Here is a 72,089-nt window from a genome sequence, read left to right as displayed (position 1 = left end):
TTCTATGCTTTCTAAGCATTCTTCTAGAATGAATGAGAAGAATGCAGGGAGGAGCAGAGTGAGAGAGGGATGTAAGACTGCTGCTTCTTTCTACATTCACATCCATGTTCATTTCTCAGCAAAGTGTTGGTTTGTCTTAATGGAGACTGTATGTTGTGCCTTTCAAAAGGGACAGAAAGTAAGCAAGGTCCAGGCCATAGATGATCCTTCCAGCAAGTCACTTGTGGGAAAGTTGGGACTTTACACTAATGGTATTTGAGATTCAGATTGTCACAATGGCTACATTTTTCTAACAGTCTGGTTCCGTCTCAGCTGTTTGCCTTGGAGTAGTGAGGAATGATAATCTTCACATTATTTTTCATAAACTTTTTGATTAGTGACACGACATAGGACCCAAGGGAATAGGAAGAGGCTGCTTTGCCTTGCCATCAGTTGCTGTTATAGAGATAAGTGGTTAAAAAAAAAAAAAGTGTTGAATAGAAGCTCTGCTCTGCTCTTGGGAATAGCCTAGTAAATAGCATTCAAAGACAGATGATGCTTTTTGTGGCCTAAGGTAGGCCCTCTGTAAGCCCCAGGCTCCTTTGCTTTCCCAACTAAAAGGAAGCATTCAAGGCCACAAGCTACCTGAGCAGGGTGCCTTATGTACATCACAGTGTATCTGGAGACATTTACTTGGCAGTGTTTGAACACCGGCTTCCTTTCAACAATGTTATCTGCCCATTGGGAACACAAGCAAATCCAGATGGATCAAGAGCAGATGGTTTATGGTTTATGAAGCCTGGGTTAGATTTAGCAATACAATATAGCAAGCCTCCAGCAGGGGCCTTCTTTCTTTTTGCTATTTTGAGCTAAAGGCTGATGCTTTTGTTTATATTTGGGTGGTGATGAGGAGTTGTTCTGGAAATTGCTGTGCTTGGGAAAGTAAAACCAGAAGGGAGTGGAGGAGGAGAAGCTGAACTTGTTTGCATGTTTTACTCCAGGGAATGAAAGAGTTTCCCTTATGACAAATGTAGAACAATGAAGTGACCAGGAGGTCACTGATCAGACAGAGATTTACTTTAGTGTGGGGCTTTGAAGTGTGGTATGCTCCAGAATGTCTAATGAGATACCTTTGCATAAACCTTGACTACAGTTGAAAAGATTAATGGGTTTAGAGAGTCCTTGACTCCAAGGGTATCATTTCCTCATTTACTAGGAAGTTAGAATGGGCAGGGCTTTCTATTCACAAAGCTGCAATGGGCATCAACCCTAGATTTACAGATAGAAATCTGTAGGTACTGAGCTAGGAATTTTTCAGAGAATCTGGTTTCAATTTCTGGTTCTGCCATTTGCTAACACTTAATTTTCCTTCCTTACCAGTAAAATGAAGGATATGAACTAGATGATTTCTGTTTTTTTTTTCAAGCTTTAATGATATTTTTTTTTCTATCAATGCAAATTTAGGAAGATTTGGGATACCAGATGCAGGGCAAGAGAATGCAGGACAGTAAGGCAAGAGAGCTTTATTTGAAAGGTGATGGGTTAGAATTCTTACAAGGTACTTATGCACTTAATTTATACCTTTAAAGGAGTTCAAACCTTTAAAGGAGTTTATACCTTTAAAGGAATTTGCTCATTGGTCCACATATGAGATTAACACCTTTAAGATCATACTTCTAAGGAGCTCCCATAAGCCCAGGGAGTATCCACAAGCCCATTCTATGGGAGGATATAAGGAGCCAGGATTCAGTGGGGAAAAGAAGAGTCATTTGAGATTCAACCTTTGTGCTGGTGGACCAAAGACAGAGAGAGAGGCCTCTAAGAAAGCTAGCTGAGCCCCAAGTGAAGGAGATAAGATTTTGGGAGAGACAATATTTGAAGGATACAATAAAGGATCTGGATTTTTAACTCTTGGTTGCATTTGAGGTGATTATTGGAATTGAACTGAAGCCAAGACTGCCTCTAGAAGCTCCCCATAAAATCCTGCCCCCAAGAGAAGGATCACAGTCTAGAGAAACAGAACACCATATTTTAGTTTAATAATAAGAAGAGAAGAAAAAGAGGCTAGGGGAAACAGGTCAAGTGCACTGACATGAAGTGGAATTGGGCACATCCTACTGGGGCTTGAGAGGGAAGGGGAACCCTGCTCAAATAGATAAGGTCTACTGTTATCATTGTTGTGTTTAAATGGAGTTCTTAATCAGGTTGAGTAGGACCAAGCATTTGTAGGAAGGGAATTAGAAGCTTTATTTTAGAATCTATTACTGATTCTTCTGCATAAGGGCAGGGGAGATTCCCAGGCATTATCAGCAAATGGATCTTATTTTGATAGAGCAACTTGTTAAGTCCAGGCTAGCTCCCTGAAGGGCTCAAAATCAGCTAGAGTCAGGATAAGTAAAAATCCTTGCCCCACATTGGGCGCCAAAATCTAATGTTCTCTTGTCTCTAAATTGCAATCATTTTCTGGGAGGAGATCTTTTGGGGAGCTTCTGGGGAGGCAGCCTTAGTTTTATCCAGTACCAGTAATCCCCAAAATGCAGCCAGGAGTTAAAGTCTAGATCCTATATTGTGTCCTTCAAAGTCTTGAATCTTTTCCTGTCATAATGTCTCCAGCCAGCTTCAGTCTCTAACTCCCTCTGAATCCAAAGCCTCCAGTCAGCACGAAGGTAGACATGGGAATGAATCAGACTCTGCCTCCAAGAGTGTGGGATTGTGGGTTTTCCAGAATTCAATCCTAGATGTGAATCTCCCAGAAGTCCATGAGCAGGTTTTTCCTTTAGACTTGTGAATTTGCTGGACTTGCAAATCCATTGACTCCTAGCTCTAAATCTCCTCGAGCTTTCCTGAAGTTCTCCCCTTGACTCTCTCCAGACTCCTTCCAGACTAACCGACCCCACTCAATGTTGGCTCCTTATATCCTCCCAGAGAATGGGCTTGTGGGAACTCCTTAAGGAAGTAATGAGTGAGCTCCTTTAAAGGTGTCAAGTCCTTTAAAGGTTTGAGCTCTTTTAAAGGTGTAAACTCTGAACTAGAGAATTGTTAAGTACCGACTTAGCACCTTGTAAGGATCTTAACAGCAACTCAGGGATTTTGAGTTTCCCCAGAGCTTCTTTGTTTCATTGGATGGGCAAGCTAGTATTGAATGACAATACAATCTTTAGTGACTTCAATTTTTGTTGTTGTTGTTCAGTCCTTTCTGATTCTTTGTGACCTCATTTGGGGATTTCTTGGCAAAGACACTTTCCTTCCCTGGCTCATTTTATATATGAGGAAAGAGGCAAATTGGATTAAGTGACTTGTCCAGGGTTATACACCTAGTAAGTTTCTTGGGCCAGATTTGAATTTAGGAAGGTGACTCTTTCTGACTGCAGGTTCATCACTCTAAGCACTATACCACCTGGCTGCCTTTAGGTTGCCTTCAGTTTGTTCAGAAATCTTTTTAAATGCTATCTACAATTGCCTCTATTGAGCTATTCTTTTTTAATATTTCCAGAAAAATTAGAAGACACTGCTATTTCATTAGCATGGATTTTACTTCTTTAATGCAGATCACAACCCTTTCACACATTAGAAACATTTTGTTTTGTCATTCTCTAAGTGCTCTTGTCATCAAAGTAGAATTCATGAATCTTCAATGCTAACAGTGGGAGAGCTTAAAGAATGACTATCAATCTAATCTAGGTAAAAATTGACATATAGTCCCAGGCTCAATATGATGGTAAAATTTGCATGTGGAGATGGGGATGGGCAGGGCTGGAGAGAAAAAAAAAAAAGCACAGAGAAGAGTCTAACCATCAAAATGGTTTGCCAGGAAAAAAAGTCTCCCAGAAAATCCTGAATCTAACGGGGAGTGGGGTCAAAGGGAGACCTCAAGATAGGAAGGAGACAGAATCCAAAGTAGTCCAGCCAAGGAATTGTCTTATATGGTTGGTGGTAGGGGCTACCCAAAACCAGGAGGTGCAATACATAGCCAATAGTCATGATGGAGAGGAAGATTACTGCCCCTGACAATGCCTTCCTACTCCATAGGTTGGGGCTATGGATAAAAATCCTGGTCACCTGTTCCCAAGTTTTGTCTCTGTTTAACATGTAATGTTATATTTTAGCAGTATCTCTTTCAGTGTTACATGAACAAATAAACTTCTCAAGGACAATTACCCGGACTTTTATGTACTTTACATCTGCTTCAAATTATCTTTAGAGAGTTGTTCAGGGGCACTGAGAGGGCTTTACATTGTGCATGACAAGAAATTTCCAGAGAGTTCCTGACTGCTCTCCACTCTGTTTCCTATCTTTACTCATAAGTGTTTAATAAGGGTATGCTGTTAAATGGCCTCCTACATTTGTAATAGGTAAAAGCAAGCATTTTCCTATTAGCCAGCTTTGGGGCAATGCATCCCTTTAATCTTAGTATGGTCCTTGTTAAAAGCCTGTGGATTTTGTTTGTTTGGCTGGTTGGTTTTTGTTGTTGTTTGTTTTATCTTATTTTATTTTTTGCACATTTTCTTTTGGTTGGGGTCTGGTACAAATTTTTCTTCTCTGACATGGCTTTTAAACCCCAGTGTTATCAACATGTCATGCTAAAGTACTGGAGTGGCATTTCATTAGCCATAGTGATCAGTCTAATGAAAATGATAACTAATGTAAAGTCTAATAGAGGTGGGTATTATCTGGGGATCTTGGAAACTACAAATCCATATTAAATGAAATTAAACTCTAATCTCTTCAATTTTTGAAGTCCAAAGTGCAATCTGCTAACTAATAAATAAGACTTAGTCACTGCTTTAGTCACTCAAAGTCATCTTTTAGAGGGCAGCTAGGTGGCACAGTGGATAGAGCACCACCCTCGAATTCAGGAGGACCCAAGTTCAAATTTGGTCTCAGACACTTAACACTTCCTAGCTGTGTGACCCTGGACAAGTAACTTAACCCCAGCCTCAGGGGAGGGGGAAAAAAAGTCAGCTTTTAAACAGTACATATCTTGATTCTCTGTGATACCTAGATTCCTTATACTGGCCTTAGTTATTAAAAATAACGTTTTGCTCATTGAAATCTTCTTGTTAGCACTTTAATTAAGCAATTAGGTTGTGAATTGAATAGAATGCTGATCTGGAAGTCAAGAAGAACTAATGTATATCTAGCCTCAGATACTTATTGACATAGTGATCCTGAGAAAGTCACTTTATGACTGTCTATTATAATCAAAATTATAATTTCACCTATCTCCCAGTATTGTCATCAAGTGAGATAATATCTGTCAAGCATTTAGTATTGTGCCTGGTACATAGTAGACACAATAAATGTCTGCAACCTTCCCTCCTTTCTTCACTCTCTCCAGAAGTGTGTTTAAAAGATATTTCCTAGAGTTCATATTGTAGTAGATAGGTATAAAAGCAAAGTTTGAAGAAATATTGGTTAGGAGGATTTAAAAATATCAGCATTAATGGGTACATAGAAGTATCATTTTGTGATCTTGTAGTTGGTTACTTCTGTCTCAATATAAAGAAATAAAACAAAATAATATTTGATCTCCAAATAGTTTTATGCCATAAATCAACATTGTCATGTTCAGACAGACCTGGCATATATACATCAAAAATATTGAAATGAATTTCTACAACTTTTATAGTAGCATGTAAAATTAGTTACAGCAAGTTTCATTAACTCAATATTCATGCAAACATATATGATTGATATTGATATATACATATACATATTTATATACATACATATGATCAACAACTCTAAGTCTTTAATTAATATTTGATATGAATATATCCTTTTGCTATAATGATTTTTATATTATTTGTCACTAAATTCACAAGATTTTGATACATATTCCTTAATTCTTCATGATGAAACCATATTTTTATCACATTGGATATTTATATCAATAGCTATCACTTACATAGTGCTTCCTATGTGCTAGGCACTATAATGAGCATTTTACAATTATTATTTCATTTGAACCTTGTAATATCTTTGAGATCTAGGTCTATTATCACCACCATTTTACAGATGAGGCAAAAAAGAAATTACCTAAGATTGCACATTTAGTAAATCTCAGAGTTCTTGATTCCATGACTAATATTCTATCCACTGAGCTATCTAGTTACCCTTTGTTCAAATTCCTCTGAAAAATTGCCCATTTTCCTCATGTATAATCTTATTTATAGCTCATAAAGTTTCAATGGGATTTAAATCAGTTTAGTTTCCAGCCAGTGAAGTGTGATATCTTATGTATGTCCATGTCTTAGGTAAATTTCTTAATTTTCAATGTTGAGTGACATGATACAAGTTCATATTATTTTGTTACATCTTCATATAGGAAATTCTACAAATTTGGAATAATTCTGTCTCTTTTTTAAAAAATCAACATATTTATTAGTTAATCCTTTCATGAATGGGAATAAGACTTCCATGCTCAATGGAAGTAAAGGAAAATTCTCTAAATTTTTGAGAGCATGTGTGCTATATAGCTTGATAAAAATTTCCAGATATCTTTGGCAATTTTGTCATTCAATTTAATGTATATCCTTAAATGAAAAAAAAAAAAAAAACAAGTCCTATCAGTGAAATGATCTTTCCAACTTTAATACTCTGTTCTTGCTTATGAGAAGGATATTATTCTTCATAGCAACATAAGAAGCTGCTTTTAAAAAACTTCTCTTTTTTTTTCCTTTTTGATTTGATTTGTCTTGTGTAGCATAAATGTGGAAATACATTTAGAAGAACTGCACATGTTTAAGCTAGACTGGATTGGTTGCTGTCTAGGTGAGGGCGATGGGATTAAGGTAAGGAGAAACATTTGGGATATAAGATTTTGCAAGGGTGAATGTTGAAAACTATATGTGCATGTATTGTTATTATTTAAAAACTTTTCCTTATTTAAACTTTAAGAAGCCTAAAGCATTTTGTAGAGGAATCAGTAATAATCTTTTTTACTACCAAGTCTCTCTGAAAGTCTTTGCTTAATTTTCTGAAGTTAAATTGGTTTGTTTTGGAACAATAGTTTGTGAGTTGTTTTTTTTATTTTCATCTAGACTTTTATTTGGACTTTAAGAGTGACAGATTCTGTTTCCTTATTAACTTAAATGATTCTTGATATATTATATTTTCCTAACCCAACAGTCACTGCAATACCTCGAAATGTGTTCTTTAAGAGTATGCTTCTAAAATTTATTCTTGGAGTAATATCCTTTCTTAAAAACAAAAATAAAGAATTTAAAATACACATGACCATTGCTATCACAACATGAGACTCTGTTAAAAGCATTGTTGTCTCAACTAATTTGTCTACTATTATAGAATGGCAAAGCTCATTTCACTGCTAAGATCAAATACCAATTTCTATGATTTGGGCATTAAGTTACCAAAAAATAAATACTGTATAAAAATAGTCTAAGTATCTAGACAATCCTAATATAAGGATTAGTGAATGAATAGCTATTTGCCAAGGCCTTGTATCCAGCTTTACTTGTGATAGCTAGTTTCAGTTCTGAATTCAAGGGACTAAAGTGAAGTTGGCCCTTTTTGGCTGAGAGTAAACCTATGCTATTAGAAATGTATGTGATCTTCAGTCTAACAGCCCTTTTTTTGGTCACCAAAACCACCACCTCTTTGAACCTCTTAAAATAATTTATATAATAAATAAATATTCATTTGAGTCCTTATCATGTAAAAACCATTGTGTTAGGCACTTTACTAAATCTTATTAAAACACCTATCCTGGGATAGACCTAAAATCCTGATTCAATCTCAGAACTTTTCTGATCATCCCAACTACATCTTTAATCTAGAGGTAACTTCAGATTAGGTAAAGTAACCTGGGAATTTTTTGATCTAAATCAGAAATGTGATTTAATGCAAAAACTAAAACTGCTGAATTTAAAGTTAGGAGTCTTAAAAGTGTGGCTGCAAGAATTACTATGTGGCCACAGGCAAATTAACCTTATTTCCTTAACTCCAGATTTTCAGATGAAAATAAAGGTAGTCATGCTGTTACTGTTGGTAATAATGGTGAAGAAAGTACATTGTATAGTTTAAAGCACTAGACTACGTATTCTTAATTCTGAGACTATGATCCTTTTGAAAAAATGATAGCTGAATCTTTACATAATGGATTTCCTTTGTAATCTTTGGCATTTTATTTTTACAATGAAAAACTTTTTCCCTGAGGAGTCTATAAGTTTAATTAGATTTCCAAAGGAATCTGACCCCCCAAACATTAAGAACTTTCATATTAGACAAATGTAAATTATTATCATCATCATTAGTAGCAACAGCAGCATCTCTTGGATTGTTATAGCCAAAGAATCAATCAAATAGTGGCTAACCTATTGGTGACAAACCTTTTTGTGCTCAGTTATATTGTTAAAATAATAATAACAAAACAGTAACAACAATAAACAATAAACAAACAATAAAACCAGGATTATACTTGAAGCTTTCACAATTTGGTTGAAGAAGAAAAAAGAAAGAAGGATGGAGAAAGAGGAGGAAGAGGAAGAGGTGGAGGAAGAAAAGAAGGAGGAAAAAGAGGAGGAGAAGGAGGAGGAGAAGGAGGAGGAAAATGAGGAGGAGGAAAAGGAGGAGAGGAAAGAGGAGAAGGAGGAGGAGGAGGAGAAAAGATGTTTAGCAGTTTGGTTAGCTCTCTGGATGATTTATGAAAGCACATGGTCAAGAATCACAAAAAGAATTTGTACTAATAAAATCATAAAATTATTAAAAAGTAAATATAATTATTATAATTAAATCTCTCAGACCTATTTTATTTGCTCTTATTCTCTAGCAGTAGTGGGTTTTAAACTGGATATTCATCCAACCCTATTTTCTTTATAGAACAAGCCAGAACAAATGCATAAACTTTCTTTCAAACTAGTTTGGATAATATGTAATAATCTACAATGTAGTGTTGGATTATAATTATTGTTGTTGCTACTACAACTATGACTACTAGTACAAATACTACTACTACTTCTGTCTAGCATTTCTAAGACACCTATTATATGCCAGGTATAAATGCTTTATTAATATCATCTCATTTGAACTTTATAGCATTTATTCATTCCGATTTTATAATTGAAAAATTGAAGCAAGCAGAGGTAAAATGAGTTGCCCAGAATCACAGTATTTGTAAGTGTCAGAGGTTGGTGAACTCACGTCTTCTTGACTTCTATTAACTGACTACTTCTATTAACTGACACCCAGATATTTTTTATTGTCATCTGTTGTTGTTGTTTGCTATTGTTAATAATTACAATAAATAAACATTTATTAAAAACATACTATGTACCAAGAAATGTGCTAGGCATTGAAGATACAAAAAAAAAAAAGAGGCAAAAGACAATCTCTGTCATCAAGAAATTTGTAGTTTATAATAGGAGAGACAACAGGTAAACAAATATATGCATAATAGATAGGAAATAATTAATAAAGGAAAGTCCACTGGAATGAAGAGGGGTTGGAGAAGCCTTCCTGTAGAAGGTGGGATTTTAGTTGGAATTTAAAGAAAGCCAAGGAAGTCAGTAATCACAGTATTCCACATAATTACAGTAAATAATTGCAGGCATAATTACAATAAGAGAAAATGCCTTCAGTTGAGAGATGAAGTGTTCTGGTCAGGGGACATTCAGGAAGTTAGTATCACTGGTTCAAAGTATCCATGTCAATGTCTAAGATTTAAGAAAACAGTAAAGGTAGAAGAGGGTTATGTTATGAAGGGCTTTCAAGGCCAAACAGGGCATTTTGTATTTGACAGGTATTATTATTAAACCTCTTATTTCTGTTCTAATGTGATTCTCACTTCCAGTGGTAATTGGTTAGAAAGAGGATAATTCATCCTATGCTATTCTCTGCCTACTTTGTTGTGCAAGTTGAGAGCAATAAAGAGAGCAATAAACCTCTTAAATAAAAAAAAATTAAAAAGTAATAAAAAAATAACCTAAAGGATTTCTTTCAAACTGTCTGTAATGAGCAGTAATATCATCAATAGTAAGGGCTGTATTTTTTTTCTGCAAGATTATAGTCATGGTCTTTTAATGCTACAAGGGGAGGGGTTAATAATAATTTAACTATATCTATAATAAATTAATTTAGACAATAATAATTTTATCCAGGAGCTTAAGTAATGTAAATTAATTGACTCCATAAGAAGACCAAACAGCCCAGAAACTTCTTTAGTCAGCAAATAACTGACTCACTTGACAAATGAAGAGATGAGGTTGCCAAAGATGATGCTAGAATATAATATAAACTTATTTATAAAATATGAAGATCAATGAATGATAGTGAAGAGTACCATCTCATAAAATACAATCCCATAAAATGGAGAAAAGCAGTGGAGAGTAAAAGCAGTTTAAAGAAAGCAATGAAAGACATCTAAGTGAAATCATATAAAGGACATAAGATCAAAACATCAGAAAGCCTAGAAGCAAAATAAAAATGAAAAAGATTTATAAAAATAATTTTTATAAATCATTTTCTTCATCATGGAGCATAGAACAATTAGACTTGGGTATAACATTATGGTTCCAGTTATTATGTTTATATATATATATATATATATATATACACACATATATACGTATATATATGTATATATATATATACGTATATATGTGTGTATATATATATATATATATATATATATAAATATATATATATATATGGCACTAAAGAGTACAAAAGTAGGAAATTTGTATATTTGACCAAAGATATATAGAGAAGAGGTGATACAATTAAAAGGGAATTGAGAAAATAATACATGAAATCTCTGAAGAAGACCAAGATGCTTAATTTACATAAAAATTTTGGACCATCTTGATTCTGAAAAAGGCAACTCAGAGAATATTAATATTATAAACCTATATGCCTAATCTCCCAATCCCCATAAATGAGAATCAATTATATATGAATCTAGGACATCATCAATGAGATATTGATTGAGAATAAATAACATTTTAAAAGTGACATTTTAGCAAAGAACATCTCTATCATTTTACTACTACCTAAAAATGTAGAATATTTGATCAATTATTTTGCTCAATTGTACAAAAAACAAATTAATAAACTGATAATGTGACAGAATATAATTCTACTTTCATAGTCTTTTTTTTTTTTTTTTTTTTTTTTTTTTTTAGTTACAAGGTATTTTCCCATGCAAACATTAAGATGATTTAAGATTCCTTGGAGAATGTAATAGAAATAATCCTATCTAGTCCACTAGACTTGAAATCTAGGTATCATTCATGACTTTTCCCTTTCTCTCTCTTTTCACATTCTGTATCCAATATTTTGCCAAATCTTAGTGATTCTTCCTTCTTTACTATCTCTTGTATAAATTTCCCCTTCTCTCCTCTTATATATCTACCAAAGACAGACCTTCAAATATTTGGACTATTGTGTGCTTCCATTCTTAGTACCTTTCCTCAGAAATTACTTTCCATTTATACTGTGTGTATCTCATTAGTGTAGAGTACTTTTTGTGTTATCTCCTCCAGTTGAATTTAAGTGCCTTGAGAGCAAGAAGTATCAATAATTCTAGCAAAAGTTAAAATGAAGGCATAAGATAAAGCTTTAATACATGATACTTTTGTAACTATATCTATAGTTCCTTCATGAATTGATTAGTTATAATCTGGGTAGTTTTTCTTTGCAACAGATATATTACTCAACATATACGTAGGTATTATCATTGATTACTTTTAATTTTGGAAATCTCAAACTATCATTTGTAACAACTATAAAAGGACGATACATCTATTTATATTCTCATACTTCTATTATACAATACATGAAAAACAAAGAACTTTTTAAAACAAGTATTTATTTTATAGATTGTTAGGAGAATCAACAATCAACTGATGCGGGTTGTGGTCCCTTTAAGACTAGTCCTTTCAGATTGATTTATTCCTTTCTGATTCCAACTCCTCATAGCTGAAGAAACTAGGACTTTTGATTCACAAATCCTGGTCAAAAGCACCCTTTTGAATTCCAGTAGGAGATATCTGGGCTCTCCCAGTCCCCATTGGATCTAAGCTAACTTGGGCTGTCCAGCCCCCATTCTAATGATCTGCTCAGGTTCCCAACCTCCACCTAGCAAATTCTAGTCCTGTGAAACCCAGCTAGGAACCAAATTGGGACTCTACTCATAGGCCCCTTTAGCTAAATCTCTCCTTTTAAAAGAGCCAAGCTGGAGTCCTCTCTTTGCAGAGGGTCAAAACATGTCAACTCTCTGCCCACTGGAACTACTAGTTCTTGTGTCCTCCTCTCTTTACCTAAGACCTTTTACTAACTAGATTTTAATTTTACTTCCAAACCCCATAATAAATCTCTTTTATCAATCTAGGTTTTTGGGTCTGTAAATTCCTTTACAAGGGACTCTGCGCTGCCACTAGACCTCATTTAACTCTGTACCCTTGTGCCAAATCCAAATGGTGTTGCAGGGGAGCTCTATTTGACTCCCTGTACCCCAAAGATGCCACTACACTCAATTAACCCTAATTTCATTTAGTTACCCCCAATTCTAGATCAACAATCTAGAAAAGAAAATCACTGTTTATAAGGATTTACAAGTTTCACTTAGATTCAAACCACATGACATCGGATAGTCTTAGCAACCCAACAATTTTTTTTTTTTAAAAGCTTTTAGGAATTGAGTATTTCTTGGGAAGTACTTACTTTCCAGAAAAAAAAAAAGAAAAGAAAAGAAAAAAGAAAAAAAAAACTAGGTTATTCATGAATCCTAACAGGTCCTAACTCCACATTTTTATTCCTTTTATTTCTTATACATGGAATGACTTTGACCATTTTTGCCTTCTCACATTTTTCAAGGACAAGTTCACATGTCTTCCCCTTGCCCATCCAGCTGGCAGGGATTTGTCTCTTATTTATTCTCATGAAAATTTATATTACTCTTGTGTACTTATTGTATTCTTATTTGTTTTATATTTTATTTGATGTCCTTAATATTATGCATAATTGGGAAAGGATTTGAAGGCTATTGACAAAGCTTAGCTTATATCTGTCTCATCTTTCTCTACTCTTTGGTAAGCTTCTTAAAGTCAGGGATGGCATCTTATTCAGCTTTGCATAAAACTGCATAAGAGTAGCTAATGAAAAGTGACACTTAACAATCCAGTTGGGAGTTATATTACAGGGGAACAGAGGGAATTTCCAAGATAGAGGAAGAACAGGAGTAAATACATGTCTGTGGGAGGAAAAGCAAAGAGAGGAACTATGAGGAGATGTCAATGAGTTGACTCAGATTATAGGAAGATGGAGCCAAAGGGGCGGTTACAGACAGGGTTCAGGAAGCTCATTTTTCAGGAACTTGAGGGAACTTGGCTTTCATCTAGTTGTGGAATGAATGAACATAGAACAAACATAACCTCATTTAACCTCAAAACAGTTTTCTTAAGGAAACAGCTTATGGTTTCTCTGTAAGAACAGGTGAGGTTGGGATTTACAAAATAAACTTCAAATTTTTCTTGGGGGTTGGTGGTTGTGAGACCATCAAGGTAAAAGATTAATGTGCAAAATTCTTAGTCCTGTACAAAGTTAAATTAGTAGGTCTATGTTTCTCAAAAGGATTGTGTTTATTATTAATCCAGTTTTTTAAAAAAAATTTTCTGACAAAAATATTAACAAAAATAAATAGTAAAAGTGCACTTAGATTCAAATTTGAAACTAGGTTTAAAAATATTCAAGAATCTATGGCATTACAACAAAAAAAAATCAGTTTGCTCTTTTTCACTCTCTGGGAGTCATAGGTTGTTTCTTTTCTCTTTTTTCTGTATTACAGAAAAGATTTCAGTTAAATTTTCACAAAATTAAAAAAAATAATTTATATAAATTTGTTCATTTCTATCTAATTTTTAAGCATATTATACCTTGTAACTGGAATTTACTACCCACCTGATGAATTTTTATTATGTAAACCCAATCTAGTTATCAAGAATCCTTTTCTTACTAATCAAATGATATTCTCCTTTATATCCATGGACTTCATTTCATTTTAGTTGAACCTTGAACACATTTCTGCATTTTTTTATGTTATAGTTATTAGCATATGTGTCATAATCCCCTAGTACTCATTTAACCATGAAGTTAAATATATTATATCTAAGCTATCTTTCTTTTTGAAAATAATTTTTCTCATTAAAAACCATTTAATTTTTTTCCCCTCTCATCGTTTTCCCCTTTGAAAAGAAAAAAAAAAAAGTCCAAACTCTTGGGACTAATATACAAAGTCAAGCAAAGTAAAATTCTGAATTGTCCATGTCTAGAAATATGTATTTGAGTCTGCAGTTTAAATTAATCATCCCTCTGACAGGAGGTAATGTAGTATGTTTTATTCTCATTTTCAGTCATGGTTGGTCATTGCATTGATCAGAGGTCTTAAGTTTTTTCAAATAACTACCTTTCCCACTACCTAGTACAGTGACCTGCAAATAGTTGGTTCTTAATAAATCTTTGTTAAATTAATGTAGACAGGATTATACATCCTCCAATTGCAGTTAGATGTAAGAAATACTAGCGGCATTTTAAGAAAAGTTTCTTGTCAAAAAGGCAAGGTGATTTATGAATTTAGCTGAGAAAATGTAATCTCTCACATATAAAAATCCTTCTTAGACAATATTGGTGATGAATGAAATATGTATTTTTGAGTTTTTCTTAACTTTTCCCTCAAGAAGAGAAATAAAGTATCTTTCAGTACAGAATATTCTAAACACTTTGAAGCTCACATTCGTTCTTATTGTCTCATCACTGTTGCAATCTCATTAAAAAGATTACAAGTTATTGCTATAGTTATATTCAATTGCAAATCATACACCTGTTATTTTAAGAATAGTTAATAATTAAATGAGTGGTATGAATCCTACATAATTGAGAAAGGATTTGAGGGATATTGACAAAGCTTAGCCCATTCTTCAACACCAAAAGCATCTGTTCTAAGTAGAAAAATATGTTAGCACTTGCACAAAGATGTGGCTAGAAAAGGATATAACTAGAATTACTATGCAAAATAAAATCAAGTCAGGTGATAAAAATGCAGATGCTCTCTGAAGCAATTTACTAAGAGGGCAGGGAGGACTAAGAATAATGCTTACCTAATATCCTTATACCATAATCAATGGAGTTGAAACTTTTACTTGCTTATCTTGCTTTTTAGCTTTGCCCTGTATTAGTTTCCCTCTCAAAGTATACTGTTTTATTTTGTTCTTCTTTTAGAAAATGCTTTGATGATCTCCTAGTTGTTTTTCTTTTGCTTCAAGGCAATTAGGGTTAAGTGACTTGCCTAGGGTCACACAACTAGTAATTGTCAAGTATTTGAGGCTGGGTTTAAATTTAGGTCCTCCTGACTGGCCTTTGTGCCACCTGGCTCCTTCTTCCCCCTCTCCCCCACCCTTTTCCAAGGCAGGTTGTTTTTCTTAATTATCTTGTAAGAGAAGATTGGAATTCTCTCTTTGGAGATGATGATTATTAAATATCCTTAAAATAACAGGTATATGATTTGAAATTCTGAAAATGGTATTTATCAGATTTGTAGATGGCAAAGGGATATCTAAATATGGGTAGAAGAGTCAGCATTCCAGAAGTCAGAATTTCGGTAGTCAGAACTCTACTGCCTGGGGCTGCACTGAGAGAGACCCCGCTTTAAGAAATAAAGAAGAGACGGTACCTTTGTTCTCTGCCATTGTCAAACTAAATATGAAGGATTGTCATTAGGGACAAAGACTGAGAGAGAAAGAAAGGAGAAAAATACAGAAAACATAGAGAGGCATAAAGAGGCAAAAAAAAAAGACAGGTATAAAGAGATAGAGAATTTTAGTCAAGCTCTGTTCTAATATGTGGCTTAGAAATAACTGATTTTTTGAAGGTTATCTCAGAGTTCTGGCAGATACTTTTAATTTAATTCATACATGATTAGTACTTTTTGCTCCTGTGATTGGACCTCGATCAGACCTCTTGAATAAAGGACAGGGCCATGGACCCTAAATTCTCTATTTAAAGAAGGGACTAAACAGAATTTTTTTCCTCATTCTCACCAGTTACACTGTTTTTGGATTTGGATTTTGGAATTCTCCATCATGTTCTTTGGTTAAGTGCTTTTTCTTTTATTTATATTTCTATTCCCAGTGCTTAACACAGTGTCTGTCACAAAGTAGGAATGTAATAAATGTTTATTGATTAATCATACAATGAATATTAAATAATTATTAAATAATTAAGATGGGTAAGACTGAAAGGTTTGATTAAGAATCTAGAGATAGACTGCCTGGCTGCCTTCTGAGCATCATCCCCAGTCTAAGAATTATGACCAGCTTGACTGTAGGTTGATGAGTTTGCAGTCTTCTGTCATAACAAAAAGAATTATTACAATTTTTAAAACATATTTTTCTTTTCTAACTTTCTTTAAAGCTTTTGGAGGAACATGTTTACAGGTACTATAATTGGGTCAAAAGGTATATAAACTTTAGTGATATTTTGGATTTAGTTCCAAATTGCTTTCCAAAATGGCTAGGCTAATTCACAGATTAACCAATTGTTCATGAATGTACCTCTCATTCTCCAGACACTCCAACAACTGTCATTTTATATTATTTTTCTTAATCTTTGTTAATTAGATAGGTGTTAGATTAAACTGAAACCTTAGAGTTGCTAGAATTAGTTTCTCATATAATTAGTGATCTAGAGAATTTTTTCTGATTATCAATAGCTTTATTTTTTCTTTTGAGAATAATTGTTTATATAATTTAATGATTTATAAGGGAATGCTTTTTCTTTTTATACTATTAATTTGATTCCATATATTGCTCAGAAGAAACATGTTTAATGTAGAAACAATGTAAAATACAAAAAAAAAAAAGTAAGAAACTGTGTGGTACAGAAATGGTGAGGGAAAAAAAAAAAAAAAAGCTGGAGAGAGCTCTAGAGAAAAGCAAAGTTTATTTTACATTCTCGGGAGAAGGGTGTACCACTCTTCCAGCAGACAATCAAAGAGAGGAAGCGCCTCCTGTGGGCAGAACAACACCTTTAATCCCTAATGCAAAACACCCCCTCCCACCACTGACCCTCATCCTCATTGGCTGGGAGTCTTACATTCTAAACACGAGATCTACTCATGAAATTGAACTTGACCAATAAGTACATAGTTACCCATATTTGGCTGAAATAGGGAGGAGATGATATCATGGGAGGGGAATGCAATTATGCCTTTGACTAGATCTTCAGAGTCCTTCAGGCCTACTCAAAATCTGAAGTAGATGAAGCCTTACTCGATTTTCACAACTGTCTTGAAAGATCTCACCTCATCTCATTCACCTGTGATCATGATCAGACTGTGTGAAGAAAGGAAAAGTATAAGCAGACACATTGAATCTTTGAACCAAGTGTTATTCCTATTCCTTTTTTTTTTAATCAAATGAAAGAGTGAAGAAAAACATTTTTTCAAATATTGAAATAATGTAAACGGTAGCTATTATTTAGTAATGGTGGTTTCTTTTTTAAAAAATGGTACTATCATTGATTTTGATTTTTCCCTTTAATTGCTGTATTCTAGAATCATAGATTTTTGAGTTGAAAAGAACCTTAGAGGTCCTCTTTTTCAGAGATTTTGAAAATTCATTCTGCCTTTTCAAAGTTGTGTTGCTCCCAAGGACATATTTTCTTTTATGTCCTTGCTATGGTCTGTTGCTCTTCAAACTTCATTTTCTTAAGTGTTATTTTCACTTGCACTTACGGCACATTGGGGACCTACGCTATCATTGAAGAGTAAAACAAACCTCTATAGAAACAGTTCTGTTCCTCTTTTTTAGTTCAATCATTGTCTCCATTTCTGTTTCATCTATAAAAATTGTGTATAAATGATATGACTTATTTGAGTCTCATTGAAATCTTTCTGTTAACTCCTCTTCCTTCCATCATTCTTCCCTATTTTTGTGCAGTAATACTACTCATCTTCCCATACATCTTAACATTTTGTAAACAATTTTATGTTATAAGCAGATGTTAGCTTTTAGTTCAACATCTCTTCTCTTGGCAAAGAAATGAAATGTTTTTTTGATTGAGATGATGATGATGATGATGATGATGATGATGATGATGATGATGATAATGATGATTACTCGTTTTTGTAAAAACTCTTTTTCATTGCAACTATCAATTTACAGTAGTTAAAGTTATGGAGAATGATGGTGATGACCACTGTCAACCTCTTTTTTTCAACCAACTTCCCGTTTTTTTTTCACTGTCACATCAAGTCAACAAATATTAAACACCATTAAAATAGCATGTAGGGTAAGAGATGTAACACAGACTAGATAACTGACTTTCCCCTTAATAGTTGGGCTGACTAATTGCCTATGTTATATTTATTTTGTATTTATTAATGTGTTTATATTTTTATATTTATTTTATATTTATGAATATTGCCTATATTATAATTCTAGCTACCATGTCCTCACCAAACTAGTTTGACTTTCAGTTCTGATACATGGATTTTGACTAGGTAGAAATAGTTTGGTGGGATGAAGAAAGCAACATTTCTAGTCATTTTTGAGAATTGTATTTTTGTCAATAAAACCCCTAAATGATGTTATTAAGAATCAGATATGACTGAAATGACAGAATATCAACAAAATATTTTAATCCCTTATATAATCTTGATCATGACTTTTAATTTTCTAGTATTAGCTTCCTTTCCTATAAACTCATAAAGATAAACTGAATGATTTCTAAGGTCCTTTTTAGCAAGAGCAATTATTTTAAAGAAATATCTTTTTAATTTTTACATGTATATATTTATTTAAAACTTAAATTCAACATTCTAAAAGAAAAAACAAAAAGAAAACATTTTCATGTGTGTGGCAGAACATGAAAGGATTCAAAATATATAACAATGAATTTGTTTTTCAAGAAAGATTATGTTATTTTAACATGTTTAATATATACTAGATTGCTTGCTATCTAGGGCAGGGGATAGAGGGAAAGAGGAGAAAATCTGAATCACAAAGCTATGCAAGGGTCAGTTGTCAAATTATTCATGCATATGTTTTGAAAATAAAAAGCTTTAAAAAATAAAATACAAAAACAAGAAATAAAAAGAAAGTATATGTAATAAAATAACACATTGTGCAGACCTTTCCATCTTTTCTTTGCTTCTTTGCATGTTTTTTGTTTTTTGTTTGCAATCTTTACTATATATATTTTTCTTCCTTACTTTCCCATTTCCTTGAAATAAGCTGCAGTTAAACATGGAGATATTTATGTATAGACACATCTACACATACACATACACACCCCCCCACACACATATATATATGCTATATACATACATATATACATATACATACTTGTAGATAGATACCTATGATGATCATACACATATATAAATTTTAATTGAATATTTTTTAACTTTCACTTTGAGATCAAGGATTACTACCCTTATATATTTTTCCTAATAAATTCTGCTCACTAATATTATGTTTGCATATATCTCATTTCCTATCCTTACTAATTTTTCTACTTCTTACTGCTAGCTTGCCTTAACTCCCCACCCCAAAACCTGCCAGCATCCGTCCTTAATCCTCTTCTTTTTTCTTTCCTCTTTATCCAATTTCCATCAATTTTCATACTTGACTACACTCCCATTTCTCTACATATCCCCATAGTAACTTTCTATAATTGGTTACTTTTTCCTTTGCTTGCTCATAAGCTTTTTTAGCACGATCACCTTTAGTCCTGAAATGGGTTCAGGAAATGTTGCCTCTAGCCTGATCCTCCTTCAGTTCTCTCTGTTAGCCTTTGATTTGAAATTAAGTCTTTCCCCCAATAAGTGCCCTCAGTTCTTACCCCCCTGTTTCTGTACTCACTTAGTCTGTTCTGCTTCTTTAAACCAACAGTATAACACAGCTAGGCATTCCTTATTAGCAGAGGCTGGTTCAAACTTCCCATACTCAGAGTTTCACAAGTCTTCACACTCTCTGAGAAGTGAGAGTTCCTATGGCTAGAGCTTAAACTACCTCCTAACACTGCTAATTCAAGAGCAAGAACTTATTTCTTGGGTTTTTTTTTTTTTTTGAAAGTTTTTATAACTTTTTATTGACAGAATAATGGGTAACTTTTTACAACATTATCCCTTGCACTCACTTCTGTTCCAACTTTTCCCTTCCCTTCCTCTACTCCCTCCCCTAGATGTCAGGCAGTCTTATATGTTAAATATGTTATAGTATATCCTGGATACAATATATGTGTGCAGAATCAGACAGTTCTCTTGTGGCACAAGAAGAATTGGATTCAGAAAGTAAAAATAACCTAGGAAGAAAAACAAAAATGCAAGTAGTCCACATTCATTTCCCAGTGTTCCTTCTCTGGGTATAGCTGATTCTGTCCATCATTGATCAATTGGAACTGAATTAGATGTTCTCTTTGTCAAAGATATCCACCTCCGTCAGAGTACATCCTCATACAGTATTGTTGTTGAAGTGTATAATGATCTCCTGGTTCTGCTCATTTCACTCAGCATTAGTTCATGCAAGTCTTCCTAAGCCTCTCTGTATTCATCCTGCTGATCATTTCTTATAGTACAATAATATTCCAGAACATTCATATACCACAGTTGATCCAACAATTCTCCAATTGATAGGATCCATTCATTTTCCAATTTCTAGCCACCACAAAAAGGGCTTCTTGCATAAACATTTTGGCACATACAAGTCCCTTTCTCTTCTTTAGTATCTCTTTGGGATGTAAGCTCAGTAGTAACACTGCTGGGTCAAAGAGTATGCACAGTTTGATAACTTTTTGTGCATAATTCCAGATTGCTCTCCAGAATGGTTGGATTTGTTCACAACTCTACCAACAGTGTGTCAGTGTCCCAGTTTTCCCATATTTCTTCCAACATTCATAATTATTTTTTCCTGTTATCTTAGCCAATCTGACACGTGTGTAGTGGTATCTAGAGTTGTCTTAATTTGCATTTCTCTGATCAATAGATCAAAGGAACACCCTTTCATATGAGTAGAAATAGTTTCAATTTCATCATCTGAAAATTATTTGTTCATATCTTTTGACTATTTATCAATTGGAGAATGGCTTAATTTCTTTTAAATTAGAGTCAATTCTCTATATATTTTGGAAATGATGCCTTTATCAGAACCTTTAACTGTAAAAATGTTTTCCTAGTTTCTTACTTCCCTTCTAATCTTGTTTGCATTAGTTATGTTTGTACAAAGGTTTTTTTTAAATTTCATATAATCAAAATCTGCTATTTTGTGATCAATAATGATCTCTAGTTCTTTTTTGCTCACAAATTCCTTCCTCTTCCACAAGTCTGAGAGGTAAACTATCCTTTGTTGCCCTAATTTATTTATGATCTCACTCTTTATGCCTAAATTGTGGACCGATTTTGATCTTATCTTGGTGTATGGTGTTAAGTGTGGGTACACACCTAATTTCTGCTATACTGCTATACTCCAGTTTTCCCAGCAGTTTTTGTCAAATAGTAAATTCATATACAAAAAGTTGGGATCTTTGGGTTTGTCAAACACTAGATTGTTATAGTTATTGACTATTTTGTTATGTGAAGCTAATCTATTCCACTGATCAACTAATCTATTTCTTAGCCAATACCAAATGGTTTTGGTGACCACTGCTTTATAATATCGTTTTATATCAGGTACAGCTAGGCCACCTTCATTTGATTCTTTTTTTCATTAATTCTCTTGAAATTCTTGACCTTTTGTTCTTCCATATGAATTTTGTTGTTACTTTTTCTAGGTCATTAAAATAGTTTCTTGGGAGTCTGATTCGTATAGCACTAAATAAATAGATTAGTTTAGGGAGTATTGTCATCTTAATTATATTCACTCGACTATCCAAGAGCACTTAATATTTTTCCAGTTATTTAAATCAGACTTTATTTGTGTGGAAAGTATTTTGTAATTTTGCTCATATAATTCCTGACTTTCCTTTGGTAGAGAGATTCTCAAATATTTTATGCTAATTACAGTTATTTTGAATGGAATTTCTTTTTGTATCTCTTGCTGTTGGATTTTCTTGGTGATATATAAAAATGCTGAGGATTTATGTGTGTTTATTTTGTATCCTGCAACTTTGCTAAAATCGTGAATTATTTCTAATAGCTTTTTAGTAGAATCTCTGGGGTTCTCTAAGTATACCATCATATCATCTGCAAAGAGTTATAATTTGGTTTCTTCATTACCTGCTCTAATTCCTTTAATCTCTTTCTCAACTCTTATTGCCAAGGCTAGAGTTTCTAATACAATATTAAATAATATTGGTAATAGTGTGCAACCTTGTTTCACTCCTGATCTTACTGGGAATGGTTCCAGTTTATCCCTATTACATATGATGCTTACTGATGGTTTTAAATATATGCTCCTGACTGTTTTAAGGAAAAATCCATTTATTCCTACACTTTCAAGTGTTTTTATTAGGAATGGATGTTGGATTTTATCAAATGCTTTTTTCTGCATCTATTGAGATGATCATATGGTTTTTGTTAATTTGGTTATTGATATAGTCAATTATGCTAATAGTTTTCCTAATATTGAACCAGCGTTCCTGGTATAAATCCTACTTGATCATAGTATATTATCCTGTAATCTTTTTTGCTAATATTTTATTTTAGATTTTAGCATCAATATTCATTAGGGAGATTGGTCTATAGTTTTCTTTCTCTGTTTTCAACCTATCTGGTTTAGGTATCAGTACCATGTCTGTGTCATAAAAGGAATTTGGCAGGACTCCTTCAATCCCTATTTTTTCAAATAGTTTATAAAGCATTGGAGTTAATTGTTCTTTAAATGTTTGATATAATTCACGTGTAAATCCATCTGGTCCTGGGAATTTTTTCTTAGGGAGTTTATTAATAGCTTTTTCTATTTCTTTTTCTAAAATGTGACTGTTTAACCAATTTACTTCTTCCTCTGTTAATCTGGGCAGGCTATATTTTTGAAGGTATTCTTCCATTTCATTTAAGTTATTGAATTTATTGGCATAGAGTTGGGCAAAATAACTACTAATTATTGATCTAATTTCCTCTTCATTAGTGGCGAGTTCTCTCTTTACATTTTTAAGACTAACAATTTGATTTTCCTCTTTCCTTTTTTTAATCAGATTTACTAAGGGCTTATCTATTTTGTTGGTTTTTTTCATTGAACCAACTCTTAGTTTTTTAAATTAATTCAATAGTTGTTGTTTTTTTTTAGTTTCAATTTTATTAATATCTCCTTTTATTTTTAGAATTTCAAGTTTAGTGTTTTACTGGGGGGTTTTAATTTGTTCCTTTTCTAGCATTTTTCATTATAAGCCCAATTCATTGATTTTCTCTTTCTCTATTTTATGCAAGCAGGCCTCTAGAAATATAAAATTTCCCCTTATCACTGCTTTGTTTGCATCCCACACATTTTGGTATGATGTCTCCTTATTGTCATTTTCTTGGGTGAATTTTTAAATTATATCTATGATTTGCTATTTTACCCAATCCTTCTTTAGTATGAGATTATTTAGTTTCCAATTATTTTTTGGCCTATTTTCCCCTGGCTTTTTATTGAATGTAATTTTCATTGCATCATGATCTGAAAAAGGATGCATTTACTATTTCTGCCTTACTGCATTTGAATTTGAGGTTTTTATGTCCTAATATATGGTCAATTTTTGTATAGGTTCCATGAACTGCTGAAAAGAAAGTATACTTATTTCTGTCTCCATTTAGTTTTCTCCAAAGATCTATCATATCTAACTTTTCTAGTATTCTATTTACCTCTTTGACTTCTTATTTATTTTGTGGTTTGATTTATCTAATTCTGAGAGTGCAAGGTTGAGATGTCCCACTATTATAGTTTTGTTATCGATTTCTTCTTTCAGCTCTCTTAATTTCTCTTTTAAAAATTTAGATGCTACACCACTTGGAGCATATATGTTTATATTAATATTTCTTCATTATCTATGCTACCCTTTAGCAAGATATAGTGCCCTTCCTTATCTCTCTTAATTAGATCAGTTTTTGCTTTTGCTTGATCTGAGATCAGGATGGCTACCTCTGCTTTTTTGACTTCACATGAAGCATAGTAGATTCTGCTCCAACCTTTTACCTTTACTCTGTATGTATCACCCTGCTTCAAGTATGTTTTCTGTAAACAGCATATTGTAGGATTCTGGCTTTTAATCCAGTCTGCTAACCATTTCCTCTTTATGGGAGAGTTTACCCCATTCACATTTAAGGTTAAAATACCTAATTCTGTATTAACTGACATCTTGTTAACCCCTTCTTATGCTTTTCTCCTTTTTTTCCCTCTTACCCCCTTCCACAGTATTAAATTGTGAGCGCACCACTTGCTTCTCACAGCCCTCTCTTTTTAGTATCCCTCCCCCCATCTTAGAGTTCCTCACCCTTTCTTACCCCTTTTCCTCACAATTTCTGTATTTCCTTCTGCTTAGCTCACTCTTTCTCTTTTCATTTTTCCCCTCCCTTTTCAATGAGGTGGGAGAAGTTTCACCAAAAATTGAATTTGTCTAATATTTTTCTCTTTAAGCCAGTTCTGATGAGAGTAATGTATACACTATGTTCATATATATTCTTTATATATCTTTATAACAGAAATATAGTTCCCAAGATTTCCTTTTACCTTTTAGATTTCTCTTGAGTCCTATAGTTGGAGATCAAATTTTTTGTTTAGTTCCGGTTTTTTTTCATCAGAAATAGATGAAATTCACCTATTTCATTGAATGTCCATCTTCTTCTCTGGAAAAAAAATGCTCATTTTGCCTGGCTAAGTTATTCTTGTCTGCATACCAAGTTCCTTAGCCTTCTGGAATATCAGTTTCCAGGCCCTTAGATCCTTTAATGTGCACTCTGCTAGATCCTGAGTAATCCTTATTGTGGCTCCTCTATATATGAATTGATTTTTTCTAGCATCTTGTAGTATTTTTTCCTTGGTCTTATAGTTCTGGAATTTAGCCTTAATATTTCTTGGAGTTTTGATTTTTAGGGTCCCTTTCAGTAGGTGATTGATGAATTCTTTCAATATCTATTTTACCCTTTGTTTCTATAACATCTGGGCAGTTCTCTAATAATTTCCTGGAAAATAGTGTCCAAGCTCTTTTTTTCATCATATTTTTCAGGAAGTCCAATAATTCTCAGATTATTTTTCCTAGATCTCTTTTCCAGGTCTCTTATTTTCCCAAGTAGTTTTTAACATTTTTCCCATTGTTTCATTTTTTGGTTTTGTTTGACTGATTCTTGGTGTCTCCTTGAGTCATTCCATTCCATTTGTTCAATTCTGATTTTTAATGAATTATTTTCTTCACTCACTTTTTTATATCTTTTTCTAATTGTCCAATTGAGTTTTTAAGTGAGTTGTTTTGTTCTATGGATTTTTTTTTCCATTTCACCACTTTTATTTTTTAGAGAGTTATTTTCTTTTTCCAATTCACTAATTGTGTTTTCCTTGGAATTGTTTATTTTTCCAATTCACTAATTCTGTTTTTGAAGGATTTGATTTCTTTATCCACTCTATCTTTAAATGAATGGGATGACATATCCAGACTTTCTTGCCAAGCTTCCCTTTCCTTTTCCCATTTTTCTTCTAGTTTTCTTGTAAGAGTCTTTTTCATTTCTTCTATGAGAGTCTTGTATGGTGGGGACTAGATTATATCCCTCTTTGGGGATTTATCTGGAGACAGTGTGTTTTTAGTCTCCTCAAGGTTTAAAGTCTGTTCTCTATCCATATAGAAGCTATCAATAGAGTCATTGCTCGTTTTGTCAAAGAATAATAATAATAAAAAAAACACACACATTAACAACAACAACAACAAAAAAGCAAATGCAGTTTGCTTTTTTGGGGGAGGGGAAGGGCTAGATAGTATTACCAAGCTTCCTCTATAGACTGCAGGGGGCAGCAGTGAGGCACTAACAGGACAGCAATGGCTGCGCTGCATCTGTATTCTGAGACTCTGAGACTCTGAGAGCATGCTGAGACACCTTGGGTGGGTGTGGCCAGGTCCCGAGAGACCCTAGCTTTTCAGGGTTATAGTCTTTATCCCTTGTGTTCGTAGCTTCTCTGCTGTTCTACTGGCTTGTTGCCAGGAACAAAGTAGCCACACTGTGGTAAAGTTCTCTCTGCAGAAATGACTGAGATCACATCTCACACCCCTTTAGTATGTGCCTGATCTAACCATCCCCAGCTGCAAGCAAAAACCGACCTTTTCTGGCAAATTTCAAGGATGTCTTCTGTTGGTAATTATTTGTGGGTTTTTTCAGTCAAGCACTGAAGGCTTGTCATGAAAAAAATATTCTGAAAGGAAGATGGAGTTTAAATAGATGTGTGTGTGTGTGTCCTCTCCACCATCTTCACTGGAAGAATATATTTCTTGTTATTTTTTTCAAACTAGCTTGGTGGTGTTCATACTGCACAGGGGACAAACCACCATCTTGGTATCTTTCTTCAGATTTTCTCCAGTTGTCCCAAGAATTCTTCTACCCTAGCATCTATTTCTTCTTAGCTCTATGTTTGCCCCAATGTACACTTTTGTCTTGTTTTAGGAGAAATATGGAAAGCTTGCAATTTTCTGAGCTACTCCACCATCTTCCCTGAATGCTCTCTAGCAGGAGTAAATTTTAACCACAATATGTACAACTTAGAAAATTTATGTTCTTACATTTGCCAGATGCTTTATTTAAAATAATCTTGAGAAGTAGATAGTATAAATATTTATTTTGCATTTAGAAAACTAAATCTCAAAAATGCAAAGTGGCAACCCTGGTCACACAGTATCTCATAATAGTGATTTTATAAAATTCAATGAAAAATTAGTGGATGGAAATTAGGAATAAGGAGACCTGAGCTCAAATCTAACCTTTGACACTTGATAGATGTATGATCCTGAGAAAGTCACAACCTCTCTGCCTCAGTTTCCTAATCTGAAAAAATGGAGATAATAGCACCTGTTTCTGCAGAGTCATTGTGAGGAGCAAATGAGATTATTAATGGAAAGCAATTTGCAAAAGTACTATATAAATACAACTTATTTTAATTATATTATTGGAATTTTTGTTATTGCTGTTTTATTTACATATATAATAGTTATTTCTGTTTTACACAGAAACCTTGCAGGACTTCCACTCCCAGATTGTTGTTGTTGTTGTTTTAATTAGGTAAAAGAGGAATTTACTTTCTCATTTATTACCTATCCTTTATCACTGACTCAATAAAAATGAGGCCTGGGAAAGGTCTTACCTTAAAAAAGATTGAGATCCCTCACTGCATCCAAAGCTATCTTCACTAATACTGGTCTATATCTGGCCACTGGACCCAGATGACTCCAGAGAAAAGAGTGACATTGGCAACTTTGAACAGCCCTCTCTCATTTAAATCCAACTTTCAAGTCATGTCATCATCTTCCTGATGCCATGGTCCTCTTCAAGAATTGCAGACCAACAACAACCAACAACAACAAACAACAATATATTTCCACATGAAAGATTCCTTAAAATATAAATCTATCCTCATATCTTATAGGAGATAGATTTGGATGTGACCACAGAAGTTCTCAATGACTCCCACATTTCAAAAATGTGGGAAGTCAGTACTAGGGCAAAATCACTTGTTCAAAGTTATATAGCAAGTAAATTATCAAGTCAGGTCTTTCAATTTCAAAATCATTACTCCTCTTACTGCATTTTGCTTCTTTATTTTTATCTTTGTGTTCATCACATCACCCTTTTCTAAATCTTCTCCAACACATTAGATCTTTCTTGAAGAGAAACCAAAATTCTACATAGTGCAGGCATGCTGCTGGTTTTGGTGTATATGATAATAACTTCTGTTCTAATTTTAATCCCCTCCTTGCTTATATCCAATATTTTGTTGGTCTTTCAGGCCACATTTTCAGCACTGGTCATAGACAATAATGAAAACTCTGTCTTCCCAATACAGTTTCGAGAGTTTATGCACTGACATTTTCAGCAGCATTAGTTTTTAATATATTTTTTAGTTAAATGGGAAATTCTGAATATATCTATTCTATATATATATATATATATATATATATATATATATATATACATATATATATATATATATATATGTATATATATATATATATATATATATATATATATATATATATATATATATATATATATATATAGCTTACATTCTAGCTGAGGAAGCACTATGTGAACATCTAAATAAATATCTAGGTAAAGTAAAGAGTGTGGTGGACACTAGCAGCTGAAAGAAAAGAAAGCAAACCTTATATTGGAGTTGGCAACTGAGTTGGCCTTTAATAGAAGCTTATACTTCTAAGAGGTGAAGGGGAGAGAAGCCATTACAGACATTTCCATAAAGCTAATGATGCCTTGGGTTGCATTAAGACAAGGCTTCTAGAAAGAAGAAGCTGCTAGTGTCACTGAACTCTACTCTGGTTACGTTACATCTAAAATACTGTATTGGAGTCTGGGTACCACTATTTAGGAAGGACATTTATGAATTGAACAGTGTCCAGAAGAAGGCAATCGGAATGATATAGTACCTTGGACTCATGTCATAGGAAGATAAATTGAAAGAATAAAGATCCTTTAGCCTCCAAGGAAGAAAAGATCCAAGAGGAATATGATATTTGAAGGGTTTTCAAATAAGAGAGGGATTAGATTTATTCTGTTGGTTTTAGAGGGTAGAAATTTTGTCATTTTTGTTAATTCTTTCAATCATAAATGATTTTTATGATGCATTTTTTGTCAAAGATACTGGAATGATCTGCCATTTCCTTCTCTAGAAATATTTTACATGAGGAAACTAAGGTACACAGGTTAAATGACTTGCTCAGAGTCACACAAATAAGTATCTGAGGCAAGATTTGTTCTCATGAAGAGATGTCCTTCTTATTCTAAGCCCAGCACTATATCCACTGCACTACCTTAGTGCTAAGCCCATAGATGGAAGTTGCTAAATGTCAATTTAGGGGTTGGTGTCAAGAAAAATATTCTAAAAATTGCAGCTATCCTATCAATGCAGCTACACCTATCAAGAGGTGATAGGGTTACCTCAGTGGGGATCTTACGGCAGAGGAAAGTTGAAAACTTTCCAGGTAAATAATATTCACTATTCCTTTCTCAGATGTGGGTTAGACTATAGATGACCATTGAGATTCATTCCATAATGTTTCTATAATGCTTCTATATTTTAATGTTTCTATAATTTAATGTTTCTTGATTATCCAGGATCATTATTAAGAATATCAAGTATTTTAAAGTGATATATTCAATTTATTGTCATTACTATTGACTTAGTCCCTACAGCTAATTAGGCCCTACAGAATTCTTTTAATCCAGTTTCTGTATTTTTCTGAACATTAGTCCAATCAAGCCTCAACTTCACTTTTCTAATTTATTACTTGTTCTTTATTGGGTATTAAAGAGCCAAATACCTTATTCATAACTATGGTTAAAGTAAGGATAGGTTTTGAGTGGTGGGTATTTTACAATGAACAAAGTAAAAAAAAAAGTTTTGAGGGCATTTTTACTGTTTATTGGCATTTTTGATTCTGAGCTTCCTTTTTGGATATTTGAGGAAGCCAGATAAATGGTACCCAGATAAGTCAATAATCTCTATTGAACTCAAATTTTGAACTCAAGATGTAATATTAAACACACATTTAAAACACACATAAAATCACAGCCTATATTTAAAGTCAGTACCTACCTATTAAGTGCTTATATTTTAGTAGAAGCAGAATAGCTAGTGAGAGATAGTTTAACAAAAATTTCATAAATAACAGGCCTGGCATGGAAGAATAAGAGGTAGTTTGCCATTATAGGATTTAAATTCTAGTCCAAATTTTGTCATTAATTAACTGGTGTCAAAAACTCTCTGAGCATATGTTTCTTCAGCTATAGATTGAGAGGAAGGGCTTGATGTTTACCTTTAAAATTATTTCAGTGAAAGACAGTTTTTTTCTTTGGACTGCCTTTCCCTTTGGAATATAGATTCTCAATTTGGAGAATGAGTTTAGCACTGTGAGGGGAGAACAGTAGAAAAAGTGAGAAATAAGGTATGAAAAGGAAAGGCAAATGGAAAGGACAATGGAGAAGGAAGTTTGTTATTCATCACCTTCAATCTCAATGAGTTCATTTAATTTGGGACTTGGTGGGGCAGGAAAGGGAGAAATGTTTAATGAATCACAGATTTAGACTTGGAAAGGAGATTTTATATATATATATATATCCATATAGATATAGATATACATACATATATATGTATATATAGATATAGATATATACAAATATATCTATATGTTTATATATTATTTGATAAGATGAGGAAGCTGGAAAACAGAGGAGTTAAGTGACTTCTTCAGTATCACACTGATAGCGAGTCAAATCAACAAACTTATAGTATTTGCATTTTAGAGAAGGTCAGCACCTTCCTAAACCTCCCCATCCAGAACTCAGCACTCAGTCTCCTAGTTCAAGTCAGAGTTTTACATTTCACACTTCTGATTTTTGTTGGAAGGGAGGGGAGAGGCTGATTTTTAGATGGATAAGTTTCAAGGCTGAATAAAGCTAAGGCCATATCTTTTTTTATCCCTCACTTTTGATCTGAACATTTAATATTTGCATAATGTTAAAAACCATGAATGCAATCAAAACAGACTTGTACTGAACATCTTGTGCTTAGAAAATATGCTTTCTGGATTCCAGAGGCCAGAAGAATTTCTACCAGAAGAGACTTAAGGACACTTGGTATGTGTTTGCTTTCTTATTTTTTCTAATCCTTCCCTTCTTCCTTGTTCCTTCCCCACCCCACCTGCTGCAGGGGAAAAAAAAAGAATGAATGTTTTCTGAATCTCTGTGATTATATGCTGACAGACATAAAGATGAAGAGAGATGTAATTGAGGAAGCAAATGGTAAGTTGATTTCTCATATAAGAAATAAGAATTGCTCTCAAAAGGGACAGTATGATCTGGGAGAGAGCAAACTTGTCAGTAGAGGAATCTAATAGGATTCTCTCCATTAATAGTATGGAGAATTTAGGAGCTGACATATACAATATAGATGGTGAATTTGACTGAACTAGCAATTGCTGAAAGATTTACAAGTTGTTCTAGTCTTAGCTTTTAGCGAGTTAGAACTTTTTAGTTGCCCCAACATATGTACTGAAGAGATCTGCTGCATTAAGTTTCTCCTTTAATTCAAAGATATTCCATTTTTCAAAAGTTTGCAACATAGAGGATTATATATAGCCACTTATTAGTTTAATCATTCAATAAAGATTGATTAAACATATCTTCTGTGTGTCAGGTACTCTTCTATGCATTGGAGATACCAAAAAAAGGCTATTGATGGATCCTGTTTCAATGAACTCATAGTCTAATTCAGGAGACAACATGGAAAAACCAGCTATTTGCAGTAAAAATGAGTTATATGTAGTACAAATTAGAAAAATCAACAGATGGAAGTAACTAAAATTGAGAGGGATTAGGAGTTTCTGATTACAGAGTCAAATATTGCACTAAATCTTGGATTCTTAATCTTTCTGTCTCTGTCTCTTCCTCTTTCTATTTTTGTCTCTATGTCTCCCTGTATGTGTGCATGCATGTGTATGTGTGTGACTCTATGTTTCTCCCATCCCTTCCTCTTGTAAATCAAGAAATATTTTTTCAGTTTAGTATAGTCTGTGAACTCTCAGCATAATATTTGTAATAATAATATAACAATAATTTTATAAATAAATATATAGATTTATAAAGGAAACCAATTATATTGAAATAGAGTTATTATAATGTTAAAAATACAAGTTCATGGGCTCCACGGTAAGAACCCTTGGGTAATTTAATCTCAAAACTAGCCTTCCATTTCTTCTCCATTGGATGGACTTGTTTGAGTGAATTACTGAACCAGTCTCACATCTATCAAAAGAGATTATGAGCACTTAAACTATGTTTTATTTTTTTCAAATTATATGTAAAACAATTTTTAAATATTTGTTTTTAAAACTTTGAGTTCCAGGTTCTCTCCCTTCCTCTTTATGTTTCTCACTGAGAAGGCATATGTGAAGTAATATTCAAAACATTCCAAAAACATTATGTTTCAAAAGAAAACATTCCCCTCCCTCAAAAAAATTCTCAAGAAAAAATAAAGTTTTTCAAAGTATGCTTTAATCTGTATTCATACACAATCAGTTCTATCTTTGTGTGTATGAATAGCATTTTTTCATCAGAAATCCTTCAGAGTAATTTTATATCAATGAGAATAGCAAGGTCATTCCTAGTTGCTCATCCCACAACATTGCTATTAATTTGTGCACAGTGCATTTTGCTTTTAATGAGCTCATGGAGGACTTTCTAGGTTTTTCTGAGGGCATCTTGCTCATCATTTCTTATAGAACAATAGCATTCTGTCATAATCACAAACCACAATTTATTCAGCCACTCCTCAATTCATGAGTAATCCCCCAATTTTTAATTTGTTGCCCTGGGAAAAAAGATGCTATAAATACTTTAGTAGATATAGGTCCTTTTACTTTCTGTTTTTTTTTTTTTTTTTTTTTAATTCTCTTTTGGAATACATGCCTAGTAGTGATATTGTTAGGGCAAACGATATGCATGACTTTGTAGCCCTTTGGCCATAGATCTTATCTTTTGATCATTTATCACCTGGGGATTTTTAAAATTCGACTCTCTACATATTTGAGAAATGAGACCTTCATCAAAAAGACTTGCTTCAAAATGCTTTTTCACTTGAGTGGATGCTCATCAGGAAATGGCTAAATAAGTTAGGTTATATGAATGTAATGAGATATTGTTATTCTATAATAAATGATGGTTAGGCTGATTTTTAACTTGAATTGGTGCTGAATTAAAATTAGAAGAACCAAGAGAACATTGTACATTGTAACACCAAGATTACATAATGATCAACTGCAATGAGCTTGGCTCTTCCCAACAATAAGGTGATTCAAAGCAATTCCAACACAGTTGGGATGGAAAATGCCATCCACATCCAAAGAGAGAACTATGAAGAATTAATGTGGATTGGAGCATAGTATTTTCACCTTTTTTTTTTGTTTTCTTTATCATGTTTTTTCTCTTTTCTGATTTTCTTATGGAACATGATAAATAGAAGAATATATTTTAAAGAACTGCACATATTTAACCTGTTTCAGATTGCTTGTGGTCTTGGTCAGGGGGAAAGTAAAAGAGGAAAGGAGAAAATTTTGTAATACAAAATCTTACAAAAAAGAATGTTGAAAACTATCTTTGCACATATTTGGAAAAATAAAGTACTATTGAAAAAAATTTAAAAAAATTTACTCTGTCCCTTCTCAAAAGTGTTTTGCTTCTGACTATCTCCATCCCCAATATGCCCTCTCATCTATCAATCACCCTTTTCCCTTTTCACATATTCTTCCACTCCTATTTTCATGGTAATCTAGATTTCTATACCCATATTGCACTTAGACTATAAATAGCATAGATTTATCATCAGAATCCAATGAGATAAGAATCACAAGGTGCTGATTCATGAAACACACACATGTGCCTTCCTGTCTCTCTTCCTCTCTCCCTTCCAGATGAAAACAAGAGTGATAAACAGGACTAGAAGCAGACACATTACATTTATCAGTGAAAGGCCAGTTTAGAATTTCACCATGTTTTCCCCAGGAGAAAATCTTAAACGTTTTTGTTTTTAAAAAGGAAGACAGCCTGGTAAAATAATGATGGATTTGAAATTAGGAAGATGAGTTCAAATCCTACCTCAGATACTTTACTTACTCATATGATTCTGTGACCCTGGCCTCTCTAGACTTCAGTTGCTTATCTATGAAATAAGATAAGATTCAGTTACCAAGATGCCATACCAGAAAGCTCTAAATCTATGAACCCATTATTTATTTTTTTTCAAATGGGTAGGATAAATACTGATCTTCTGGCCCATGTGACTATTTTACTTTTCATTTTTTTGTTTTGTTTTTTATTTTTTACATTTCTGATTTAAGAAAAAAGGAAAGAAAATTTCTTGTATTGTAGGTATAAAGGTTACCTAGGATTATATTATCGTGATGGCCTAGCAAAAGGGATTTTCCAAAGTAAAGTCTGTCTTCCTAGTATTTCATCTGAGTTTCAGCCCTCTACAACATAACAGATCAATATTTGCTTTATTCCAATACCAGAAAAAATTCAATATATACAAATAGTATATAACAGTTCTTCAGTTTCATCTTCAATATTAATAGAAAGTAAAAAAGGTGGTCATTTCTTTCCACAGTATCTAAAAGATACAATTTGTTATGCTCCTGAGAAGTCCATTATTTTATTGGAAGCAGGATAGAAATTTGAGTACATTTATCTATGTGTATCTAGTTAATGGGCAAAAGCCTTTAGATTATATAAAAATTCAGCTCAGAAGGTGAGAAAGAAGATAATTTTGTTTCCCCAGGAGCTGTTACCTTTGATTGTTGTGTCTTTTTCCTCCCCGCCTCAGCGTATCTGAGTTACTTTCTTTTGAGGCTGGCATTTTAGTGTTCTTTTTCTAGGTTCAGTAACACCCCTGACAATGAATTTTAGAGAATAAGAGAATTTGCTATAGATGGATGGCCCTCTCAGAAAGTTAGTTATTTTCTCCTGAAACTTTTATATTTTAACCATTCCTGAAAAATGTAGTCTGCAGGAGAACACCAAGAGAATAGGAAGGTGTGTAATAAAGATCACAGGGAAAGCAAACAAGAAAAAATTATCCTTACCTTTCACCTTTATTCTCTCTCCTCAGCATTAAGTAACAGTTAACATTCAATCAATACGCATTTAATAAACACCTACTGCTCTTATATCAGGTACTGTTCTAGGTGCAGAGGGTAGAAAGAAACAGTCCCTGCCCTTAAGTAGTTTATAGTATATCAAGGAAGTTAATTACCCTATACCCAAATAAGTAACTATAAAATGGATTTTTTGTAGGAGGAAAGGAGAGGAGAAGAGAAATTACTATGAAGAAGAAATCCCAATATCAAGAAACAATTGGGAAACAATGCTTAAACAATATATAGAGAAGATCATATTTTGAATTGTGCCATATTTGTATTGTGACTAAGTCAAGAAGCTTGGTATCTGGTCATATCTGTCCAATTATTAGCTGGGTAACTTAGGTCAGCTCCCTTGATTTCTCTGGCACTCAGGATCTTCATAGGTAAAATTAAATAGTTGCAGTATGTTATTTCTACATTATCTTCTAGCCTTAAATGTCATTGTTTCAATGAATCTAAGGTTGTAATGAATGCAGAATTTCTGTATATGTTGTTCCAATCATATCAGCACAATTATGTACTTTTAAGTTTTAAACTACATAGTTTAAATGTGTTGAAACCAGATACTTCTTTATTAAAATTTTGCTTTGCTTAATTTGCCTTTCTGTTTAAGTGTTTTGTTTTATAAATTATCTGGAGGCAGGTGATTAATCATTAGATAAAATTTTAGGATTGAAGTTTTCTTCAAAATTTTTGAAGTCGGGACTTATAAACAGATTTGATTCTGCAGTGCATCTCATCTCCTCTTGGTGATGAGCAGTCTATTTTGTCTTTATTGAGTTACTGAATTCTAAATAACTCAATTACAATGATATTCTCTATCATTTTCTGTCCCACAAACATAATTGACCTTGCCTGAATGGTTTATCTGAATATTTTCTCACTTTCCATAGAAACAATTATGTATACCCATGGCCTACAAAAATCCACAGAATCTAATTTGATCTCTGTTTGTTTTTTGGTAGAATTAATTTGGATATATAGGGATAGTTCAGAGGCACCTAAATGGTGCATTAGGTAGAAGGTGGAGTATCAGTCATAGAGTTAAATCAGAACAGAGTTCAAATGCAGACTCAGACATTTACTAGTTGTATGACCTGGGCAAGTCATTTAACCTGTTTACCTTATTTCCATTTTCTGCAAAAAATAGCACTAGCTTCCAGGATTGTGGTGAGAATCATAAAATAATTGTAAAGTGTTTAGTTCAGTGTTTAACACACAAATGCTATATGTTATCTATTATTAGTAATAGTAGTAATAGCAGTACATGCTGAAAACTTTCCTCTTTAGTAGACTTAGAACATGATCTTACTAAGTTTATTAAAATCCTTTTAATATAAGATTAATTAATTCAATAGATCTTTCTGGGATTGGTGTGACTCTTCAATGACTAGAACTTAGCATACATATGCCATTTATTTGATGTCCATTTTATGCACATTGAGAATTCATAAAAAGTACCACAATGACAGACTTGAATTTATTATCACCAATTATGACCTTGTTCTACCTTTGCCTATATATATTTTAAGGTGGTCCCTACTTTTCAAATATCATTTCTGTATAATTGGTTTATCTCATATCCTCTCTTGTGTGAAACTTGCATTGCAAATCCAAAGGAAGTTTGAATACTGAATTGTAATGGGGTTCCTGGTTCTTATATCACTTTTATTTATGCTGACTGTCAGTTTTTTTTTTTTTCCAATAGAAACATGAAATTATGGAATTCATGGTCAGATTCCTCAACTATCCCCTTATATGGAAGTCCCTTCTTCAGTATCCTTGAGAGATACTCATCTAGTCATTTTGTGGATACTCCCAGTGATGAAACTTGTTACTTAATGAAATAGCCCATTGCTTTTCTCTTTTTCTGGACAATTAACTATCTAAAAGATAGTTCTTTGCCTTATATATTAATAAGGTAACTTCATGTTGTAGAGTGACCATTATGTTTTCTCAAGCTAGACTTTTGATTCACAAGTTCCACTTATAGTCCATTTTGCTTATACTTCCTCTCCCTGTCCCTAATAATGCATTTTCAAGAAAACCTCTTTTCCTCAAGAATAATAATTTCTGTATGACTAGTCTTTTGGGCTGAGTCCATTTCCTAATCTCATAGCAGACCTGAAACATTCAGGGTTACAAATGCTAGCAGAATCTGAATCCTCAGGAAGAACTACAATCCCAGGTCTTTCACAAAGGAAAAACAAGTTAATATTATAATATAAATTTTATATAGAGAGAGTGGAAGAATAAAGAAATGCCAAAACATTGTCATCTTTTATGTCTTGAGTTATGTCTTGAGTTAAACAATGGAAGAATATAAAGGAGTCCTTAGTTGGAGAACAGTAGAAAATTCTGGCTGTGTTTTCTGAAATCCATGGCTGACCCTACCCCATGGGAATATGTGTTGAAAGAAAATGAAATTAGTAGCTCTTGGTTACCACCTGCTAATCCAAAACATGTTGAAAAAGATTGTTAAATGCAATGTTAATTTAATTAGAAAGGACTCTTCTTTCTTCTATTAACAGGCAATTAGAATGTATTTTAGCACATTGAAGATGCATTTAGCAAAGCCCACTACAAACATAAATTCTGTAATTGTTTAATTGCAAATTGGGCATAAAACCCTAAATTTTCTTCTATGTATGTTTCAACTATCTTTAAAAAAAGCAGGTTGAGTTTAAAATTGCTATGCAGATGCTTGTGCTCTCTTTTCTTTTACAAAATTCCCTTAACTCTGGGATAATATGTATCATTTGGCTATTCTTTGACTATAAACCCAAAGCAGAAAGTAAAAGAAAAATTCCAGACAAAGGTATATCAGCTACTCACTTTCATCATCTTTATACTAAGGCCTGAGGGATAATTCTCATTTTGGCTCTGTGGTGTTTTTTTTAACCATGTCTTTGTTAAACATTGCAACTATAATCTTACCAGAAGGATAGTGCCATGATATCTCATCAAACACCTGTAGCACACATGATTGTGATTAAATTTAAGCACAATTAAATTGCATATGTAAGACAGGGAGGGGAAGGAAGAATAATGATAATATCACTTTGAAGTATTCATTTTGTTTTGTTAATGAGAAATATATTCTTATGAATAGAATCCCCAAGGTTCTCAATAGTACCATAAATATTGAAAATGGAACCTATGTTTAATTTACATGCTCTTGAAAATATTCCATCTATTTGTAAAGGAACTCAAATTATTGAAGTATTATAAATATTATGTCTCTTCTTCCTGGCCTGACTAGCTGTGCAACATTGATCATGCTTTTTAATCTCTATAGGTCTCAATTTCCTCATCCACTCTAGTTCTAATATTCTATGAATTCATGATTTTCAATAAGCACGTAATAATTAACGAGAACTACAGATGGCAATGTTGCAAGGCAGTACAATGGATAGCATTCTGGCTTTGGAAACAAGAGGACTTAGGTTCAATTTCAGCCTTAGTCACTTCCTAGTTTATGGCTCCAGGCAAGTCACTTAATTTGTTTCATAATGTTCAGTATGTGGCAAACAACAACTCACCTCCTGGCTGATCAACACAACAGAAAAGTGTACCTGAGAAACTGAGAGCTACTGTTAGCCTCAAGCTGCCTTCCTACAAACTTAGGATAGAAGCTTAAAAATTTCTGGCATGGAACTTTTGCTTACTTGGGAAAGGAAAACAATATACTATTCACATGTATATATTCTGTATTATACCTACTTAGTTCTTTTCTCCAAGAAATAAGAAAATAAGAATGGAAGAGATTCATGTATAGGAAGCATTGAAGTGAATTAGGAGGGTCTCTTTCTTCAAGGGTCATGGGAAAATAGGCATTCATTTAGATTATCATGGTATCTCTTCTCTTTGGTCTATCTTTATTTAGTCTGCTTTCATTATAAATTAAGGGGTTTTGGTGGAATAAGAAGGACTGGACTTGAGTTCAAACTTTTCATCTTCCTGAAAAAGTAGGGTCCAAAAGATATATATGAACTGCTACTGAGAGAAGTGAGCAGAACCAAGAGGATATTGTACATAGTAACAGTAAGATTGTGTGATGATCAACTATGATAGACTTAGCTCTTTTTAGCAATACAGTGATCAAAGATAATTCTGATAGAATTGATGGAAAATGCCATTCATATGCAGAGAAAGGAAAATGGAGACTGAATGCAGATTAGAGCATACTATTTTCACTTAAAATTATTGTGGTTTTTGCCTTTAGTTCTAATTTTTCCCTTCAATATAACTAATATATAATATGTTTAACATGATTGTACATATTAAATTGTTTGCTGTCTTGGGGAGGAAGGAGGGAAAGAAAAAGAAAAAATTAGAACTAAAAATCTTACAAAAATGATTAATGAAAACTTTTACATGTAATTGGAAAAAAATAAAATATTTTAAAAGAAAAAAATTTTTTTTCAAAATATACCATTTTTGGATAATTTATTAATTTTATAATTATAACTTTTTGACAGTACATATGCATGTGTAATTTTTTTTTACAACATTATCCCTTGTATTCACTTTTCCAAATTTTCCCCTCCCTCCCTCTACTCCCTCCCCTAGGCGACAGGCAATCCCATATATATTAAATGTGTTACAGTATATCCTAGATACAATATGTGCGTGTAAAACCAAATTTCTTTTTGCTCGGTAAGAATTGGATTCTGAAGTTATAAGTAACCTGTGTAGAAAGACAATAGTGCAAACATTTTAAACTCCTTTCCCAGTGTTCCTTCTCTGGGTGTAGCTGGTTCTGTCCATCATTGATCTACTGGAACTGAATTGGATCTTCTCTATGTTGAAGATATCCACTTCAATTAGAATATATCTTCATACAATATCGTTGTTGAAGTGTATAGTGATCTCCTGGTTCTGCTCGTTTCACTCAGCATCAGATCATGTAAGTCTCTTCAAGCCTCTCTGTATTCATCCTGCTGGTCATTTCTTATAGAGCAAAAATATGCCATAACATTCATATACCATAATTTACCCAGCCATTCTCCAATTGATGGGCATCCATTCATTTTCCAGTTTCTAGCCACTACAAAAAGAGCTGCCACAAGCATTTTGGCACATACAGGTCCCTTTCCCTTCTTTAGTATTTCTTTGGGATATAAGCCCAATAGAAGCAATGCTGGATCGAAGGGCATGCACAATTTGATAACTTTTTGGGCATAGTTCCAAATTGCTCTCCAGAATGGCTGGATTCTTTCACAACTCCACCAACAATGCATCAGTGTCCCAGTTTTCCCACATCCCCTCCAACATTCATCATTATCTTTTCCTGTCATCTTAGCCAATCTGACAGGTGTGTACTGGTATCTCAGAGTTGTCTTAATTTACATTTCTCTGATCAGTAGTGATTTGGAACATTCTTTCATATGAGTGGATTTAGTTTCAATTTCATCACCTGAAAATTGTCTGTTCATATTCTTTGCCCATTTATCAATTGGGGAATGGTTTGATTTCTTATAGAGTCGGTTCTCTATATATTTTGGAAATGAGACCTTTATCAGAACCTTTAACTATAAAAATATTTTCCCAATTTGTTACTTCCCTTCTAATCTTATTTGCATTACAAATAGCTTTTTTAATTTAATGTAATCAAAATCTTCTACAAAATATACCATTTTTAATGAGGTAAGTTTATTTTTTAATACATATTGCTTTATGAATCATGTTGGGAGAGAAAAATAGAGCAAAAAGATGAGAGATTTTAAAAAATGGAAAAAAAGAATTGAACATAGCATTTTCTGATTTATATTCAGTCTCCTTGGATCATTTTCTAGATGCAGATGGCATTTTCTGTCCTAAGTCTATTGGGATTGCCTTGGATCATTGAAGCATTGAGAAGAACGAAGCCTTTCATAGTGCATTCTTACAGTTATTGTGTACAATGTATTCTTGGTTCTGCTTGTTTTGCTCAACATGAGTTCATATAAATCTATCAAGGCCTTAGAAAGGCCTTGCTCATCATTTTTTTATAGAACAATAATATTCCATTACTTTCATGTACAACAGCTTGTTCACCTAATTAATAATTAGATGCCCTAATTGATGGGCATCTGCTCTTTTTCCAATTCTTTGCTTCCACAAAAAGAGCTGCTACAAACACTTTTGCACACGTGGGTCCTTTTCCCTCCTTTATGATTTCCTAGGGATATAGACACAGTAATGGCACTTTTGGGTACAATGTACAATTTTATAGCCTTTTTTTTTTTTTAGCATAATTCCAGATTGCTCTCCAGAATGGTTGGATAATTTCACAACTCCACCAACAATGCATTAGTATCCTAGTTTTCCCACATCCTCTCATCTTTTTCTATTAGCTTATCCAATATGAGAGGTGTGAGGTAGCACCTCAGAGTTGTTTTAATTTGCATTTTTCTAATCATTAGTGATTTAGAGCATTTTTTTCATATAACTATAAATGGCTTTAATGTCACTATCTGAAAATTGTTTATATCCTTTGACCATTTATCAATTGGGGAATGACTTGTATTCTGATAAATTTGACAGTTCTTTATATATTTTAGAAATGAGATATTTATAAAAAATGTTGGCTTTAAATATTTTCCCCAGCTTTGTACTTCCTTTTTTTATTAATTATAAATTTTTTGACAGTATATATGCATGAGTAATTTTTTATAACATTATCCCTTGTATTCATTTTTCCAAATTATCCCCTCCCTCCCTCTACTCCCTCTCCTAGATGACAGGCAATCCCATATATTTTACATGTGTTACAATATAACCTAGATACAATATATGTGTGTAAATACCATTTTCTTGTTGCACATTAATTATTAGCTTCTGAAGGAATAAGTAACCTGGGTAGATAGACAGTAGTGCTAACAATTTACATTCATTTCCCAGTGTTCCTTCTCTAGGTGTAGTTGTTTCTGTCCATCATTGATCAACTGTAAGTGAGTTGGATCTTCTTTATGTTGAAAATATCCACTTCCATCAGAATACATCTTCATACAACATTGAAGTGTACAGCGATCTTCTGGTTCTATTCATTTCACTCAGCATCAGTTGATGTAAATCTCTCCAAGCCTCTCTGTATTCCTCCTGTTGGTCATTTCTTGCAGAGCAATAATATTCCATAACCTTCATATACCATAATTTACCCAACCATTCTCCAATTGATGGACATCCATTCATCTTCCAGTTTCTAGCCACTACGAAAAGAGCTGCCACAAACATTTTGGCACATACAGGTCCCTTTCCCCTCCTCAGTATTTCTTTGGCATACAAGCCCAATAGCAGCAATGCTGGATCAAAGGGTATGCACAGTTTGATAACTTTTTGGGCATAGTTCCAAATTGCTCTCCAGATTGGTTAGATTCTTTCACAACTCCACCAACAATGTATTAGTGTCCCAGTTTTCCCACATCCCCTCCAACATTCATCATTATTTGTTCCTGTCATTTCAGCCAATCTGACAGGTGTGTAGTGGGATCTCAGAGTTGTCTTAATTTGCATTTCTCTGATCAGTAGTGATTTGGAACACTCTTTCATATGAATGTATATAATTTCTTTCTTTTTTTTTTTTAACCAGTACATCCCCCTCCCCCCCCCAGGCTGGGGTTAAGTGATTGCCGAGGGTCATACAGCTAGGAAGTGTTAAGAGTCTGAAGCCAGATTTGAACTCAGGTCCTCCTGAATTCAAGGCTGGTGCTCTATCCACTGCACCACCTAGCTGCCCCAGTGGATATAATTTCAATTTCATCATCTGAGAATTGTCTGTTCATATCCTTTGACCATTTATCAATTGGAGAATGGTTTGATTTCTTAAAAATTAGGGTCAGTTCTCTATATATTTTGGAAAGGAGACCTTTATCAGAACCTTTAACTGTAAAAATATTTTCCCTATTTGTTACTTCCCTTCTAATCTTGTTTGCATTAGTTTTGTTTGTTGTACTTCCTTTTAATCTTGTTTCTATTGGTTTTGTTTGAGAAAACCTCTTTTAATTTAATGTAATCAAAGTTGTCAGTTTTGTCTTTCATAATGTTCTCTAGTTCTTCTTTAGTAATAAATACCTCCCTTCTCCAAAGATCTGATAGGTAAACTATCCCTTGTTCTCCTAATTTGTTTATGGTATCATCCTTTATGCCCAAATCATGTATCCATTTTGACCTCATTTTGGTATGGGCTCCCAGATGTGGGTGTATGCTACCAATTATTTTCTAGTTTTCCCAGCAATTTTTATCAATAGTTAGTTTTTGTTCCAGAAGCTGGAGTTTGGGGATTTATCAAATACCAGTTTGCTATAGGCTTTTTTTTATTACTTCATATGTATCTAATCTATTTCACTCTATTTCTTAGCTAGTACCAAATGATTTTGATTATTGCTGCTTTACAATATAATTTTAGGCTTGGTGCTGCTAAGCCACAATCCTTTGTACATTTTTTCTCATTAATTCCCTTGATATTGTTGACCTTTTGTTCTTCCAGATTAATTTTCTTATTGTTTTTCTAGTTCTGTAAAATAATTTCTGATAGTTTGATTGGTATGGCATTGAATAAGTAGACTAATTTAGATATGTGTCATTTTTATTATTTTAACTCAGCCTACTCATGATCAACTAATATTTTTCTAATTGTTCAGATCTGACTTTATCTGTAGGAGGAGTATTTTGTAATTGTGTCTTGACAAGTACAGCCCCAAGGTTTTTTTTTTTTGTTTGTTTGTTTGGTTTTTTTACTATTTATCTACAGTGATTTTAAATGAAATTTCTCTTTCCATCTTTTGCTGATGGGCTTTGTCAGTAATATATTGAAATTCTGATGTTTTGTGCAGGTTTATTTTATATCCTCCAACTTTGCTAAAACTGAGAATTGTTTCTAGTAGGTTTGTAGATGATTATCTAGGATTCTCTAAGTATATCATCGTATCATCTGCAGAGAGTGATAGTTTTATTTCCTATTCTAATTCCTTTAATTTCTTTTTCTTTTCTTATTGCTAAAGCCAACATTTCTAGTACAATGTTGAATCATTATGGCATCTTTGTTTCATTCCTGATCTTATTGAGAATGTGTCCAGCTTCTCTGCAACACACAAAAAAGCTCAATGTAGGTTTTAAATATATATTGCTGATTATTTTAAGGAAAGCTTCCTTTATCCCTATGCTCTCTAGTATTTTTAATAGGAAAGGGTGCTGTCTGTATTTTGTCAAAAGTTTTTTTTTATCTATTGAGATTATCATATGATTTCTGTTGGTTTTGTTATTGATATGGTTGAAGGTGATAATAATAATAGTAATAATAAATAAATTGAACCAGCCCTGCATTGCTGGTATAAATCTTACTTGGCCATATTGTGTTATCCTGCTGATAAACTGATGTAATCTCTTAGATGATATTTTATTTAAAATTGTTTGCATCAATATTCATTAAGGAGATTGATCTTTAATTTTCTTTCTCTGTTTTGGCCCTTCCTGGTTTAAGTATCAATACCAGATTTAAGTCTTAGAAGGAATTTAGCAGTACTCATTATTTACCTATTTTTCCAAACTTTTTTTTTTTAGTGTTGGAATTAATTGCTCTCTAAATGTTCATAGAATTCACTTGTGAATCCATTTGGTATTTTAAAATATTTTTTTCTTTATTATAGCTTTTTTATTTACAAAACATATGCATAGGTAATTTTTGCAACATTGAGCCTTGCAAAATGTTCTATTGCAAATTTTCCCCTCTTTCCCTCTACCCCCTTCCCTAGATGGCAGGTAGTCCAATACATGTTAAATATATTCAAATGTATGTTAAATGCAATATATGTATACATATTTCTTGCTTCACAAGAAAAATTGGATCTAGAAAGAAAAAAAAAAAACCTGAGAAGGAAAACAAAATGCAAGTGAACAACAAAAAGAGTGAGAATGCTATGTTGTGATCCACACTCAGTTCCCACAGTGTTCTCTCTAGATGTAGCTGGCTCTCTCCATCACAAGATCATTGGAATGGGCCTCAATCATCTCATTGTTGGAAAGAGTCATGTCCATAAGAATTGATCATCGTATAATACTGATGTTGCTATGTACAATGATCTCCTGGCTCTGCTCATTTCACTCAACATCAGTTCATGTAAACTTCTCCAGGCCTCTCTAAAGTCATTCTGATGATCATTTCTTATAGAACAATAATATTCATAACATTCATATACCATAACTTATTTATTCATTCTCCAACTGATGAGCATCCATTCAGTTTCTAGTTTCTTGCCAGTACAAAAAGGGGAGTCACAAACATTTTTGCACATGTAGGTCCCTTTCCCTCCTTTAAGATCTCTTTGGGAAATAAGCCCAGTAAAAACACTGCTAGGTCAAAGGGTATACACAGGTTGATAACTTTTTGAGCATAGTTCCAAACCACTCTCCAGAATGGCTGGATGTATTCACAATTCCACCAACAATGCATCTGTATCCCAATTTTCCCACATCACCTTCAACATTCCTCATTATCTTTCCCTGGTATTCTAGACAATCTGACAGGTGTGTAGTGTTATCTCAGAGTTGTCTTAATTTGCATTTTTCTGATTTTAATGACTTGGAGGACCTTTTCATATAACTAGAAATAGTTTCAATTTCTTCATCTAAAAATTGTCTGTTCATATCCTTAGACCATTTATCAATTGGAGAATGGCTTGATTTCTTATAAATTAAAGTTTGGGAATGACGCCTTTATCAGAACCTTTGAATGTAAAAAATGTTTTCCTACTTTATTGCTTTCCTTCTAAGCTTGTCTGCACTAGTTCTGTTTATGTAAAAACTTTTTAACTTAATATAATAAAAATGATCTATATTGTGATCAATAATAATCTCTAGCTCTTCTTTGGTCACAAATTCCTTCTTCCTCTACAAGTATGAGAGGTAAACTATCTTATATTCTTCTAATTTGCTTATAATATCACTCTTTATGTCTAGATCATTCCATTTAGACTTTATCTTGGTATGTGGTGTTAGGTGTGGGTCAATGCCTAGTTTCTTCCATATTAGTTTCCAATTTTCCCAGCAGTTTTTGTCAAATACTGAATTCTTATCCCCAAAGCTTGGGTCTTTGGGTTTGTCAAACGCTAGATTGTGATAGTTATTGACTATTTTATCCTGTGAACCTAACCTATTCCACTGAAAAACTAGTCTATTTCTTAGTCAGTACCAAATGGTTTTGATGAACACTACTTTATAATATAGTTTTAGATCTGGTACAGCTAGGCCACCTTCATTTGATTTTTTTTCATAAGTTCCCTTTAAATTCTTGACCTTTTGTCCTTCAAGATGAATTTTGTTGTTTTTTTTTTCTAGCTCAGTAAAAGTATCTTGGGAGCTTGATTGGTATAGCACTAAGTAAATGGATTAGTTTAGATAATATTGTCATCTTTATTATATTCGCTGACCTATCCAAGAGCATTTGGTATTTTCCCAATTGTTTAGATCTGACTTTATTTGTATGGAAAGTGTTTTGTAGTTTTGTTTATATAGTTCCTGACTTTCCATTGGCAAACAGATTCCCAAATATTATCAATAGTTATTTTAAATGGAATTTCTCTTTGTATCTCTTGCTGTTGGATTTTGTTAATGATGTATAAAAATGCTGATGATTTATAATTTTATATCCTGCAACTTTGCTAAAATTGTGGATTATTTCTAATAGCTCTGTAGTTGGTTCTCTGGGGTTTTCTAAATATACCATCATATCATCTGCAAAGAATGAAAATTTTATTTCTTCATTACCTACTCTAATTCCTTTAATCTCTTTTTCTTCTCTTATTGCCAAAGCTAGCATTCTAAAACAATATTAAATAATAATGGTTATAGTGTGTAACTTTGTTTCACCCCTGATCTTATTGGGAATGGTTCTAGTTTGTCCCCATCACATATGATACTTACTAATGATTTTAAATAGGTAGTACTATTTTAAGGAAAAGTCCATTTATTCCTGTACTCTCTAGTGTTTTTAATAGGAATGTTTTTTTTTTCAAATGCTTTTTCTGCATCAATTGAAATAATCATATTTTTTTTAAATTTGGTTATTCATATAGTCAATTATGCTAATAGTTTTCCTAATATCGAACCAGCCCTGCATTCCTTGTACAAATCCCTCTTGGTCCTCTGGGGAATGATTTTCTGAAATCTCTTTACTAATATTTTATTTAAGATTTTTGCAGCTATATTCATTTTTTTCATTTCACAAATTCTGTTTTCCTGGGAGTTATTTACCTTTTTTATATTCTCTGCCACAAGTTGTCTGCACCACCCTGTGGAGACACTCCACCCTGGGTCTGCACAATGTGTGTTGGTCTCCATGTTCTGCCTACCTGGATCTGGCCACCTCCTTCCATACCTGACTGAAACAGACCTTTTCTGGTGATCTTTGAAATTATCTTCTATTATCTTCTGCTGGTAATTTGCAGCATTCTCAATATTTGTGGATTCTGCCAATCCAGAATTAATTCAGGGGCTGAATTTGCTAATTAGTGGGGGGTCATAGGAGAAAATCAAAAAGAAGTGCATGTCCTCTCCTCCATCTTGGCTCTGCCCGGTGAGATTTTTTCTTAGGGAATGTATTAATGACTTATTCAATTTCTTTTTTTCTGAAATAGGACTATTTAAATATTTTATTTTTTCTTATATTAACCTGGGCAATTTATATTTTTGTGAATATTCATACATTTCAGTTAGATTGTCAGACTTGCTACCATAGAACTAAGCAAAATAGCTCCTAAATATTGCTTTAGTTTGTTTTTCATTGGTAGTGAGTTTACCTTTTTCATTTTTGATGCTGGTGATTTGGATTTTTCTTTCCTTTTTCTCATCAAATTAACCAAATTTATCTATTTTGATAGTTTTTTTTTTTCATAAAATCAACTCTTAGATTTGTTTATTAGTTCAATAGTTTTTTTTTTTAGTCTTTATATTATAAATCTCTTCTTTGAGTCCCAAAATTTCTAATTTGATATTTAATTGAGGATTTTTAATTTGTTCTTTTTCTAGCTTTTTTAGTTACATGCCTAATTCATTGATCTCCTCTTTCTATATTTTATTTATGTAGCTATTTAGAGATATAAAATTCCCACTAAGAATTGCTTCAATCATTTTTGGTATGTTGTCTCATTATTTTCATTTTCTTGGATGGAATTATGGATAGTTTCTGTGATTTGTTGTTTGGCCTACTCATTCTTTAGAATTAGATTATTTAATGTCCAATTAGTTTTTAGTATATCTTTCCTTGGACCTTTATTGAATATGATTTTATTGCAATGTGGTTTTAAAAGGAAGCATTTATTATTTCTGCCTTTTTGCATTTGATTGTGAGGTTTTTAATGCCCTAATACATGGTAATTTTTGTGTAAGTTGCCATGTATTGTTGAGAAAAAGGTGTTTTCCTTTCTGTCTCTATTCAATTTTCTCTAGAGATTTATCATATCTAGGTTTTCTAGAATCCTATCAATCTCCTTAGTTTTTTTTTCTTATGTCTTTAAATTTGTTTGATGCTGAGAGGAGAAAGTTGAGGTCCCCCACTAGAAAGGGTCTATTTCTTCCTGTATTATTCTGGATTAAAATTTTCTCTATGAATTTGCTTGTTCTACCATTTCGATGCATATACATTTAGTATCATTACTACTTCATTATTTACTGTACTCTTTATCATAATGTACTTTCTCTTCTTATCTCTTTTAATAAGATCTATTTTTGCTTTTGCTTTAACTAGGATCAGAATTGCTACCCTTGTTCTTGTTTTTGTTTTTGTTTTTGTTTTTTGTTTTTTGTTTTTTTTTTTCAATTGAAGCATAATGAATTCTATTCCAGCCTTTTATCTTTATTTATTTTGTATGTGACTTTCTGTGTCAAATGTGTTTCTTGTAAACAGCATAGGATTGTTTTTCAATCCTCTCTACTAATTGCTTTCATTTTATGGGAGAGTTCACCCTATTCATATTCATTGTTATTGTTTCCAGCTTTTCAATTGCCTCCATCCTATTTTCTCCCCTGTATATATTTTTATTCTCTCTTTTTACCTTGTCCTGTATTTTTCCAACTCTACTCACTATCTTATCTCCCATCAGTCCTCTCCCTTCTCTTACTAGTGTTTTTTGAATCACTCCACCCTCTATCATCTCCTATCAACACTTCCCCCCTTTTCTTACCTTTTATTTTCTAGTGATTCTGCCCTCCCTTCTATCCTGTCTCTCCCCTTTCTTTTCCTCTTTCTACTCCTAGTTTTTATAGGATTAAATAAATTTGTATACCCAACTGAATGATTAAGTTATTCTCTCTTAAAGCCCAAATTGATGAGATCAAGATTCACACAATGTTCACCTCTCCCTTTTCCCCCTGGATTATAATAAGATTTTTCAGCCTCTTGGTGTAACCTGATTTTTCCATTACATCTTCTTTTTCCTTTTTTACAGTATATACCTTTTTCCATCCCTTATTGGCTTTTTCTTTGATATCATCACATCAAAGTGCATTCACAATCACACCCTCAGATGCCTACCTTTGTCTTCCTTAGTGTCAGAAACAGTTCTCAAAAGTTACAGATACTGTTTTCCCATCTAGGGATGTAAAACGTTTAACCTTTAAATACATATTTTCCCCTGTTTACCTTTCTATGCTTCTCTTAAGTCCTGTCTTTGTAGATTCAATTTTCTATTTAGTTCCATTTTAATTTTTAATAGAAATTATTCAATGTGTCTTACTTCATTGAAGCTTCATCTCCTTCCCTAAAAGATGATGCTGAATCTTTCTGGGTCATTCATTCTTGGTTGTAATTCCAGGTCTTTTGTTTTCCAAGGTATTGTATTCTCGGCCCTCTGATCCATTACTGTAGAAGCTACCAGATCCTGGGTAATCTTGACTGTTGCTTCTTGATATTTGAATTGTTTTTGTCTGGCAGCTTGCAGGTTTTTTTTTTTTTCCCCCTTGAGATTATAGTTTTGGAGTTTCACAACAATGTTCCTTTGGGGTTTCCTTATGGGATCTCTTTCCAGAAGTGATAAATGGATTCTTTCAATGACTGTCTCCCCGCCCCCCTCCCCGTTTCTAAAATATTGGGGCAGTTTTCCTTAATGATGTCTTGTAGAATGCTATCCAGAATTTTTTTTTTTTGTCATGGACTTCAGGTAGGCCAATAATTTTTAGATTTTCTTTTCTGGATCTATTTTCCAGATCAGCTGTTTTGCCAATGAAATATTTAACATCTTTTCCATTTTTTAATTTTTTAAAATTTTGTTTGATGGATTCTTACTGTCTCACAGTCATCAGCTTCCATTTGCCCTGCTCTAGTTTTTAATGTATGATTTTCTTCAGTTATCTTTTGTATCCCTTTTTCCATTTGGTTTATTCTGACATTTAAGGAGTTGTTTTCTTCAGATAATGTTTTTCTTTCCTTTTCCAAACTGTTCTCTCTCTCTCTTGCATACCTCTCATTTCTTTTCTCATTTTTTTACCTTTTTTATTTGCCTTTTGAAGAATTTAATGAACATTTCTAAGAAGGCTCTTTGTGGTTGAGACCAATATATCTCGATCTTCTGTGGACACAGTTTCTATTTTGGTCTGCCCTGTTCTGTTTCCCAAAGTTTGCCTTCTGAACTAGAACTGGAAGCTGCCCCTCTGTTTTGCTCCCCTACTGAGCCAGGACTAAGAGTCTTAATTGCTGATTTGCTGTGATTAGGACCTTCTCATTGGCTTTTCCTGAATCTATTTTGACTTGCAATGAACACCCTTTTCACCCCAATGAGATTATCTTTTCTTGTAGATTTTTTTCCATCTACCTTGAGCTGGAAAGTGGATTCATTCTGTCAGACTTATTCAGATGTTTGGTTTCATGGGGTTTTTGAGGGAAATTTGGAATGGTCAAGCAGCTTCCTGACTTAATTCCATCATCTTGGCTCCATCTCCAGAATTCTAAGATATACCATCTTTCCATGGATACTACAAATGATAACTATAGCTGTGGTAACTACTACTGGCCTACACTTTCTAAATGCCAGACACATTACTTTCACTCCTCCAGCAAGATTCTCTAATTGTCTTAAAGATACTTTGGGGTGTCTAGTTTCTTTAGCCTCCAATAACTGTGTAGTCTCAATTTTAGGAGTCTTCTGAGTCCCATTTCATTTAACCATTTAGTAGTCTGAATAACTTTTTTTATAATAGTTTTTATTTACCAGATATATGCATGGATAATTTTACAACATTGACAATTGCCCAGAATAACTTTTAAAAAGGGACATTTACCTCAAAGTTATAGAGAGATATAGAAATGTACAATCATTCTGCTTTCCCCATCCCTGCCAATATTTTTAGGGCATAATTCCTTCTGTTATAACTTCATTCTTTGCAGAAGGGAGGGAGGAGTCAGGCTCCTATTTTAGTTTGGTTGCTGTATAGCCTAGTTCCACTCAGTTCTAATACAAAATCTTAGAACTTGGTCTTCCATCCTGGCATCCTGTCTTTTCTGGACTTCTTTGCTAGGCTGGCAACAACATCTAGCCTGACATCCAAGCTCAACAGGTCTGATTTGGGAGGCTGTATTGTCTCTATCTAGTTTTGAAAAGGACAAACACAACAGATGACAATAAAACTATAAGCCCATTTCTGAGGGCAACAAAAATAAAAGAAAGGAAGCCCTTCCTTTCACTCTGCTGAGTTCTTGGCATTCAAGTTGTAGATCAATGAGCTTTCACTTCCTACCTTAGATACTGTGAAAGAGAGAGATAGAAAGTGAAAGAGACACAGAGAGAGAAAGAAATACACAAAGAGAGAGAGAGAGCCTGAGTGAGAGACAGAGACACAGAGACAGAGACAGAGAGAGACTGGCAGAGACAGACAGAGAGACTATCCCAGGCTATTAATATTTGCTTGGTAGGGGGACAATGAATGTCATCTTCCAGAAGCAAGCAGGTCAGTGAAATATCCCAAGAGTGCCTTGAAATTAAGTGATCTGAACGTGTGCAAAGCAAAAAAAAAAAAAAAAAAAAGATGTTTTGTTACATTTTAAAACAAAATTTTCAGAATAAAATATTACCACAAAATTGCAATTGAACATCCTAGTGTTTGCTTTTCAAATTAAACCTAATGACAAACATATTTATGAGATTGCCACAGAGTTTCCCATTCTAGCCATTTCTATTTAATGTGGGTTTATTAACATTAATAGGCATTAATAAATTTCCTACAACTTCTCTGCTAGGACTACCTCCCCCACAAAATACATAAATATTTCTTTTATAATACATCCTATATCTGTTTCTCATAATCATAAATGATATTATATATGTATATTAGTAGTGGAGAAATAACAAATAATTTTTTCACCTCAGGAAAAAATAGCTACAGAAGGGAAGAACAGTACAGTTGTAGAGAAACGTGTGCTATCAGTTTTTCTTTCATCATACCCATCTGAATCAGGGGTCAGGGAAGCTCTAATAGTAGTAGTACACTGCAACATGAACTGGTGGAGGAGCATGAGATAAAGTTCAGGAATGGAAGTCAACACAGTATTGTTATCAGGACCTGAAGGAAAGCAATTTTAATCCAGTAAAAGTGACAGTTATGCTTAGCAGAATTAAATTTTGTTCATTATAAGATACAAATATATTGAAACATTTATAGCAATATTTAGCTGTTATAATTTGGTAAAGAAAAAAATTCTACAATTATGCTTGAATTTTGATCATCAACAAAAATAAATAAACAATTCTGCATTCTTTTGCCAAATAATAAGTTTCATTTAAGGTTTTGGGATTCCTGATTGAATGCAGAGCATGGAAAATGCTATTTTTGTCTCCATCTCAAGGATTGTGAGAAATCTTAATAATAGTGGACACCCTCAGGAATAATGAAATGGTAAAAAGCTATGGATTTTCCTATTTCCAAGAACTATCCAGGATATTTGAGTATATCCACTATCAGTATGTCTTTTATCATTGTATGTGATCTAGGATCTCAAGTTCTAAGCAGCAATAATGTTTGTTTGAAGAGGGAGGGATATAATAACAGTGAAAGGGCAAGAAAGTGTTTTCATCTTTAGAGAGAAACTCTTTGTAGACTTACTCTCCAGAAATTTAACTTAAGATGTTGGCTCTGCTTTGCTTCTGTCTCTCTTTACCTGAAGACCCTTCCCAATCAAACAAATACTTCATTCTACAGTTCCCTCTACTTCACTTCCACCTGACTTTGACCTTGATTCTTGGACTCTGTACAAAAAGTAGTCACTTCCCAGAGTTCCTAGTCTCCAAGGCTGAAATGAAATTAGGGGTTGGGGAAAAGTAAAGATACCTAAAGTAATGGGAAGCAATCAAAATCAAAATGTTTCCACTGTGATCTCTCATTTTTTTTTTTACTGATTCCTCTAGTTGAGTCTAGTTATTTCCTTTTTCCTCTTTACTCTATGTCCCAAGCCTCTTGGGGAGCTGGGGATGGTCACTGGCTTTCTACAATGGGACTCTCAGGGCTGGCAGCTTGCATACTTTGCTAGGATTTCCCGGCCTAGATGCACCTATTATGCTAAAAATTCTGGGGCTGGCAATTTGTTTGTTACTCTGGGGCTAGCGATTTCATAGCTTGCCTGCTGTACTGCTGGCCTACTGAGCTAGAATGTTGAAGCATCAATTGCTGATATGTTTTGCGGTTAAGAATTTTCTGCAGGCATATTTGGATACCATCTGTGCTTAATTGTGATCTCTTATTACCCAATGAGATAGACCTTTCCTTCAATTCTTCTAAGTTATTTGGGCTAGAGAGTTATTTTACTCCATTTTTGGGGACCTGTTACTCCAGAAATCATTTAGAGGCTTGATTTAAAGTTATTTTGTGGGAAGTTGTAGAGAGCTCAGAAAACTTACTGGCTTCCCCCCCCTCTCCTTCCCCAAGAGATGTTTTTAAAAGAAAGATGGGGCATGGTCTTTGTTAGTACCTTCCAAATTACCCTACACATATTTGCATATGTATATATATATATATATATATATATATATATATATATATGTACATCTTTATATGATTCTTTACCAACACCACAGTTTGAGATACAAATGCTGAGTGGTATAAGGATGCAAAGTTTTTTTTTTTCACTTTCTCCTTTTTCTATTCATTTTCCCCTATGTAGTTTCCATGTCTTTCCTTTACTCTCTGTTTCCTTCCCCCATCCCCCAAAGATAAGATCATTGAACATTTTTTACCTTTGTCTCAAGATAATGAATGGGTAAAGGTTGGAGTCAGAATGCAGATAAGACAATCATCCTCACATCATCTTTTAACTACCTTTAAGATAGTTAAACTTTAGATTATGTTACTTTATTTTGGAAATAGGGGTAAGTATGGATGTTGCCCCTTAATCTCTAAAGCTTCTATATGAGCATTGGTTGTCAAAAGATCCAAAACAAATTGCCATTTGTTAATAGTCTAGTTCTGGATACATCCAGGAAGTGAGCAAAAAGGCAAAGTAAGCCATACCTCTCCATTAAAAATTCAATGGTTTCTCCTTAGATTGCTCAAACTGGTGATCCATCCATTAATAACTAATTGACATTGACTTGCATTAATGTATCCTGAAGGTAAACTTGTAACTGAACAATGGCTCATAAGAATAAATCATGTTCAGTTTTCTAAGTCCGTCGTCTTAGTTACAGATTAGGAAAAGTAGGAGAGAAAATTGATTACTCAGAGGTGCATGACTATGATTCATCATTGAGTTCAGAAAGGAAAAGATGTCTGAGCTAGTGCTGCTATTTGCTTCCTTGAAAGCAAATTGGGTTTACACAAGATAATCATTTGATTGCATGATAGCCCTTGGCCGAACAAATACACACTTTTATCCTACTCCAAATGGCAGAATTTTCTCAATCAGAGATAATAGGATCAACTTTCAATGAGGTATTTCTCATTTATTTTCTCATTTGTTAACCACATGGAGAATTTATAGTCTCATTTTTTATTACTCTGTCAAACAGCTTGGAAGCCTGAACAAATGAAACTTTTCATGCATTTTCCCCTAAAGCTATCCTGCTTCAAAACAACGGGAAGATGTTAGTCAAAGAAACCAATTCTAGCCTTCTTCAGGATAAAATACATGTTAGTTTTGTTTTTGCATATCTGTATAGGCATATGTTTATATTTTCAAAGAGTCTAAATTCTCTGGACTGTTCCACCATAAGTCTTAAGAAGATAAACCTGGAAGTATGTTTTGGAGAAAGCTATTACCAGTGATGTGGTATAAGGGAACTAGAACTAGCTCTAGATTCAAATTTCATCTCTTATGACTACTAATTATGTTGTTTCTCTTCAGTCATTCAGTCTTGTCCATCTCTTTGTAATCAATGGATCATAACACTATAGTTCGTTCTAACTTCCACTATCTCTCAAAGTCCATCCAAGTTAATTTTTGTGCTTTCCATGACACCATCTTTTATTTCTTCCCTTGCTATTCTTCCTTCCCTCTTGCCTTCATTCTTCCACATATCATGGTCTTTCCCAATGAACCCTATCTTCTCATTGTATAGCTCAAGTATTGCAGGGGTTCTCAAACTACGGCCTGCCGGCCAGATGCAGCCTACTGAGGACATTTATGCTGCCTGCCAGGTTATGGCAAATTGGCTGAGGGGCGAAGACAGAGTGTCAGGTTTTGTTTTAACTATAGTCTGGCCCTCGAACAGTCTGAGGGGCAGTGAACTGGCTGGAATATACACCCAGATCTCATGACTTCACATGCAGGCTATATCATGCTGGTTGAATTTTCTATTTTTAATATTCTTTTTTTTTTCTTTTTTCTTTTTCTGTTTTTTGCTGAGGCAATTGGAGTTAAGTGACTTGCCCAGGGTCACACAGCTAGGAAGTGTTAAGTGTCTGAGGACAGATTTGAACTCAGGCCCTCCTGACTTTAGGGCTGGTGCTCTAACCACTGAGCCACCTAGCTGCACCTCTGGCTGAATTTTCAAATGAAGGAATTGGAAGCAGGGAGATTATGAAGGAGACTATTTCAATAGAGAGGATGAGGGACAGAACTATGGGAGAGGTTAAATGATTTGAGGAAAGGCAATGAATTTAATACATGATATGGTGGTTAAATATAGAAGATTTGAGAACTGATAGGATATGGAGGATGAGGAACAGTGGAAAATCAGCAATGATTCTGAGATTTCATAACTAGGTAAATGGAAGAATGATGTTGGCTTCAATAGAAAGACAGACATTTTGAGTGTGTTGAGTTTAATATGTAGATGTCACATTTTGATGAAAATGGCCAGATGACAGTTGAAACCATGAAACTATGACTTGAATTCAGTAGAGTGATAAAAGCTGAATACATAAGTTTTGGTTATCTGTACATAGAGATAATAATTGAGCTTATGGGAGCTAATGGAAAGACTATAAAGAAAGAGGACCCAAGATAGAGCTTTAGAATTGCTTGGAATCAGGATGATGGTTGAGCACAGGAAACTGATGAAGTAGGCAAAAAACTAACAGAGCATCAAATCTGACAGAGATCAAATAGAATGAAGATTCAAAGAAAGCTCTAAAGAAAATGCCATTTGCTTCAGTTTCCTCATTTGTAAAATGGGCTAGAGAAAGAAGTGGCAAACCACTTCAGTATCTTCTCTAAGACAATCCCAAATAACATCACAAAGAGACAGGTACAACAGAAATAACTGAATACAAAGAGAAAACCATGTTAAGGTATTATCTTTAGCAGAAGTCAAGGCAAAGCTTCAAGGCTACTCTGCTCTTAGTCATTTTGGATGTGACTTTTTGGAGCCATATATGGTACAACTTCTCTATCTGCTTTCCTTTTTTTAATGTTATGTTGTTTATACAGATCAGGCAAGAACTTGAATGGATGGCAGAAAAATGTTCCCAGGTAATTTTGCCATTATTCGTTATTACTAGACATTGATAACTATTCCTAAATTACAACAGGGATACATATGTTCTTAAGAGCAGTCAAATACTCTGATTTTTTTTTCATGGGCTCCAAATTCATGTTCCTTTCCATTATGTGAGCATAGATGCAATAGAAAGGCAAAATGCATAGAATCTACCAAGCATTTTACTGATAGGGTTTTTTTTTTTTTTAAACTTGGTGAAAGAATGCTAAGACTCCCAGAGTTGGAATCACACAATAGCAGAAAGTCATGCTCTTTCAAAATGATGTTACTAAGTCTCACATGACATTTTTATTTATTATAATAATAATTTTTTCAGACTATATAATTGTACTTTGGCATGAGAATATTCTGGAAAAAATGGCAAAAATAAAAGATGTACAATATCACATCATTTAAGAGAAGATGATCTTTACATTGGCTACATTAAAGTTATCCACATTTATCTCAAAAGACCAGTGACATGGATTTTGGTAGATGAGGAGGAGAGATCAGGATAAATTAGGGTTTTTGAAAAAAAATCCATTAGGGTGTGTGTAGCGAGCTGTCGTCTCCAGAAGCTGCTGGATCGCTCTCTGGGAAGAGATCTGCTGTGTCTACTCAAATCTCTCAGACAGATTCTTCTTCCTGTAGTGAACCATTGTCTCCAGGCAGTTGCTGTTAACTCTTGTCCAAAGAAGTGACTTCCCTTCCTGCAGAGAGCCGACTTCCCTGTAGTGCAGAGTCTTCTTCTTGAATCTCCTCCAGCTCTTATCCTTCTCCAGGCCAATCTGCTCTCTGGGCCCAATGTTGTGTCTTTTATCCTCCCAGAGAATGGGCGTGGGACAATGCAAGGGCTTCTGGGAAGAACCACTTCAGCCAATGAGCTTGCTCCTTCTATCAAGTCAACCTGAGTTCTCACCTTGTAATTGTCCAGACAACCTGAATTCTCACCTTGTCACTGTCCAGACAACCTGAATTCTCACCTTGTAATTGTCCAGACAACCTGAATTCTCACCTTGTCACTGTCCAGACAACCTGAATTCTCACCTTGTCACTATCCAGACAACCTGAGTTCTCACCTAGTAATCCTAACAGGTGTGACTAAAGGATGTACTTTGTTAGTTCACCTTTGTTGTGATGAAATGAACTCAATTAACAATTAACAAAACATAGTTTTACCTAGTTCTCAGATAGGAAGAATATTTGAATATTAGCTATATACCCTTTTTAACTACATAGGAGACTGCATCTGGCCACCAAACAAGAGTATTAACTTGCCTTGTTTTAGTGTATTCACCAAGTCTGAAGCAACTCAATGACATGTGGATGTTAGGTGACCAGAAAGCCATTTCAGTGAGACTGGAGACTACCAGGAAATTGAGTTCATATATATGAAATTGAATCTTGCCCTAATCTAGGGTCCACCAAATATAATATTTGTTATCTTTCAGGGAAAAACTAATCTAAATCATGTTGTGGGGAAAGGAAAAAGATAGGGAGGAACTCTGGTAGATATTAGTGCTATCACAACATCTTTTCAAATCCTAGAGTACTTCTTCCATAGAAACAGACCATTGTAAAAAATAAACCTGGGGGTAGTTGGTTACATGAAGGAAGGGATTGACACAAATTATATCACTGATAAATTAACAAGTTACCTTAAAAACCCAGAAATCATAGTAGGTCTTTTATGGTGATTAGTTACCATAAAAGATAATACATTTTCATGGGTTAAATTTTAATTTTTCTATTTCCACAAAAGGAAGTCTCATGCATCACTGGGCCAATCTCAATCCTTAGTACAAAGGCAGTTAAAATCAACACAGGTTTTTCTGAGAAGTGAGATCAATGAAATTTCCCCAGAATTATGAAAGGTCAGGACCCAGAATATTTAGTAGGTAAGGAGCAAAATCTCAACCAACAGGTAAATATGGATGAAAGATGAAGCTGGAGTGAGCATAGACTCTAGTTGCTGTTTTTTTGTTATTATTTTGTTTTTAATTTTTTAAAACTGAGAACATTTGTTTTAGGCTCTTCACAGCCTATATTAAACAGTTTGATCAATTATTTCCCAATTACCTATGGCATAAATGTATTGTACGTAGGACAATTTCCCCAGCAAAAAGATTTCTGAGTCTAGGGTTGAGAAAGATTTCTCCAGGAACCAATGGAATATTTCTTTTCTGTGGCAGTTCTAAACACAAACAAACAAACAAAAATAGATAGATAGATAGATAGATAGATAGATAGATAGATAGATAGATAGATAAAATACATAAATGAATAAATAAATGAATAGATGATAGATAGATAAAATAAGTCTAAAGATTTATTCTTTAACAAAATCATCGTTATAAAACCTGCCAATCCTCCCAGAAGTGGCTGATTAAGATGGCCACATTCCCATCAGGATCTTGACATATTGCTTGGAAGGTCTTATATTTCACAACAAAGCCATGACCCCAAGTTGTCAAAGTATAAATTTGACAGTTTTAGTCAATCAGCAGGCATTCACTGTAATTTCACCCTGAAGAGTTCAAAGCTGATGGGCAGCAGGTTTTGTGATGTCCTATAGGGCTCAGAGCCTTGTAATCTGATTATTATAAATCTAACTCTGGCTTGACATGAGGCTAATTTCCAAGTTTAATATTTCAGGTATACAAATACGTGAGCCAAGAAATCAGATAAATTTTTCAGTATTTACCTTAAATTTACTTGAAGAATCAAGGTAGCTTAGTTGATTGAGTAAAATTGATTCTCTCAGAATCGTATTTCATCCCCAATGGCTAACTTTCTCTAACTGTATTCTAGAAATATAAACTCTATGAGGGTGGGAACATTTTATTTTTGTTTCCTCTTTTTTGTATCCCTAGAACATGTTAGAGAATATGATGAGGACATTTCTTGAAGCCCATGAATCATATAGCAGAAAGTAAGCCTCTTGATTGTGCATGGGGAGTAAAAGATGTTTTTGAGAACAAACATAATGAAGTAATTCAGGGAAAACCAGAATTATAGTCCCCCAAACCAGCCCAAGTTATTAGAAGTAGGGTAAGAAGAGAATATTCAGGAATGAAAGCCAAAAGTTGATCTGGGTCAAGTGGAAAGGTATGAAGACATAGATCAGGAGCTGAGCTTCAAAAAGTTGGCCAAGTTTGATACTTGAAAAGAATTAGGTTCAAGTTTCAAAAGTTCCTTCACATACTACTCACCACATCCCTAATTCTCCTGTCTATATATGAATAAGCTTTAGGACTAATATAATTATGAGCCACTTACTGTTTGTGCTACATGAAATGTCCTCCCTCTTACTCCTTCCCTATTGAAATCCTACCTGATTTTTAAAACACAAATTAATTTCCCTCTCTATGAAGTCTCCTTTGACAACTAAAGTGGGAAGTAATTTTATCCTCCACTTAATAGCTCCCACTTATTGACCTCTTAATATCTACTATCCAGCATTGTAGCTCTGTGTGTACAGGTCTTAGGATCACAGATGTAAAATTGAAAAGAAGTAGCCAAGATGGTGGAGAGAAGCTAGGAAGCTGCTTGAGTTCTCCCCAGTTTCCCTCAGAAGCAATGTTAAAGCAAGGCTCTAAACAGATTCTGGAATGACAGAACCCACAAAAAGATGCAATGAAACAATTTTATAGCTTAACATAATTTAGAAGGACTTCAGGAAAGATCTGTCTCATTTGGGCAAAAGAGGAGCACAGTACAGCATTGAAGGCAATCTAGTGGGAGACTTTTAGATACAGCATAAATCAGTAATTGAGTGCCCTTGGTCCTGGCTCAGCAGTCTAGTAACACAATATGACAGGTGTGAGGCTGCTTGCCCCTGCACAGAAGGCAAATTATGAACTCCGAGAACTTTGGCACCACAGGTTCAATAGACTTAGCCAAATCAGTACAGTGGGCAAGCTTCTAGCACCTCAGATCCCAGCAAGGAAAGCCATTGACCAGGCTCCTGTTCCTCAGCAAAAGAAACATGGGACAGTGATCCTGGTGCCCTAGGAACAGAGCTGAAGTTCAAAAAAAAAAATGAGCAACCCCCCCCTCAAAGAAAAAAAAATCCTGATTATAGATAGCTATTATGGCAACAGAACACAAACTCAGAAGAGGACATCAATAACAAAATGCCTACATGTAAAGCCTCACAGGAGAAGATGCACTTTTTCAAGACCCAAAAGTCCTCTTGTAAGAGTTCGAAAAGTATTCTAAAAATCAAGAGAAGTAAAAGAAAAATGGGAACAAATGAGTTATAAAAGAGAATTAAAAAAAAAAAAGAAGTCAACATTTTGGAAAAGGAAGACAAAAATTGACTGAAGAGAAGAACTTCTTAAAAAAGAGAATGGGTCAAATGGGTGGGGTAATCCACTGAAAGAAATAACTTTTAAAAGTAGAATTGGCTGAATGGAACACGAGGTAAAAAAGCTAACTAAAGAAAATAATTCATTAAAACTTAGGATTGTATAAGTGGACTTTGAAATAAAATCAAGAATCAATCAAACAAAATAAAAATCAAATAATCACAAGTAGAATAAAATGTAAAACAAATATATACAGGATAGAAAATTCAAGAATTATTTGACTACCTGAAAGCCATGACCAGAAAAAGAGCCTCAATAATATTTTTCAAGAAACTATCAAGGAAATTGCATTAAGAAGGCAAAATAGTTATTGAAAGAATCCAGAGGTCATCTCCTCAAAGTGATCCTAAAATAAAAACTCCAAGGAATACTGTAGCAGAATTCCCAAATTAGAAGAAAATATTATGGACAGTCAGAAAGAAACAATTCAAATACCACAGCTTCTCAGTAAGGATTACTAAAGACTTAACAACTTCCACATTAAAGGATTAGAAGGCATGGAGTATGATATTCCAGAAGGCAAAAGGTTGAATTGCAATCAAGAATCAAATACCTAGCAAAATGGAGTATAATCTTTTTTTTTTTTTTTTTTTTTTTTTGGGTGGGGGAGACATTAAATGAAATAGGGGACTTTCCAACTTTCCCCATGAAAAGAGTAAAGCTGAACAGAAAGTTTGATTAAATGCAAGACTCAAAAAAAGAATATAAAAGTAAATGGGAAAGGAGAAAAAAAATGCTATTCAACAAGATTAAACTGTTTACACATCCCTACACAGGAAGATGATAGTGTAACTCTTGACAGCTCTACCTCTATTAGGACTGTTAGAAAACATATACATAGGCAGAAGGTGTTATAAATTAATTTTCATATGATAAAAAGGGTGGGAAAAAAGAACTGTGCTGGGAGAAAAGGAAAGGAGGAGGCAAAAAGGATAAATTGTTTCACATGAAAAGGCATAAAAGACATATTACAGCAGAACAGAAAATAAGGGAGGGGGGTGGGCATTGTTTGAATCTTAATTTCATTAGATTTGACTCAAAGAGAGAATAATAAATACCCTTAATTGGAAATTTTGAGTAGCAGATTTCAGAAGAGCCTGGAAAGACTTATATGAACTGGTGTTTATTGAAGTAATAAGAACCAGAAGAATATTGTTTACAGTAAAAGCAAGATTGTGTGGTAATCAAACTATGTTAGAGTTATTTCTTCTTAGCGCTACAGTGATTCATTATAATTCCAAAAGATTCATGATGGAAAATACCATCTACATCCAGAGCAAGAACTATGGAAACTGAATACAGATCAAAGTATACTATTTTCACTTTATAAAAATTTATTTTTTTCTTTCTAGCGGATTTTTCCATTTATCTGATTCTTCTTTCGTTACATGACAAATATGGAAATATATTTAACACGATTGTACATATAAAAACCTATATCAGATTTCCTCTTGGGGAGTGGGGAAGGAAAAATTTTAGAACCCCAAATCTTACAAAAATGAATGTAATTTAAACATATGATTAAGTGAAAAAATTAGAGATGAAAAAGAACTCAGAGGCCACTAGATATAACCTCTATATTTTGTAGATTAAGAAATTGAGGCCCAGGATGTTTAGGTTATAAGTCTAATAGATAGCTTGTGTATTTGTCATTAACTACATAGTTATTCAACAAAAGTCATTTTCCTGGGGAAATGGTAGTGAATTATAATTAGAAATACTCAGAAGCTATCAAAATAATTTAAATAAAATGCACATTTTTATTTCAAACAACAAGGCCTTAAAATTATCATTTTGTTCCTAGAAAAATCAGCCTCTTTCCCATTAGAATTATAATGCCATGGTAGTCTATGAGCCAGAATCTCAGTGATCTTATTAAAATGTATTGCATTCTAATTAAAAAAAATGCTTTCTCCACCCCTTTAATTTTCCAGAAGAGATTACCAATGCATCTAATCTCTGTGGATTTGATTTTAAAAAGTCTAATGAAGATCATGTCAAGTTTTATTGGAATTTCATCACTGAATTGAGAGTTCAACTCATGATGTATATTTGTGCTATTTATTCTTGGTTTGATAAATAATCTGAGGTTTTACATATATATATGTGTATATATATATATAGTAAGGCTCAAAGTACTATTATATTTCAAGCATGTCCCAGGTCACTTGGTTAAGCAACATTAGAGTCTCAAAAGTAAACATTTAACTTCTGCTTGAAGACCTCCAATTAATGTGAAGACACTAGCTTCCCAGGTAGCTGATTCTACTTTTAGACTTACTTAATAATTAAATAATAAATACCTGCCTACTTTCCTGCCATCCTTTTCAATTTGTATTCTAATAATCCAAATATTAAAAAATAATTAATAGCATTATTCATATCACTTTAGACCCAAAATTATTTGTATTTGGAAAGAATAGGAGAGAGGGACCAAAGCTGTGGCTTCATTTGTATAGGTGATGAGGAAATTCAGTTCATGTAGGGTGGCAGTTTTTCTTCAATGTATACTACTGGAGACAGCTAGAATGCTGATAAATTGAGTGACAACTAGGTTGTGTAAGAGCCATGACTTAAACCTTGTCTTATTGATTATCTACCATGACATTATTCCTTTCATGTGCTTCTAAGGTTTAAATATCTTTATAATGGTTAAGGGAGATTTTAACAGTGTGGGACATCCCCAGTGCCAACAAAGTCAAGAAAATTTTGGAGAAAAGAAGAAATTGTCTTTTTTTATCTTGACAAATGGTTTTTTATATAGTCATGATTTCATATATGATGTCTTATTAGGGAAAACATTTTTATCAATGAAAATTTCCCATCATGTGGACAGTCTATTATCATAAAATATCAGAGTTTTTATGGAGCAGATACTGGTAAATGCAGCAATTACATCTATTTATTTTTCACCAGAAAACTCATTTGATTTCATATAACCTGGGCAAGTAGGTAGGTGACAAATGATATTTTTAGTTAAAGCAAAAATATGGGCATGTCTGTGAATATTTCAGTCAGAATATTAAAATGTGTATTAGGATTAGTCCTTTATTAGGTGTGAGATTCAAACCATTTGTGAGTTTGATAAGGAGTAGATTCAGTCATATTTTCCCAAAAGCTTTCATCAAGTGGGTTCCTGCAATATTTTCTAATATATTTTAATAATATTTAAATTTTGCAATTGTATTTTAATAATATCTCCCCACAATTACATATCAGACAATATTTAGCAATCTTTTTATTACAAAATTTTAAGTTCCAATTTTTTCTTTTTTACTCTCTTGCCCTCTTCTGAAGTTGGGAGGCAATCTGATATGTTATACGTGTGCTACCATGTAGAATATTTCCACATTTCACAGTTTTGAAAGAAAAAACAGATTACAAATGGAAAAATGAAAAAAGAATAAGGTGAAAAATATACTTAAATCTGCATTTAGAATATATCAGTTTGTTACTTGGATGTGGATAGCATTTTCCCTCCTGAGTACTTTATTTTGTCTTGGACCACTGCTATGATAAGAACTGAGATCATCACACATTGTTGCAGATACTATGTACAAAGTTCTGCTCATATGACTTTGCATGAAATAGTACAAGTCTTTCCAGATTTTTCTGAAATTTTCTTATTTTTATTGTACATTAATATTTCATTACATTTATATAACACAGTTTGTTCAACCACATCATAATTGATGGACATGCCCCCAATTTCCAATATTGCCACCATGAAAAGGACTGATATAGGTAGATATTATTGCACATGCAGGCTTATATTCTTATGTTTAGTACTTTAGATATTTGGGAAGAAAGACATTTATTAGAAGAAACACTTGCTGTAAGGATTGTTTCCTATCTTTCTGCTTTCTTTCTAATCTTGGTTACTTTGATTTTGTTTGTGCTAAAGCTTTTTAATTTAATGTATTTTTTAAATTTTAAAATGCTGTCTGTATCTTGTTTGGTCATGCACCTATAAGCTACTTAATTTTTCCTTTAAGAATTGGATGCTATACCACTTGGTTCATATGTGTAGTATTGATATTACTTCATAGTCTATGGCACCTTTTACTAAGATGTAGTTTTCTGCCTCATCTTTTCTGCATTATAATTGGGATATTTTTGCTTTTGCTTTGTCTGAGATAAGATTTGCCTTTTTTTTCACCTGAAACATAATAAATTTCTCTGGAGCCCTGTGCTTTTACTCTGTGTGTATCTCTCCATTTCAAGTATATTTATGGTAAGCATAATATTGTTTTTGATGTACTCAGTTATCCCAGTGCCATTTTATGTGAGAGTTCATCTCATTCACTTTCAGTGTTATGATTATTGTGTATTTCCCTCCATTCTATTTTTAATCACATTTGTTCTCTTCTTTCCTTTCACCCTTTCCTTCCTCAACAGTATTTTGTTTCTGTATACGGCCTTCCCCAATCTGCCATTCTTTCAGTCAGTCTCCCCTACTCGCTTTACTTAATCCCTTCTCCTCCACTTCCCTGTTATGTAATATTGATTTGTATATTCAATTGATTGTGTATATTATTACTTCTTTGAGGTAATACTGATAAGAGTAAGATTCAAGCAATGCTAATTGCTCAGTCCTCCATCTTCCCCTCCACCATAATAGTTTTTTGTGCCTTTTTTGTGAAATAATTTATTCTATTCTATGTCTCCCTTCCTTCTGCACCTCCTGTACTTCTCTTTCTCATGCCTTAGTTATTTTTATGTCATCCCCTCATTCATTTTATATTCATACTTTCTCTGCATGTTTTTTCTAACTGTACTGTTAGTGATACAATTTTTTAAGAATTAAAAGTATCATTTTTAGTGATATAAACAATTCAGCTCCATCACTTCTTTTTTGTGTTCTTTTCCACTTTGACCTTTTTAGGTTTCTTTTGGGTCTAAACATTGGAGAACAGTTTTCTTTTTCAATTCTGTTCTTCTGAAAGCTTGAACTCCCTCTATTTTAACCGATTGACCAAATTTTCCCTCAGAATATTATGCTTAATTTCACTAGATAAGTGTTATTCTTGGTTGTAGTTCTAGGTTCTTTGCCTTCTTGAATATCATGTTTCACAACCTTTGATCTTTTAATGTGGCAGATGCTAAACCCTATGAAATCCTAATTGTGTTTCCCTGATATTTGAATTTGACAAGTCAGTTGTTTTCTATTTTTTCTTTCTTTTAAATTTGTTTGATTTATTTGCTCATTTTTAAAGGCTTTTGATCTGCTGTTAATGAAAAGGTGCGATAGCAGCTTTAGTTTACCCTGGAGCAGTTCTGCTAATTGACTTCTGACTTTGGGTAATCATAGCTGGGTAATTGTGGCTAGGTCTGGTGTTCTTCCTGGGGCTCAGTGGTTTACAATTTGCCTTTTAGCAAATCTGCCTGATTGCAACCAGGACAGAGTAGCCTAAGAGGTTCACAGAAGATTCTCAGGTGTGGAAGCTGCAACCCTCTGACTATCCACCCCAATTCCTTGCTCCAGTTTTCCTGTGCTATGGTCTGGGCTTGGCAGACTGTCCCTCTGCCCATTTGAAACAGACCTGTTCTGAACTTCTTCCAAGGTATCTTCTTCTGGAAATGTGTTGTACTCCAAATATTTGTGGTTTCTTTGACTCCACAACAAGTTTAGAGGCTTAATCTGCTGTTGGTTTGAGAGAAGGTCTGAGGATGTCACAGAAAGTCATGTCTGCTATCCTCCACCTTGACTCTGCCCCTGCCATTCCTGTGTAATTGATTCTTGATGTCTTCTTGTATAACCATGAGCTTCCATTTTGCCTATTCTAATTTTTAAGTTATTTTCCTCAGATAGCTTTTATACTTCCTTTTCCACTTGGCCAATTGTTCTTTTTAGGGAACAGTTTTCTTCAGTAGGTTTTTGTATATCCTGAGAGTAGGAGATGACCAGCATTGCTAGAGACTGTAATCTTTACCAGATTGGGGTTCAGGATTTCTTGCTGGTTTGCTGAGGTGACGTTTGCTTCTGATGTATTGGGATGCTTTCTTTCCTGTACTATATTCCACTATTGCCCAAATGAGATAAGTGGAGATCTTCTAAGTTAATTGGACTAAAAGGTGATTTCACCCCATCTTTTTTGCTGATTCTACCATTTCAGAATTTGTTTCAGAGAACAATTTTATGGTTACTTGTAGATGAATTTGAGAAAGTTATTGAGATTTACTGTTTACTCTTCCATTCTGATTGCTGGAAGTCCTTGAACAACCTCTAATAAAATTTTTTCTAGTCAATGTGGGAAAAAAGGATAAGAAACCAGACATGCAGGTAAGACATAAAGGAGAGAGGAGCAAATTCTTTGTTATCTTTTCATAAGCTATTAAAGACCCAGTTCCAGTGGGACTTGTTTTAAGCCTTAATATGATTACCCTAGACATTTTATTCCACTACAGACACAAAATGGCTTTGAGGATTTTACCTGATTGTAATAACATTTAATTACTTAATAACAATAAAAACTAATGAACTCTCAACCAAATTAGGTGCATTTATTAAAACAACACAAATGACTAACATCTATACTATCAGGAAACATTCAAGCAATGTAACCAACAAGAAAGCAGAATTTTTTTTTTCCCTCTAACATCAGAGCAAACTGAAAATTTCATAAAAAGGAAAATTGTATCACATGTAAAAGAATCTCAAATTAGGTGTCTCTTCACAGTATTAAAAAAAAATCATGAAATAAAAGTGGAGAACATTAATGGCCAGAATTCCTATTAAGCATCCCCAGTCTCAACCCTCCTCAAAGTCTCGATGAAGTGGCTACAGATTTGTAGTCTTGTTACTCAGTGTCTCATTATTAGAGTTTTCTCATGGCAGTAATTTGGTTTGAACTTTACGCCTGACCCCACCAAAAGCATCAGGTACTAGTTATGTTTAGCCATATGAAGACAAAAGATAGTAGTTTGAGAAGGGAAGGAAGTTGAAGCCCTTTGATGGATTAAAACACCTATGGTCTGAGAAGTCCAGGAGAGAAGGCAACAAAAAGGAAATCAGAAAAAAAGATCAGAAATCAGATTGTAACAGGTCTTTTTTTACCCCAGAGTTTACTTAGGGAAGCGACAGTGAGGATGTAGTCAGTTCCTTAATCTCTCAATATTAGTGAAATGAGATCACCTAGAAACCCAGCCTCAAGGGTCTGTGCAATAGTGAAAGGAACTCAAATAGTGGGGAACAAATTCAAAGGTGAGTAATGGAAAATACTAAAGAAAAGCTGAACAACAACAACAACAAAAAGGTTTTAGTCTAAGTATTAAAATTATTTCACCAAAAAATAAGCTGACAGAGAGGGTCATAAACACAGAGGAATAAATTAACCCCCCCCCAAAAAAAGTGACTGAAGAATATTAGCTAAATACTATAATAATCTGGAACCAATATTATTGGTTGCTTTTCATTTTCAAAGAGGAACCCATATCATTCTATGAAATAATTCTGCAGATACCTTAGAGATTATAAAACAATAATGATAAACTTTAGGATGATTTTATTTTTTCCCAGTTATTTTTTGTTATTTTTACTTTCAGTTCCAAACTCCCTTCCTCCACCTACTACTTTTACTGCATATTACCTAGTTCAGCTCATTTTACTTTGCATTAGTTCAGATTAATTTCCACAGGTTTTTCTGAAATCATCATCTATCTATTCATTCTCATTGCATAATAGTATTTCATCACAATTATATATCAAAATTTGCTTAGGCTTTCCACAATTAATGAACATGACCTCAGTTTCCAATTCTTTGCTACTACAAAAAGGCTGAAATAAATATTTAAATACATAGAAGTCTTTTTCATTTTAAAATATCTTTAAAAAATAAAATAAATATAAAGTGTTCCTGGATCAAACAATATGCATAAGTTTATAGCCCTTTAATCATATTTCCAATTGTTCTCCAAATGTTGTTTCATTTCACAACTCTACCAACAAGGCATAAATGTTCTCCTTTCCCCAAAACCCCTCAGCATTTGTCATTTACCTTTTCTGTCAAATTATACAATCTATAATGATATGTTCAGTGGTACTTCAGAGTTGTTTAAATTCATATTTCTCCAATTATTAACAATTTAAAGAATTTTACCATATGAATATACTTTTAAATGCCTTTTAATTCTTTTCTAATTACATGTAAAAACAGTTTATTAAATTTGTCTTTTAAAATTTTGAGTTCAAAATTTTCTTTGTCTCTGTCTCTCTCTGTAGCTGTCTGTTTGTCTCTTTCTGTAATTCTGTCTCTGTCTCTGTTTCTTTCTCATTTTCCTATCCCTCCCTTCAATAGCAAGCAACTTGATATAAATTACATATGTACAGCCATGCAAAAACATATTTTCATATTATTCAAGTTGTAAAAGAAAACACAGACCAAAAAGAACAAAAACACAAAAATTAAACAAATAATAATATGCTATGATCTGCATTTAGACTCTCATCATTTTTTTCCCCTCAGGAAGAGAATAGCCTTTTTCATTGTGAATCTTTTGGAATTGTCTTGTACCTTTGTATTGTTGAGAATAGTTAAGTGTGGTTATTGTGTCCAGTGATGATCTGGCTCTTCTCACTTCACTTTGCATCAGTTCCTATAAGTCTTTCTGGGTTTTTCCAAAACATCTCTTGTGATTTCAAAGAGCACAACAATATTCCATCATAATCATATGAAAATACCTTATGCACCCATTCCCCAACTGATGATCATCTTTTCATTTTCCAATTGTTTGCCCTTACAAAAAGAACTGCTATGAATATTTTTGTAGATAATTTCCATTTTCTTTTATCTCGTTGGGATATAGACCTCATGGTTGTGGTTCTGAGTCACAGGGTATGTATCGTTTTTATTATATTTTAGCGTAATTTCCAAATTGTTCTCCCGAATGGTTTGATTAGTTCACAAATCTACTAACATTGCATTAGAACTCCAATTATCATATTACCCAATTATCAGTTCCAATCATATTATCTGCAAAGAGTGATGATTTTGTTTCCTTATTTCCTATTCAAATATCTTCAATTTATTTTTCTTGTCTTATAACTAACATTTCTAGTATAAGATTGAATAATAGTGAAGATAATGGGCACCCTTGCTTCACTCTTGATTTTACTGGGAAGGCTTCTAGCTTTTCCCCAGTATAGTAATACTTGCTTATTTTAAGGATGCTTTCTAGATGAATAGGAATGAGTTGCAATTCATAAAACAACAGCAACTTTTTCTGCACCTATTGAGATGATTGTATCAATTTGTATTGTTTTTTTTTTTTTTGTTTGTTTGTTTTGGTATAATTCATTATTCTAATAGTTTTCTTAATATTGAACCAACCCTGATAGAAATTCCTATCTTATAATAGTTTATGGATTTTATGATATATTGTTGTAATCTCCTTGCTAGTGTTTTACTTAAATTTTTTTGAATCAGTATTAGGGAAATTGGTTTACAAATTTTTTTTCTCTATTTTTGCTCTCCCTGGTCTAAGTATTGCAACTATATTTGTGCCATATAAGGAATTTGGTAGGACTCCTTCTTTGTCTATTTTTCTAAATAGTTTATATATATTTTTAGAATCAATTGTTCTTTAAATGCTTGGTAGAATTTGCTTGTACATAATTCTGGTTCTATTTTTATTTTGCTTTTTTCCTTTGGGAGCTGATTCTTTCTGCTAAAGTTATTTCTATTTCCTCTTCTATTAATTTGATTAATTTATATTTTTGTAAACATTCATTTAACTTGCATTGTTAGACTTATTAACATATAATTAGGCAGAGTACTTACTAATAATTTATTTAATTTATTTAATTTACTTTTAATTTTGGTGAATTCATCTTTTTTAAATTTTATACTGACAAGATAGGTCTGTCTGTCTTTTTTCTTTCTTTCTTTCTTTCTTCTTTTTTTCTTCCTTTTTTTCTTCCTTTTTTTTTTTTTTTTTTTGCTGAGGCAATTGGGGTTAAGTGACTTGCCTAGGGTCACACAGCTAGGAAGTGTTAGTATCTGAGGTCATATTTGAACTCAGGTCATCCTGACTTCAGGGCTGGTGCTCTATCCACTGCACCATGTAGCTACCCCTTCTTTCTTTCTTTCTTTTTTTAAAATCAAAGTAACCAATGGTTGATCTATTTTCCTGTTTCACCCCTCATAAAAACTGGCTCCTAGTTTTATTAGTTCTATAGTTTTCATTCAGTTTATTAATCTCTCTTTTGATTATCAGAATTTCCAATTTGGTGTTCAACTGGAGATTTTTAATTTGTCTGTCTTTAGATTTTTTTCTTTCTTAGTTCCACATTAAATTCATTGATCTACTTTTTCTCCATCTTGCCAATGTAAGTGCTTAGAGATATGAAACATTCCCTAAGTATTGCTTTGGCTATTTCCCTAAATTAACTTTTGGTATATTTTATCTTTCTTATCATTCTTTTAATTTAATTATTAATTGTTTAATGATTTGTTCTTCAACTCACTTATTTTTATGATTGGATTATTTAGTTTCCATTGAATTTTTAATCTATTTCTCTTTATTGAAGGTACTTTTTCTTACATTAAAATTTGAAAAAAAATGTATTTAATATTATTGCTTTTATGCATTTGGTTGTGAGGTTTTTAATGCCTTAATATGTGGTTAGTTGCTCTAATTTGATTATGCCATCACCCTTTATGTCTAAATCATCATATTCTTAATTTTTACATATCTTATAATATATTATGAAATATTTATCTAAAATTATTTTGTGCCAAAATGATTTCCACTCTTCCCACCTCTTTTTGCCAAATAGCAAATAAATTTTCTCAATATCTTATCTTTGGTTTTATCAAATCCAAAATTTTACTAAATTAATGTTGTCATTATTCCTTTATATTGCATATCTAATACATTTCATTTATCAACTACTCTATTTCTTATCCAGAATCAGATTGTTTTAATGATTACCACTCTGTAGTATACTTTGATATCTGGTGTCTAAGATGTCTTTTTTTACTTTTTCTTTCATTGATTTCCTTATTATCTTTGACCTTTTGTTCTCCAAATG

Source organism: Sminthopsis crassicaudata, chromosome 3, assembly GCF_048593235.1.
Source record: "Sminthopsis crassicaudata isolate SCR6 chromosome 3, ASM4859323v1, whole genome shotgun sequence".
Taxonomy (NCBI): domain Eukaryota; kingdom Metazoa; phylum Chordata; class Mammalia; order Dasyuromorphia; family Dasyuridae; genus Sminthopsis; species Sminthopsis crassicaudata.
This window is presented reverse-complemented; position numbering follows the sequence as displayed.